The following is a 61,036-nucleotide window of genomic DNA, read 5'->3' as shown; positions in this document are numbered from 1 at the left end:
GAAGGAGGGCATTTTACAAGTTTGCACATGTAGTATTTTGCAATAATTACAATATTGACCAGAAATGTTATATTATTCCTTTTAAAATATAAACCAAACTGGATATTTTGAAAAGAGAAAACAAATCTACATTTATGGATTTGGAAGATAAGAAGTTGTGAAGTACTGTGTATATATTTCCTTAACTTCTATGCACAAAACAATTCAATTCAATTTTATTTATATAGCGCCAATTCATGAAACATGCCATCTCGAGGCACTTTACAAAGTCAAATCAATCATATTATACAGATTGGTCAAAACATTCCTATATAAGTGAACCAGTTGATTGCTTCAAAGTCCTGACAAGCAGCATTCACTCCTGTAGAAGTGTAGAGCTACAGGGAGAGTCGTCTGCATTGTCCATGGCTTTGCAGCAATCCCTCATACTGAGCAGGCATAAAGCGACAGTGGAAAGAAAAACTACCCATTAGCGGGAAGGAAAAATCTCCGGCAGAACCGGGCTCAGTATGAACGGTCATCTGCCTCGACCGACTGGGGGTTACAAAAGACAGAGCAGAGGCACAACAAGACAGACAAAAAAGCACAGAAGCACACATTGATCCAGTAATCTGTTCTACATTAGATGGTAATAGCCGGTGATCTGTCTTCTCTGGATGATGTCACAGTTAACAGAACGTCAAACCAGGTGTAACTATGAAGAAAAGAGAGAACAAAAAGTTAAAAGCTGAAATGACAATAATTATTTCAATGTAATGCAATGCAAATCTGGAGAACAGTAGACTGAAGAACAGTAGAAATCAGTAGAGTGAGAAAAATAGGCCCTGATGTCCTCCAGTAGCCTAAGCCTATAGCAGCATAACTATAGAGGTAGCTCAGGGTAACATGTGCCACTCTAACTATAAGCTTTGTCAAAAAGGAAAGTTTTAACATTAGTCTTAAAAATAGACAGGGTGTCTGCCTCACGGACCAAAACTGGGAGTTGGTTCCACAGGAGAGGAGCCTGATAGCTAAAGGATCTGCCTCCCATTCTACTTTTAGAGACTCTAGGAACCACCAGCAGACCTGCAGTCTGAGAGCGAAGTGCTCTGTTAGGAACATATGGGGTAATCAGAGCTCTGATAAATGATGGAGCTTGATTATTAAGGGCTTTATACGTTAGAAGACGAATTTTAAATTCTATTCTTGATTTAACAGGAAGCCAGTGAAAGGAAGCTAAAATTGGATAAATATGATCCCTCTTGTTGATTTTCATCAGAACTCTTGCTGCAGCATTTTGGATCAGCTAAAGACGTTGAACTGCATTTTGTGGACTTCCTGATAGTAAAGAATTACAATAGTCCAGCCTTGAAGTAACAAATGCATTGACTAGTTTTTCAGCGTCACACCAGGACAATATGTTTCTAATTTTGGCGATATTCCTGAGGTGAAAAAAGGAGACTCTGGAAACCTGTTTAATATGGGATTTAAATGACATTTCTTGGTCGAAAATAACACCAAGATTTTTTACTTTATTACCAGAGGCCAAGTTAATGCCATCCAGATTAAGTGATTGATTAAGAAGTTTATTTTTTGAGGACTCTGGTCCAAAGATAATAACTTCTTTCTTGTCAGAATTTAAGTGCAGGAAATTTAAAGTCATCCAGCTTTTGATGTCATCAAGACATGACTGCAGTCGAAGTAATTGATTGGATTCATCAGGATTTATGGATAAATATAGCTGAGTGTCATCAGCATAACAGTGGAAATTAATCCCATGCTGTCTGATAATTTTGCCAATCGGAAGCATATATATAGTAAAAAGAATTGGTCCAAGGACTGAACCCTGTGGTACTCCACAAGTGACCCTAGAGTTTAAAGGAGATTTATTATTAACATGAACAAACTGGAATCTGTCCGACAGATAAGATTTAAACCAGCCTAATGCTTTTCCCTTAATCCCTACAGTATGCTCAAGTCTTTGTAGGAGAATATTGTGATCAACTGTATCAAATGCAGCACTGAGATCTAACAGGACAAGTATAGACACAAGTCCATTATCTGAGGCCATGAGAATATCATTGGTGACCTTCACCAGAGCTGTTTCAGTGCTATGATGAGCTCTGGCTGACTGAAACTCCTCAAGTAGGTCATCACTTTGTAAATGTTCACAGAGTTGATTAGCAACTATTTTCTCAAGAATTTTAGATAAGAAAAGAAGATTAGATATAGGTCTGTATTTTACTAACTCATCTTGATCAAGAGAAGGTTTCTTAAGTAAAGGTTTAATAACAGCTTCTTTAAAAGCCTGTGGTACATATCCATTTACTAAGGATAGATTAATCATGTCTAAAATAGGACCACTGATCAAAGGGAATACCTCCTTAAACAATTTGGTTGGGATTGGGTCTAACATACAGGTAGAAGGTTTAGATGAAGCTAATATTTTAGATAGCTCAGAAAGCTCTACTGCTTCTAAACAGTTCAGGCACCACGCAGGTTCTAAAGATTCCTCCAACGCTGCTTCACTTACTGAGGAAGAGGTAATCATGTTTGGGAGGATGCCAATTATTTTATTTTTAATGGAATCAACTTTATTTATGAAGAATCCCATAAAATCATTACCGCTAAGAGCTAAGGGAATGGATGGATCAACTGAGCTTTGACTCTGTGTAAATTTGGCAACTGTACTGAAGAGAAATCTAGGATTATTTTTGTTCTGCTCAATTAATGATGAAAAATATGCTGCTCTAACTCTGCGAAGGGTCTTGTTATACAACAATAGACTGTCCCTCCAGATTAGGTAGGATTCCTCTTGGTGTGTAGAGCGCCATTTTCTCTCCAATTTCCTAACATTGAGCTTCAAGGAACGCAGCTCTGAATTAAACCAGGGAGCCAGCTTCCTGTGAATAATCACCTTATTTTTCAAGGGAGATATATTGTCTAATGCAGAACGCAATAACGAAATCATACCGTTAACAAAGACATCTATTTGTGAATGGGAAGAAACAACATTGCTGCTATCTGCAGGGCATTTCTGCAATACTGACAATATTAAAATGGGGACAGACTCTTTAAAGTTTGATGCAGCATTGTTCGATAAAGATGTACTATAATGGAACCCTCTTTTGGGGGTGGAGAACTCAGTTAGATTAAACTCAAATGTTATTAAAAAATGATCAGATAGGACAGGGTTGTGAGGAAATACTGTTAATTCTTCACAATCAATGCCATATGTCAGCACAAGGTCTAAAGTATGGAGCCAAGAGTGCGTCGGTTTATGCACATTTTGAGCAAAACCAATTGCAAGTGTTTAGTTGTTTCTGGTTATGTTTTTCAACATCAAATTTAAATCTTTCTCCCATGAACTCTTGTTCATGGGAGAAAGATTTTCTTGTTTGATATTTATTATCTTAAAATGCATTTCTTTATATTTGGGATGAATTGGATGTTAAATATTTTGTTCTAGATATTGTAGATGTCAAAACATTTTAAGATAAGCGTGTTCTTCATTTTACCTGAGTACATAATGTTTGTTAAATATTGATTTGAAAATGTATTATTACAGTTTATTTCAATAATGTCCACATCATCAATTTTAAAAAACTTGGTGTTGTTATGTAAGACAAATTATTTTTTACTGACTGAATGAGGACGTCAGGAATGTTTTTGTATTACTTTCTTGTGTTTTGCCTGAGAACAATCAATTCTATACTAGTTAAATTCCTCCAATGTAAGGATGTCACTGTTTTCGTCCAATAACTGCAAAATCGACCCAATATGTTTTATTCCACCAGTCTTCCATAAATATGGATTTTCTTCCACTCAAGATTTTGTTATTTCATAATGGAACATTACGTGGGCTAAAGTTATGTTTAAACATAATTTTCCACTGCAACAAAACCTGTTGATGAAAGGAAGATAGTTGAAGAGGTAGTTTAGATAAATCAAAATCACATTTTGGTTGCTACTTCAATGCCTTCAACTTTGTGAAATACAAATGTCGGCATTACAAACCAATAAGATACTATTTTTTAAAAGGGATTGGAGCCATCCAATCTTCAATGTTCCATTCACAATTTCAAAATCAATTGCCTTGATAGCACATTCATCATAATTTCATGACAAATCTCTTTTTCTAATGTAATGATGTTTATTTTAAGATTAAGTTAACATTTAATCTGTTAATCTCCTTAATTAGTCTCAGAGGGATAGGTAGAGAATTTGCAGGATATGTCAGCCTGGATAAAGAATTTTTTTTTAACAACGTTCTGCCAAACTAATTTATATCTCTTTGAAGCCAATTGTTCAATATATTTCTACATTTATCAATATTGTACAGTAATTGTACATTTTGTGATCCAAATTCCAAATACGTTATTTTGTTTTTGACTAGAATATGTAAATTAAACATTTGGAGCAGTTATGGATGCTTAAGATTTCACATTTATTAAACTGTAACTGCAGGCCTGAGGCTTGAGAAAATGTTTATATTTCTATCTCTATTACTTCATCTTCTCTCCAATTTAATTTACTTTAAAGTGACATCAGATCTCGGACCACTATTGTTTCTTATGCTTCTATTTTTCTATTTAAATTAATTGAATCCTTTCTAATACTATATTTCAAGTATTCCCATTTATTTATGGAAGTTTTAATAGTACTCCCATTTTTTATGTCTAGGATTGGTTCCTTAATGGATTGACAGAACTCTATTGCAGCGATCAGTCAAAGGACAGTTTGCTATCATTGTTTCATTAACATAGGATTGCACCAGATACCAGCCAATAATCAATACATGATTTACTTTGACCAGTAGGTTTGTGCCAGGTGAATTGTTTGACTCCACTATGCAGCCTTCTCCAAACACCTGTCAAATCCATATTAACAAAATCTTCAAGACTGGGGTTTCTTTTTTCTCTTAACAGCAGTGAAGGCCATCGATCTAACCTCTGATCTGGAGCTAAATTAAGATTCCCTCCAATGATAATATGATCAGTCTGGAAATTAGCCCAGAACTCTGTGATTACTAATGTTATCCGCTGTAACAGAGTTCTATTATTTGGATCGTTATTATATTCATAAATGTTTGGCAAAACTATTGGAACATTATCAACTTCCAAAACACAGGCTACCAAATGTCCATGCTTCAGGGTGGACCAGATGTTAGGATTTATGCGGAACTGTCCTGCATTTTTTACTGTTGACCTGCTGTCTCACAAACTGAAACAATGTTTCGCATGTGATTGGGTCAGATCAAATGCGAGACGTTAACATAGTGTTGGTTATGTGTCCTGCATTGTCCCTCACAAGAATCCTGTTGACCCACATTTGGTTGTTTGAGATCTGATCCCCCTACCCTACTTGTCTGCTTTTTCACTTAAAACTTTGCCAGGACATCTGGAACAGCAGATGGCAACTGCTGCCAAACGGTTCGTCTAATGACTGAAGAGAATGTTATCTACCCATTGTGTTGACCAGGGGTCTCATGTATGAAGCGTGTGTATGCCCCAAAAAACAACAACTTCGCATGTGCAAGCATTAACCTTACATGAAAATATGCGGTAATCAACGTTAAGTTTTGACCTCCCGTCAAAATGTGCGCCGGCAACGCAAACTTCTCTATTCAACAGTTAAAAACCAGAAAGTACTAAAACTCATCCAAATCCACTGAACTATAACTCCGTTTTATTTTACCCAAGGAGCATCGAACCTGATGTTTTTTCATGAGTTTAAGCTTTTTTGGTTTAAATCCGTACAAAGAACTAGAATCATATTTACCCTACTATAATGTAGCACACCTCGAAATGATGGAGTTATTCTTATTTCTGTTAAATCCTTATTTTCCTGCCTGCCTGTCCTCAGTTTAGTTAGTGAGTTTATTTTATCATATCTGTTTATTCACCATGTTTTCCTGTTAGGTTCTGCTCTCCTCCTCTCTCCCTCTGCTTAATTACCTCTACATTTTTCACCTGCACTAATGGCGACACCTGTCTTCCTATCAGTCTCCATCCATCCATCCATCCATCCATCCATCCATCCATCCATCCATCCATTTTCTGACCCGCTTAATCCCTGATGGGGTCGCAGGGGTTGCTGGTGCCTATCTCCAGCATTCCCTATCAGTCTCCTCCCCTATTTATTCAGTCAGTTCAGTCACACTCATTGTCAGGTACGCCAGCTGCTGGACAAACTCCCTAACTTCTGCGCCACTGTTTCTCCAGTAATGTCCAATTTTATATTTTGTTTAGAAATGAAACTGATGCTGAACTAAAATCAGTACTTCTATAGTCAAATCCAGACCGAATTAAACCTTTATGCATTGACCTTAATGCTCTCCGCTCAGATCCCTACTCACTCCCAACCAGACACCTCATAACATTTAAACTTTTTTGCATTTATCAAACATTTCTGAATATGGATTTTCCAAGTAAGCTTTTCATCCAGCTACATGCCACAAAAAACTTAAATTGTTTTACTTTTTCAAAGTCATGTCTATACATTTGTAGTTTTAGTTTTCATTATTTTTATTTCTTTTTCAGTGTGTGTGTGTGTGTGTGTGTGTGTGTGTGTGTGTGTGTGTGTGTGTGTGTGTGTGTGTGTGTGTGTGTGTGTGAAGTTAAAGCTATAGGTTTTAGAATTGACACAATGATTGCTTCTTTTCAAGATTTAGGTAAATTACCTTGTTCGAAGATTTTGTCATAGAATTTCAATTAAATCTTTTCAGATGATTTACTTAGCTGAGTGATCATAATGGAAGACACTTGATCTTTACCTGGAGATGTTTTTTTCCTTAGAACTTTCTTTAATTCTGCAATAGAAAAAATGTGTATTCAATAATTGATTGCTACTTATATTTTCTTCGAAGAGATGACTGCTTTCATTGATTGTGGATTGTCTTCTTTCCGTTTCACTTATGAGCTGTGAACTTTAAATTGAACAAATTTAGGGCCATCACCCTTTGACATATCTCGTTTTATATATAATCAGAATCTAAAAATAAGTGCAAACTCTCTCTGTCGCTCTCTCTCTCTCAAATATATAAATGAAATAAAGTAATTTTTGAAAAATCAAAACCAGAAGAATCTAGGTGTTGTTTCTTCCTCTGTCCAGTTGATGGCGGTATTACACCTCTATGGTTGGCCTGGCAATGCCGTCAAACAACAGTAGAAGAAGAAGAAGAAACGACCCGGAGGAGAAGCGCGGCGGCCATTTTGCTCGGAAGGGGGACCTAAGCTTGAACACGTGAGAAAGAGGAGCCTGAAGGTGCCGAGAAAGTATTGTTCATGCCCAAACCGACAGGGGAGTAGGAAGCCGCCACCATGCCCTCAGTGACTCTGCCGCCGAAGGAGAATGCTCTCTTCAAAAGGATCTTGGTAGGCGGTTAGCTTGTTGCAGGCTAAGCAGTGGCCCGTTGTAGCACCCAGAGCAGGTAGCTAACACCCAGCACAAGCTTAGCAGGGACCGAGTGTCTGTTATTAACCCCTGGCTGCGGACAGCGGCCAGGAAACGGCACCGCTGGAGGCTTGTTCTGGGATGCTGCTCGGGTGTTTTCACCTGTCAACACAGCCCAGACAAAGCCGGGGGACGCATGACATCCGTGTCCAGGTGGAAGAGGCGAGCTGCGGCGGGTTGTCCCCCCCCCCCCCCCAAAGTTGGACATTTAACTCCGCGTGTTGTAGTTCTGTCGCTAGCCGTTGTCTCAGAAAGTGTGTGTGGTGGGTTAAAATGGCCTAACAGGTGTAGAGTCGAGTTAAAGCTCAGCCGCTGGCTGTAGCCGAGCTGGGCCGCTCATCCAGATGTGTGGGAGCTGTCAGCTGCAGCTGGAGGAAAGATGCTGGAGCAGTTTGCCTCTGACTCGACTGTCATGGGGGCCTGGTGTGACGCTTATCCCTGCTCTCCTTCCAGAAATGTTACGAACACAAACAGTACAGAAACGGCCTGAAGTTCTGCAAACAGATCCTGAGCAACCCCAGATTTACGGAGCATGGAGGTAAGCAAGACCGCCTTCACCTTCACTGCTTTTCCTTTAACTCTGAGATTCTCCCAAAGCTGCTAACTTTTACAGAGCCGTGTTCTGACAGGTGCTAGAGGAGAAAACCAACTACAGTCAGGTCCATAAATATTGGGACATCAACACAATTCTAATCTTTTTGGCTCTATACACCACCACAATTGATTTGAAATGAAACAAACAAGATGTGCTTTATCTGCAGACTTTCAGCTTTAATTTGAGGGCATTTACATCCAAATCAGATGAACGGTGTAGGAATTACAACAGTGTGACTGCCACTTTTTAAGGGACCAAAAGTAATGGGACAGATTAATAATCATAAATCAAACTTTCACTTTTTAATACTTGGTTGCAAATCCTTTGCAGTCAATTACAGCCTGAAGTCTGGAAGGAATAGACATCACCAGACGCTGGGTTTCATCCCTGGTGATGCTCTGCCAGGCCTCTACTGCAACGGTCTTCAGTTCCTGCTTGTTCTTGGGGCATGTTCCCTTCAGTTTTGTCTTCAGCAAGTGAAATGCATGCTCAATCGGATTCAGGTCAGGTGATTAACTTGGCCATTGCATAACATTCCACTTCTTTCCCTTACAAAACTCTTTGGTTGCTTTCGCAGTATGCTTTGGGTCATTGTCCATCTGCACTGTGAAGCGCCGTCCAATGAGTTCTGAAGCATTTGGCTGAATATGAGCGGATAATATTGGCCAAAACACTTCAGAATTCATCCTGCTGCTTTTGTCAGCAGTCACATAATCAATAAATACAAGAGAACCAGTTCCATTGGCAGCCATACATGCCCACGCCATGACACTACCGCCACCATGCTTCATTGATGAGGTGGTATGCTTTGGATCATGAGCAGTTCCTTTCCTTCTCCACACTCTTCTCTTTCCATCACTCTGGTACAAGTTGATCTTGGTCTCATCCGTCCAAGGATGTTGTTCCAGAACTGTGAAGGCTTTTTTAGATGTTGTTTGGCAAACTCTAATCTGGCCTTTCGGTTTTTGAGGCTCACCAATGGTTTACATCTTGTGGTAAACCCTCTGTATTCACTCTGGTGAAGTCTTCTCTTGATTGTTGACTTTGACACACATACACCTACCTCCTGGAGAGTGTTCTTGATCTGGCCAACCGTTGTGAAGGGTGTTTTCTTCACCAGGGAAAGAATTCTTCGGTCATCCACCACAGTGGTTTTCCCTGGTCTTCCGGGTCTTTTGGTGTTGCTGAGCTCACCGGTGCGTTCTTTCTTCTTAATGTTCCAAACACTTGATTTGGCCACACCTAATGTTTTAGCTATCTCTCTGATGGGTTAGTTTTGATTTTTCAGCCTAATGATGGCTTGCTTCACTGATAGCGACAGCTAGTGATGGGTCGATGAGGCGTCATGAAACGTTTCGACACATTGCAACTCTGTGCCGATACTGTGTCACTGAATACTGACACCTGCTGGACCTTAAAAATCACTACAGGCAACCTGGTTGACAGAGTTAACTGACACTGATTTGATGACCAAGTATACACAATACAATTTAAATCGTATGTTGCATTGTATTATTTTATATTTTCATTTGAATTAAACATATATTTGATTTTTTTTTAGATACAGTCAATAAATAATGTGAAGGAGGATGCTTGTGGACTGGCTTTTTAATTTTTTTTTTTACAAATGGTTGATCGGGCGCTGTGTTTAGTTACCTGACTGATATCATCTGTTCTGAAATCGGACATGCTGAGTATGACAAAGGGAGGAAAAACTACTCAGAGTAGCAACTTTCTACTCAGTGTAGATCAGCCGTTTTTTTCTGAAACGACGCTCAGAACAAAGACGCACAGCTCAACCCGCCCAACCAAAAAAGCGTTGCAGAACCCATTCATCAGTGGTGCGCTCCGATCAGCACCTGGCGCTCACAGAGCGAGACTGTGGTACAACACCATCACACCAGAGTTGCAAAATAGTTAAAAATTAACCATTATTAACCGTTATTTTGTTTACAGTTCAGCTTGGATTTTCTTTACTGCGCAGCATAGCTCTGCTGTGCGCGAATGCACACGCGTGCAGCTTAGAGGGAACAGAAACAGTTTGGCGCGTCAGTCAGTTCGAAACAGGTGCTGTATTGGTCACGTGACCGAAACAGTTCCTGTATCGGTCACGTGACTTTTCCGTAGCAATACACACATCGACACGGGTTTCGCTCTATGAGACCGACACATGCGCCGACGCATCGGTGTTGCCGGACCCATCACTAGCGACAGCTCTTTAGATCTCGTATTGAGAGTTGACAGCAACAGATTCCAAATGCAAATAGCAGACCTGAAATGAACTCGGGACCTTTTATCTGCTCCTTGTAAATGGGATAATGAGGGAATAACACACACCTGGCTATGGAACAGCTGAGCAGCAGATTGTCCCATTACTTTTGGTCCCTTAAAAAGTGGCAGTCACATATACACACTGTTGTAATTCCTACACCGTTCATCTGATTTGGATGTAAATGCCCTCAAATTAAAGCTGAAAGTCTGCAGATAAAGCACATCTTGTTTGTTTCATTTCAAATCCATTGTGGTGGTGTATAGAGCCAAAAAGATTAGAAGAATTGTGTTGATGTCCCAATATTTATGGACCTGACTGTAGAGACGCACCCATCCCCCTTTTCTCTGGTCCGATACCTGGGCTGAGCGCATCGGCCGATACCGATACTACCGTTGGCTGAAAGAACCGTGCTGCCTGCCGTGAGAGTGAAGGCATCAGGCCAGACACGAAGGTCCGCCTGCTCTTTAGCAAGGCACTGTTGGAGGCCTTTAATGAAGGTTGTGGTGTTGACCTTAGCAACTTTACCACCAATCTCTGCAGTTTTCGCGTTGCCTGTTGCAGTCGGATCTGTCGGCGTGTCCAGGCTGACATGTTTCCAGTCGGCAGACCTGGCCCGGTCCGGCGCTTGCTCTGTTTGCTCATCACTAGCTGCTCTGCGTGATGACCCCACCGGCGTCGCAAACTTAGATCACTGTAACTGTATTTCTGTGTATATTAACAAAAAAAAAGAGAAACGACTGGATCAGAATGCTGGATCGGCGTCATTAATCCCGTCCGGGTATCGGATCGCTGCATCTCTAAAACTCCCCTCAGCTTTCCTGTTGCCTACGGATGGTATCGCTCTCTCTGGCGGCTCGTATAAACCACAGACCTGTTTTGGACCGTCCGGCTTCTTCCACCCCTCAGTTCGGTTCTCCTGAGACGGGTCACGCAGCAGCTGCAGCGTTCTCATCGAGGTCCGTTGGCATCAGGAGGACATGGTAGCAACGTCTGGTATTTTTACAGGTCCAAGAAACATTTGGACCTAAAACGGTTTCCATGAATGTGTTCTCAGCCTCGGCTGGATCCAGATTCCTACTGATCACCGTTTACCTTGGACCTGGGAGTCCGATTCTGTCTTCACACTCAAGTCAAGCTTCCCTGTCATCCTGTAGTGTGTTTAAATGCTCTACTGTGGAGTTGTGAAGTGAGCCTTCCCTGGTCAGTAGTCAGACCTTGGAGGAGTTGAAGTCGGCTCTAAGGACAAAGAAGATGGTTTATTCCAAAAGTTCTGGCTTGACTTACTTCGAACGTGATTTAGTTTAAAGCACTGAAACGGTTAACGTTGGACCTTCTGTACACAGACAGAACCTGACCTGGTACCTGGTAGTGAAGGGAATGAAGCCTCCAAAGATGACATGGATGGCATCGGTGTGTTTTCTTAGACCCCAGGCCAGTTGTTCTTCTTGATCTGTGGCTGTGATTCTGTGCAGCGCCCCCTAGTGTTTGTCACAGAACATCCAGCTACACAGCTGCCTTGATGAAAGCGGTTTGCTGGAGCTGGGTCAGAGCAGGAGTGACGTCAGGAGTAGCTTGGAGCTACAGGAAGTGTAGTTTCACCGTTGGTCCTGAGAAAGGCTGAGGGCAGAACAGCAAAGCTACAATGCGGAGCAGAAAGGAGATGGTGCACCACCATCTCCGGTCATTAGCAGGTTCTGGGCGCACCAGTGGACCAGCCGGTCCACCTCCTGTCTGTAAGCAGACCTGTCACCCTCCTGGATCAGACCAATGACCATCCGTTAGTGTACAGAGACAAGAGGAGAGCTCAGCTTTACGTTCACCACCAGTTCACCAGTTCTACTGCTGAAACCCGAACATCCACCATCAGGGTTCAGGGTTGGATCATCCACTGGAATCTGGATGGTGTTTAGCACCCCTTTTAGTAAAATCCTGTATTGACTGGCAGTATGGGACTGATGTGCAGGTCTCCAGGGTGTGGGCGGCGCACACAATAGGCATTAGGGAATAATTGACGTCTGACGTAACTTGTGAACAACCTGTTGTGCGTTCCAGCGTTGGCAGCGGCTCCGTCCAAGGAAGTCGGCGCTGAAAGTCTGTCACTGGACACAGAACGATGTAGACCAGCGTTTCCCAAAGCCATCAGCCTGCGACCCCTAAATGTCAGCGCAGGACACCCCCTATTGGCAGGGTCTTTCCTTTTTAGGAGTAACGACAATAAAGTTCTAAAATTGTGAGAGGATTGATTATTATGAGAACTCTTAGAAAAGACCGCTGTCTCCCCCCTGTGTTTGTTCTCATATTGTTCACCTAATTTAATAACTTTATTCTCATAATTCAAAAAGTATTACAGCCATTGAATTACTAGCCACAGAGGACAAACTTTCTGCAAAACAAACCAAAAATGTAGATTAATTTCACATATTTGAGAGAAAATGGATGTTTTCTGATGTCAAATAATCGTAAATTTTCCATGATAAAGGCATACATTTGCTACATTAAGAAAGTATATCTCTGACATTGTAAAGTCAGAAGTTTTCATCATCATTTGGATCATCTCACGGCCCCCACTTTGGGAAGCCCTGATGTGGACAATGTTCTGTTATGTTTTAGTTATATGTCCATCATTCAGCTGCTGGCAGTTTTTCTCTCAGAGCTGAAGTTATTGTCTTTACCATGCGGCTCCCCCTTCTCTAGAAGGATCCGCCTCGTTCCCGACGTTCAGAAGCAGAAGGTTTTCCTGGTGTGAAGCCATAGGCCGTCAATGATTGGCCCAGAGCTGGGTGCTGTCCTTCATTCACTTTGTCTTTGCAGTTGTCAGTGGGACCTCTGGGCCTGTGCTTCTGGTTTCACCATCATGTATCTGAGCTGCTTCCTGCTCTCTGCTCTGGGCAGGCAGATCAGAAGCTGACAACAGTTTTTAGCGCCTGAATGAAAGGTGCTGTTGGTGTGCGGCCCAGTGGCATTTTCTCCACCAGCTCACCTCCTGCAGCCATGCTTCTTTTTCGGTTCGCACTCTTCTGGCATTTCTGTGGAGGGGGAGGACCACCAGAGGAGCTGCTGCGCTGCCGTTCTGATGGCGTGCTGAAACAATGGCTCAGGCCTGTCCTGCACCACAGACGTCCATCCCCAACTGTCAGGGACCAAACGAGCATCACGTTTCCTCTGGTGCACTCTTTTCTCACATGCACCTCTTCCTGTAGTCATGTAATGCTGCGATGGCCTGTTACGTGGGGACGGGGATGATGGCGGAGCGTTTTACGCACTTCTAGGGAACTGTGGAAGTTGCTGGTGACGATGGAGCTCAGTGGGTCAGGAGTCCGTGCCACCACCCGGGGCCCATTGAGCAGTACTTGTCTGGTCCTGCAGACGGCTACTTGACAGTCGTGTCATTCATCAGGACTAAGGCTCGGTCAATATGGATCCCATATTCATTGAAATGTTTCAGTACTGATTTATTTTGGAAAAGTACACCATTTTTTAAGCTTACCTGTCGTTATGTTAGATTATATAGACTGAAGTGCAGTGAATGTAAACCTAAATGATTCTGCTTTCCTCTGAGAACCTGGGCTCATTCTCATAATTTTAGAACAATATCAGAGTAAAGCACCAGTGCAGTGATGCTTGTCATGAATATGGAGAGCAAAGGTTAGCAGGGTTAGGCTAGATGTCACAGTGATGATGTGATGATTTCTGTTCTCAGATGGTCGATATAATACACAGCAACAGCACAGGATAGCCTCAAAGCTTGTTCCGTATAGCGGTACCAAAATGTTGGTATCGTAACATGAATATCCTCTAAGGTCAACTAGAACAAAGCCACAGTTTTGGCAACAAATCAACTTGAAGCTTGACTTGGACCTGAGAAACCAAAGACCTGGAAGCTAATACGCCTCCTGTGCTGATTGTGAGGGCCCTCTGCTCCTCGGCCTATAATCTCATCACCCTCCAGCATTTTCAGCTTATTTAGTATGAATGTTTAAATGTGTCGCTGCACTCTGCTGGAGGAGTTTCTTTTTGCGTCACCTTTTCAGCGCCGCCTCAAGAACGCCGCTCATAGTATCAGTGATTTTCAGGCGTTGCTCCACGGAGGACTGACACGACGAGCCAGAGCCTCAGCATCTCTGATTAGGGAGCGGGGCTCACTGGGAGGGAAGAGGCTTTCTGACCAGTGACTGCTGAGGGCTAAGCACCACAGAGGGCTTTCGTGTGCGGCGGCCAGGCTTTACGGGGCAAGTTTGTTCTGATCTCCTCGGCTCGGTCTGCCGGCCGTGCACCGAGCAGAGGAGACTTAGAGCAGAGGAGGCGTTTGAGGCACGTGTTGCTGCAGAATGCGACAGGACCAGCCTGGGCTGAATCCCCTGCAGTCCAGTCCAGCACTGGATTATCACTGCAGTAAAATCAGTGACTTTATTTACATTTATGTTGAAACTCTCTCAGCTTCAGGCCTGTAGGCAGCTCATGGGGCCTCAGACCTGCTCCGTGTGCCAGAGCGAAGCTTCTCCTGCTTACGCTAATGAGTTTTGGGAGCAACATGGATGTTTCCTTTAGAACGCCTTACTAAACAGTTCACATTAAGCCCGGCTTCCTTCAGTCTCTTCCTCTTCCTTGTTGTGCTGCAGAGACATTGGCGATGAAGGGGTTGACCCTCAACTGCCTGGGCAAGAAGGACGAGGCCTACGAGCTGGTGAGACGAGGCCTGCGCAACGACCTGAAGAGCCACGTCTGTATCCTTCTGCTCTGCGTGGCCGCCTGGCCCATCCCAGTGAAGTTGTCCCTGCTGTGTGCAACGTTTACGCTTGTCTTCCTGAACCCACACCCTTGTGTTTAGGCTGGCATGTGTACGGCCTGCTGCAGCGCTCCGATAAGAAATACGACGAGGCCATCAAGTGTTACCGCAACGCGCTGAAATGGGACAAGGACAACCTGCAGATCCTCAGAGACCTCTCCCTGCTACAGATCCAGATGAGGGACCTGGAGGGCTACAGGGTGAGAGAGCCGCCCGCTCAGGGCCTTCAGCCTGCAGCTCCTGGGGGGGCTTCTCTAGGTCTATGGTCGGACTGGTTAGCAGATCTTTAAGCATAGCCTCTGAGAGAGTCGTCCCAGGTAAGCAGCTGCCTCCATGCAACCTCTATGAATGGAGCGGTCTGCTGCGGGACGACCTGGCGCAGTAAACGGGTTGGCTGAAAGGGAGTGAGGTGTCCCTGCTGAGACGACCCAACACTCTCATGTTCCCTGCCTGTCTCCAGGAGACGCGCTACCAGCTGCTGCAGCTGCGTCCGGGTCAGCGGGCCTCGTGGATCGGATACGCCGTGGCTTATCACCTCCTAGAAGACTTCGAGATGGCCGCCAAGATTGTTGAGGAGTTTCGGAAAACCCAGCAGGTACGCTCATGATGAGTAGGGTTGTAAACAGGAACAACAGAGCATTAAATGTGTCGCATCCAGACAGGAGGAAATGTCCTCAACATACTGTCCACAGCCCTCCTGATCAGCTGCACTCTGATGGAGCTTCAGTCCTCTAGCACACAGGGAACCCTGTGGGGCTATGGATGCAGGTGGGATGCAAAAAATGAAATCTGGGGTGGATCACGGACCTGTTTTGTGAAAGCTTGACTGTCCCTTGCATTCATGGTTTCTCTCTTGTTGTTTCCTGGTTAACAGGCAGCCATGTTTTCAGCTGTTCCCAGTGCTAGCATCTGCAGAAAGGCTCCCAGTGTGCTGCTAAAAGGATGCTAGACGAGAGCAGGAGGTTCCATACGGGCTGGAAATAATTCCCTGCTGTGTTCTGTGTGTTCCTGTGTTCAGACGTCTCCAGACAAGGTGGACTACGAGTACAGCGAACTGCTGCTGTATCAGAACCAGATTCTGAGGGAGGCCGGCCTGCACAAAGAGGCCCTGGACCACCTGAATAACTACGAGAAGCAGATGTGTGACAAGCTGGCTGTGGAGGAGACCAGAGGTGAGCTATCTGTCCAGCCCAGAGCAGTGCTGCTCACAGCTGTGGCTCACATCTATCCACCTCTGGACCGCCAACGGAGGCCGCCCTTCAAGGCCCTTAACTGACAGCCCTGCGGTGTAAATGTGTTATCTTCTAGGAGAGCTCCTGCTGAAGCTGGAGAGGCCAGAGGAAGCTTCACAGGTCTACAGACGACTTCTGGAGAGGAACCCAGAGAACTGGGCCTACTACCAGGGCCTGGAAAAGGCCTTAAAACCAGGTGCCTACGCCACAGGGGACACACAGAATGAAGGCAGCATCTGTTAGATGCGCTCTAGAATCCCATGTTCTGTGTCAGTGAGGTAACCTTAGTACATAACCCTGAGCCATCACGAGCCTTTGGTCTTTGTAATGCATGGACCCGGTAGAGCAGATTTTAGTCGACAGCTAACATCTGTAATCTAGGAGGAGAGGAAGCAGCTGCTGTGCAGGAAGGCCCAGTAGAGGGATGGAGTTGATGTTTTAAAGTGGCTGTGATATGAGACATTAGCGTGGTCAGCATTACTAAAGCAGGAGGCTCTGCTGACTGGAGACACACTTCCACATCTAACATGTTCCATAATGATCTGGACCTTCTCTGGAAAACCGTTTCTGTTCCAGTAGGACCTGATGTCCTCATGCGTGTTTTTGTTCAGCGTAAACAAACCCGTTCCAGAGCCAAACGGCTGCCAGTAAGTGGTTGTGTGTGTGTCTGCAGGCAATGTAGAAGAGCATCAGAAGATCTACGAGGAGTCGTGGGCCAAGTTTCCTAGAGGTCTGGTTCCTCGACGGCTGCCTCTCGATTTCCTCACAGGTAAACCCAGAAGACTACAGTGTAGCCGCTCTGTAGTCTGCTGCAGTACAGGACAGCCGTCTGCTGCTTGCTTTGTGTTAATCAGTGCTGGGGAGAAATGAAGCTGATCAGCAGCGGCCAGGTGCACTGGAAGCTGTTTCAAGTGAGGTGGGCTGATGGCTGGGTTGGAAAACACGTGACGTCATTATGTTGAGGGCTGTGGCTGACGGCTGACGTTAGGGTCACCCGCGTGTGAACGGGCGTAATGCAGCCGCTGTCTGGTGAACATTATTGCACACTGCACGAAGAACTAAAATGATGCGGCGTGCTGCTGCTGCAGCACATCAACTACGCTTCTCCGGCCCCGTCTAGCGATCGCCACCTCCCCTCCGCCGCTATTTAAGTAGTAGAACAATGACTAGTGCAGAATTAAGTTGTATTTACCGGAGATGAAGTGTAGACTGCAGATTCTGCTCCCACAGTGCGCTCTTTTCATTGAAAATATCCATTTCTTTCTTTCTCTTACGGCCATTTCTGTCCTTTGGTAAACGACAGAAACGTACATCCGACGATTTGGAATGCCTCTCTGTGCAACCGGGAGCACAACAAGTCGTAGGCATTGTTTAGATTCCAAAAATAAACTAACTAAACAGGGCAGTCAAACTTTTTTACAGTAGCAGGCCACACACTATCAGGTAGGAGGGTGCATTTATGCTGGTGCCCGAGCCCCGGAGGGGAGAATTTTGAAAAATAGTCTCCCTGATGTATTTTGGAAGCTTTCAAGACAGGTGATTATTTAAAGAATAGAGTCAGAGTGCATGTTTTTAAATTGAATAAAAGGCAAAAAAATAAGTGAATGATCAATTCTTCAAAAACATTTGTTTTTTCATTATTATTCTTAAAACATTATTTTTTCACATGATGTTATCATGTTTTAACAAGGTAAGGTAATCTCCATTTGCATAAAATTAGTTTCATTTGAATTACTAACACCACATAAAACAGATCAGATTAGGTGAGGTCTATTCATCTTATTATTATTATTATTCACAGTTCTGTTCTAAAAACGATCGTAACATTTCTTCACGAACCAAGTCGAATTTTTATGATAAAAATACAGGGTTGGAATTTGAAATTAAATTTATATGTTGAATTTATTTCAGTCATATTGCTCTTTCGAAATCTCTTATCTCATTTTAATTTCACTTGCACTCATCACACACACGATATCATATCATCGGCGAGGATTCTAGAGACGAACACAAAATGCATCCCCTGAAAAACTTTGATAATTTGCTGCTGTAATATTATATTTTATTATATGTAATATTATAGATTTTTCAGAATAAAAAGCTAACAGATGTGCATAATCAAAAAATATCAGAAATACAATTATAGAGCATTCAGTATTGTAAGAAAGCCCAAGCTGTTTCTGGATAAATACATTACTGTACGAGTTAAGTTCTATTCCGTTTTATGCCTCTTTCCTTGTAAGTTTGAAATGTCCCATGCTCCTGAATGCATCATAGCTTTCTGACGCTCGTGAATGCATCATACTGGTCTATGAACGCGGTGCTGTGTGCTGTGCACAATTGATCTTCCGCTTAAGACAAAGCTTTGCAGTTTCAAAACTCACGTCGGCTCTCACGGTTTTATTGCACTTTTAGGCATAACACCGGTCTGTGTTTTGATCGGAAAAGTAGCATCTCGGTTAGAACAAGGAACCCAATCACTCGATGATGTTGCTCTCAGTGGAGACAGATGCTAAGCTGGTTTTTGGGATGTATAATCGGGGAAAAGTAGGCGGCGGCAGGAGCTGCTATAGACGGCGATTTGCCGCCGTTGACCGGATACTTTTGACTGCCCTGGTAAAGGTACGCTCTAAATCACCCGTTTTGTCATGTAGTAGACGAGATCAGTACTGTTTTTTGCCTACCCGCGGGACCCGGATGTAGCGCTGACGTCACGTCACGCGCGACCTGGTCTATTATGTTACTCCACAGCCCCCGTAAAGCCCTTTGATATTGTATCTGTTTGTAATTATTATTGTTCTATATTGTTCTTGTGTTCTTTTTTGCAAAAACAAAAAAAATAAAATAAAAAATAAAAACTCCACAGACCCCCACCATGGGGGGCTGATGCTATGACGAGGGAGGCTGCAGCCCCCACAGCACCCTCCTTCCCGCGTCTATGGCAGCGGCTCTGCTTTACAGCTCCCAGGACTTACTTAATGTGAGCCCAGGGGTCAGAGCTGACCGTGGCAGTCAAGGGTCATTTGTCTCCTGTGGACAGAGGAAGGCTGCGTTAAGCAGACAGGCTTGTGGCCGCTTATTGCCGTTGAACTCTCACGTTCCTGTCCTGTTACTGTTTGTTGTGCTGGTCAGGGGAGAAATTTCGGGACTGTCTGGACAGCTACCTGAGGATGAACTTCACCAAAGGCTGCCCTCCTGTCTTCACCACGCTGAAGTCCTTGTACACCGATAGAGAAAAGGTCAGCGGCTGGTTCTGGAAGACGAGCACTTCTGCACTGAACTCCTGCCTGTGCATTTATGGACCTGCTGGCTGTTTCTCTGTATGCAGGTTACGATCATAGAAGAAGTGGTACTCGGCTATGAAAGCTGTTTAAAAGGCAGCCGGATGTTTAGTGAAAACGGTAAGTGTTGCACGTCCCACTGTCATTGTGCCTGGTTAGGAGCCGTTTCTAACGGAGTACTGTGTTACCTGTCGGCAGATGAGGGGAAGGAGGAGCCACCCACCACCCTGCTGTGGGTGCAGTACTTCCTGGCACAGCACTTTGATTTCATCGGTCAGCCCGCCCTGGCTCTAGAGTACATCAATAATGCCATCGACAGCACACCCACCCTCATCGAGCTCTTCCTGGTGAAGGCCAAGATCTACAAGGTAGAGTAAAAGCTGTGCAGCGGGCCGCAGCACGCTGAGCACCGCCTTCCTCTGACCTCGTCTTCTGTGCAGCATGCAGGCAACATCAAGGAGGCCGCTCGGTGGATGGATGAGGCCCAGGCGCTGGACACCGCTGACCGATTCATCAACTCCAAGTGTGCCAAGTACATGCTGAAGGCCGGCCTCATAAAGGAGGCGGAGGAGATGTGCTCCAAGTTTACACGGGTAACGCATCATGCAGTAAAGTCAGGCCTCCAGCAGGGGAGAGGAGATTATGTCCTCCTGCTTTAGCTTCTCGTGGGGCCCAGTATGGATGGGATGCTAACAGCTAGGGCCAGTCACTAGAAATTGGTTTTTAAGAGCTTTGGCAACCAGTTTTATCGGTTTGTTGTGTCGAACCATTACTGCGTCAGTGTGTCTGGTAGCTCGCCTGATGCTGCTGCTAGCTGGTGAATGACAGGAGCCTGTTTACGTGCACCCTGATTCCCTGATTAAAATGTGTTAGCAATAAAAAGGAAAGAGAGCATTCTGGGTGCACCGTTTCTATGGATCAGATACCAAGCTCCATTCAAAGCAGAAACTTTGCAAAGTTGTTAAATCTCCCTAAAACAACCACAGACGTTTGGTACTTCTGGCCATGCAAGATAAAAACAGACACGTAGGTGTGTTGGTTCTGAGCGTGTAGAATGGACCTGTGTCAGGTTCTGAGAGGCCTTTCCATAATTGAGCTGCAGGCTCAGCAACTGATGCTGTTGCTGATGAGAGCAGGAGGAGCTGGTCGTCCCTCAGCGCTGCTGGCCCATCCTCCTCATTCATGTGCCGTGAGTTGATGAGATAATTGGACCCAGTGGACCATGAACGCTGATCAGATCATGGCTCGGCATAAACCAGCCCTCTCCATCACAATACAGTTTGATTCTCATTCATGGCAATATTGTTGATTAAGTTTTAATTTGCTGACAAAGTCTGAGTGAAGAGACTGCGCTGTATGGGAGAGAGGAGCAGGGCTCTGAAGGGACTGCTCAACAACCAGGAGTCTTTAATGTTATTATGTAACTATAAGGCAGTGACATGCAGTCAGGGGAGACAAGTGAGGCCAGGCCTCCCTTGTCATCATGGAAAGAAAGAAAATATATGATGATGATAACATAATATAAATTGTGATTCACTCTGTCATTTGTAATAAGTAATTTTTTTATGTAATTTCCTCATTTTCGATCATATTTTCTTTAAAATCGCAGAAGTTTCGCTGTTTTCCATGTAAATCCTTGGTGGCGCTTGATAGCGAAGCCGGTGAGGCCGCAGTGAGTTTGGCCTCCCCTGGAATTGCGCAATCCCATGTTAACTGCGCTGGCTTCCATTCTGTGAATGCACCTTCCTGTCTCTAGATCATACATTCAATTGTTCAAACAGTTATGAACTGATTTTCCACAATTTAATATGTGGATTACGAATTGTGTTTTGGTCATCAAACTGTGTGCAGATAACATGTTTTCGTGGTGCTGGGCGATCATAAAAGGCAAAGCACTGGTTGAAGGTGAGGCCGGCAGTTCCTTGGCCTCTAGGCAGGGGGCGCTCAAGGAGCACTGCTCGTGATCCCATAACTGTAGAGTGACAGCAGCCTTTTCAAAGCGGGCACCTGCCAGTCTGAGGTTTGCTGGTGTTCCATCATTTTAACTTTTGGTAGAACATCACAAACGGACCACAGATGGCATGAATGAAAGTGGTGGTCAGATGTTTTCTTTGGATTTATGCAAACCAGCAGGTCAGAAAGATCAGACGATCGTTCTGAGACCAACTCCCTGGATAAGTGTCTATCGCTGCTTGTCCCTCTGGCTGTTACATCAATGGGCGGCATTTCCACCTGTGGTCAGGTCGTTTAAACACTTGCCATTGTCATCAGTGTTTATTCCCCCACTTCCAGTAACTTAGCTGGGGGGGGGGCTAACAGGGAAGCTCCACCTCAAAAGACCGAACCGTGGTGTAACTACCAGCATTATTCTGCTCACTCCCCATGATTCAATATGGTAAATCATGCTTGCGGCTGCTTCCCCCGTCCTGAACTGCTGTCATGGCCCGCTGTGGCACCCTGCCCTCAGCTAGGCCTTCCGTCTATCAAGAACTGTGTCCATGAATGTCCTTTCTCTCCCAGGAAGGGACGTCCGCAGTGGAGAACCTGAACGAGATGCAGTGCATGTGGTTCCAGACAGAGTGTGCTTTGGCCTACAAGTCCATGAACAAGCTGGGGGAGGCCCTAAAGAAGTGCCATGAGATCGAGAGGGTATGTTTGTTGCTCACATTGTTCTCACACGTGTCCATGTTTCAGAAGACATCTCGCTTGTTGGAGGATTATTGGTCGGACTGACGTTCCGTTAGACATGAGTTAATTCCTGAAGCAGGAGGCCTGTCAGAAAGGGTGACCAGATCTCAACAGATCAGGAATGGGACAAAAGTAGGGTGATGAGAGAGGAAGCAGGACACATTACCAACTATATGGGGCCGTCATACATTTTAGTTTAACACAGGTCACACGTTCATCAATCCATCTCTGCTGTGCCTGGTACAACAGAGAGATTATTAAAAAAAGTTGAATTAAACTGTTTATAAAGCGGTTTTAAGTTAAGCAGTGTCTGTGACGATGAATGCAGATCTGCCTTCTTAACATTTCAGCAGCGCCCTGTCAAAGTATGCTTTAGACTTTTAAGACTTTGACCCAATCAACTGCAGGAAAATGTTTGTTAGTGGGACAGCGAGACAGGAGTGAAGAATGCAGCACAAACGGGGACGTCTGGTCTCCCTGCTGCTGGCGGTCTGAGCAGTTAATCGTGATGTCTTTTACAAAAAGTTCTGGACAGCATCACGTAGTCAGCAGCTTAAACCTGCTGCTTGGTTCTGTTTTGGTGTTTAACGTTCACATGAAAGTAGTCACTGTGTCTGAGTGTAGCATCCTCTCCTGTCCTTCAGCATTTCGTAGAGATCACCGATGACCAGTTTGACTTCCACACCTACTGCATGAGGAAGATGACGTTACGGTCCTACGTGGACCTGCTGAAGCTGGAGGACGTCCTGCGCCAGCATCCCTTCTACTACAAAGCTGCTCGGACGGCCATCCACATCTACCTGGCTTTACACGACAAGCCGCTGACTGATGACAACAAGGAGAGCCAGGCAGACACCGGTCAGACGCTCTGCTTGCTTTCTCTTGTGAATGTAGGGGAGGACATCGTTGCTTTGCCCAAGCACAATCAGGCTCTGCTGGACATGAGCTTCTCCCTTTGCAATAAGATATTTGTCCTTATAATAGCAACAATTGGTCTCCATCTTATTTTATCTGCAGTATATGTAATTATCCTGTATTAGGGGTTGAAATACTCCTTCCATTGGCAGATAATCTTATCTACCTGCTCAAATCAAGGGCAAATACACTCATTTCAAGAACATTTTACTTTTTGTTCCCTTTTTGCAGAGTAAGATTTTGTGGGGTTAACATCTTTTTGGAGGGTTTACATTGAACCTGATGTGGAAACTACACACATTTTTTTTTTTTTTTTTTTTAAAGGAAAAGCACTGAAAATACAACATTTTGCTTTCTGCAGAGAATCTAACGGACAAGGAGCTGAAGAAGCTGCGGAACAAGCAACGAAGAGCCCAGAAGAAGGCCCAGTTAGAGGAGGAGAAGAAGAACGCAGAGAAGGAGAAACAGCTGAAGAACCAGAAGAAGAAGAAGGAGGATGATGATGAGGAAGTTGGAGGGCCCAAGGAGGAGCTAATACCAGATAAGTTGGCTAAGGTGAGCTCCCAGCTTCCCTTCCTTCTGCCTGCATGAACGGAGGCTTTTGTCGTTTACTTGTGAGGCTGCAGCGGATCTGAAGATTCCATGGCTTGAACTTGTGTTCCCAGCCGGAGAGTCCTTTGGAGGAGGCAGTCAAGTTCCTGATCCCGCTGAAGAACCTGGTCCGCAGCGACATCGAGACTCACCTTTTGGCCTTTGAGATCTACTTCAGGAAAGGTTGGACTGACCTGCTTACGTTTCCAGATTATTAGGTCGGTCAGCAACAGGCGGGCAGCCACATCTGTTGCCGGCGGTTACCAATCACACTGATGATAAACGTAGACGGGCTAGAAATCAGCAGTGGTGTCTCCAGGGCCAAGGGGGGAATGTTTTTCTTTGCCTTCGTCTAGGAGCAGTAAGCTCTGCATGTTAAGGTAACCCAGTTTGTTTTAGCTCATCCTGTGCACAAGCGTTCTAAGATGTTTCTGATTCATCTAGCCTTTAAGTCCAAAACAAGTTTTAGAAACCAATTGTTCTGTAAGACATATATTTACTGACCTACTCCTGCTTACTAGGGCTGGGCTCATCTCTGGTGCTGCCTGTCCGTAAACGTTTGACCTGCTGACACAGACCAGGGGTCTCATTTAGAAAACTTTGCGTAGAAACCAACACCAGCACATAACTCGCGTTTATTGATCCCAGCTGGACCTGGTTGGTACCAGGTTCCTCCCCATGTTCTGCTCTCTGCTCCCCCCACATCCCACTACAGCATCTGTCGCCAGGACTACCCATTTTGGGGGGAAACCCTGCAATGTGGATTCAAATTGATCAGCTGATCCTCCTTCATGGTGAAATGAAAACCAGGGAGAAAAAGCAAAGAAAGTGAATAAATTTCAGAGAGGAGTTAGATGTATAAATCAAAGGTAAAGGCTCAGATGTTTACATTAAAGGCGCTCGTTAAACTGTTTTAAACGCTGGATGACGGCCTGACACTGCTCATGTGAGGCTATGCATTCAGATGGACAATCAGAGGCCAGGAGGAATGAGAACTCGTCCCCAACTTTCCAACCCAAAGCCTGACTAGCACCGGGTTTGAATGCTGATGATGTTCATCTGTGATTCAAGTCTGTTATGAAGTCAAACGTCTGGCTGCTCTTCACCACTTGACCATCTGTCTCCAAAAAGAGTGTTCATATGGGTCAGAGTTGCCGTGTTTTTTTTCTTTTTCTTTTTTTTTTTTTTTTAAATATAGGTCCAACCTTTGCGTGGAAGTTTCAGGCCTGTTTTGTGTGTACCAAGCTTTTTGAAACGAGGCTCCTGAGCTAATTTCAGGCGATCTTGGCGCTGTAATATTAGAGCTTATTGGACGCATTTTTCTAGCCTGCCTGCTGTGATCATGAATTGATGGTGTATATTAGGAGCAGAGGCAGCGTCTCCCAGGGCGAGTTCCAGGGCTAACAGGGAAGCTACAAAGACTAAAACAGTCACTTGGCTGCTCTGTTTATTTTTACCTCTCTGTTCCCACAGAGAAGTACCTGCTGATGCTGCAGTCGATAAAGAGGGCTGTGGCCATAGACCCCTCCAACCCATGGCTGCATCAGTGCTTAGTACGCTTCTTCAAAAAGGGTGAGCATTTCTACCACTGGAAGGGCTGCGGCTGAACGCAGCGGCCAGTCTCTCCATTAAAGGCTCTGTTTGCTGCCGGCAGTGAGGGACAGCGCCGACCTGGCCGAGGCAGTGAGCACCGTGTTGAAGCAGGAGATCTCCAGGCTCTTTGGAGACAGCAACCCTCAGAGCTTCAACAAGAACTATCTGAGCCGACACTCCAGCTGCATCCCCCACCGAGTGGCTGGTACGTAAACCCCTGGCGCGTTTCAGAGCCTGGAGCAGGGAGCGGCTGTGAGCTGTGTGTCTCTGTGCCTGCAGCTGCTAAGATGATGGTGTACCTGGAGCCTTCCTCCGATAAGATGGCCTGTGAGATCGCCACGGCTCTGGATGAGTCTCTGTCTGGAAGAAGCATCCAGGTCTGAGGACCGACTTCCAGCACGTCCCACGCAGGTTTCTCCGCTGCAATCAATGCCTCAGTAACTCAGACAGCCGTGTTTGTCCTGCAGATCTGCTCCGACGTGTTGGAAGCTTTGAGGAGCGGCCAGCTGGGCGAAGGTCAGCAGAAGGCAGCCGAGGCGTACCGGGCCTCCTGCCACAAGATCTACCCTTACTGCTTGGCCTTCATGCCTCCTGGTTACCAAGACAACAGCCCTGCAATCAGTGCCAACGGTGACCTGTCGGCAGGAGAGCATGATGACCTCACGCATGAACTGTGAGGAGAAGGGAGGAAGAGGGGGAGGAGGCGTGGAGTCGGCTGCAGCTCCAGCTCCAGCAGTGTCCTCCTCAGGCCCCTGAGCCGTGGCTGCTGAGGAGCGCCACACTGCACTGATCTGCTGGACCCGGCGGCGAGGGGAACAGAAGCAGCTAACGTTTTTTAAACAGTACAAAAGGCTCTGTCCACATGCTATGGTAACAGAAAGAACTGATAAATGGATTTTGGGAGGCGAAGGATTGTGGGAAGAGTGGTGATTGGCTGGCCAGAGCGGCTTGTGTGAACACAGTCTAGGTTTAATATGACTCCTGTGTTTTCATGCCATGTCCCTCTCTGAGGTGCATCCGCTTCTCCCGTTTTTAAAAGTAATTTATATATTACAAACTGACAGAGGAATTAATAAAACTGTTTGCAAAACCAAGCAGCACCGTTGTGACAGGTGTATGTGGGGGGGGGGGGGGGTCTCAGTGTGCCACCAGCAGGACGAGGAGCTGAGGGTGCCTGCTGTGTTCGTCTGCAGCCGTGTCTCACTGGCCAACAGGACGTCAGCGTGCTGAAGGAGGATGCTTAGATCTGAAAACTGTGAGGTAGCAAACCCACCCATGGGTCAGGAGGCCTGACCGTTGCTCTGATGCTCTGCTGCTTTCTGCAGTCTTCCAGCTGCGTCGATCTTAGCAACAGGCTCCTTACATGGAGGCAGCAGTGATGCCAGCGGGGTTTCTCTGGAGGTGACAGTACATCCACATCTACCAGCAGTCTGCTATAGTGATTTCTGCCAGACTCCACCATAGCTTCACCCAAAGACCACAATCTATTTATTTCAATGATTCTTTTATAGCTGTGTTGAATAATTCTTCATCCAGTGTCCACGTAATAACCTGAAAAGAATGGGAACTGTGAAGCTCTTAGCTGTAGAAGGCCTTTTCATGTCCCTGTTGATGAGCTGCTGTTGCCCTCAGCGTTCTGACAGCCTGCTCAAGCTGCTGAGGAGCTGGAGTAGGTAGAGAGATGAGTGAAACTCCACAGAATCATCATCAGAGGAGCAGCCTGGATCATGAAGCACGTTGTTAGGCCTTATAAAGGCTGAATGGCAGATCCTTCTGTACCAGACGAGTTCTCAATAGTTGAACCATGTTGGGTACAGACGTGTACAGGGTTCTCTCTGAACACTGAATTTTCTATGTGATCCTATGTTCCTGGTCGTTTTCTAGACATTGACTCAGATCTGAAGAAATCTCTTAGTTGTGGTTCACCACCAAGCTTTAGCAGACTCTCACTGGTGCATGATGTTTGAGAGATTATTGAATATTGTAGTGATGAAATTGATTAAGATTACCAGCCATTTTCTACAGGAGTTCCTTTTGCATCAGCATCAGCGACGCTGTATTTGGCTGATGTCATCCAGCAGCTCTATTGGTCCAGGGACTAGGGTCACAAAGACACCCGTTTCAAAAGCATGTCCTGTTCAGCAGCAGGACTCTGGATTCTAACCAGCACCCCTGGTTTCACTGTTTTGACTCTTTTATTGTCTGATGTCCTTTAGCTGAACAGGCTATCAGTTGATTCCCCTTGTTAGATGCTCAGCCCTTTCCATTCAACTGTTTAATCAAAGTCTGCTGTTGTTCTGAACAATGTACAATGAATTCAAAGTTCAAGCTGTGAAACATGTTAGTTAAACAACATTTTGCTATATCTTCATTGTAAACAATGGAAAGATAAAATGTTTGCGGTTAGTGGCATTAAGCAATGAGCTAAAAACAGCCTATACTTGTGTAACTTCAAACTTAAAAGTGCCCTGTAGCCTACTGTGGTATAAAAAAAGTTTCCTATATAATATTTTGACATTACATTTTCCTAAACCTATATTCAGCATTACTTGTTATTCTATTCATGGAAGCCCAATAAGTGTGCTGACAAAGTAAAATCCAGATTTTCCAAAAATGAAATCTTAAAAAAATTTGTATTGATTAAATCGATTCATCGCGCAGCCCTACTCAGAGGAATGCTCTATAACCAGCAGCTCCCTCATCCTTGTGTGAGGGAACCAGGATGAGCTCCCTGACTGAGCATCACGCTGCTGTTATTGTTTCCATGCAGGATTCAGCTGCACAGCACCAGCAGCGTGCGCATCATGGCTGTTGGGTTTCTATTTCTCTGCAACACCTTCCAGTAAATTATTAGTGAACTTTAACCCCAAACAGTGATGGATGGCTATATTTTGGAACACATCTGTACATCAGGTGTGGCCATAAGGCGCTGTCAATGTTTTCATACGCTGTACCTGAAATATTCCAGCTAACCCAGCATCGGTGACTCTACATTGTCTATTTTGTAGTCTGACCATGACCCAACCAACCCTGAAAAGTGGAATGCTACTTTTGTCTCTGCTAATGGAGCCGGGCTGAAAGTCCAGCTGGACAGATAGAGGAACGCCATCAGCTCAGAACGTCCACCATGGTGGCTTTATTCCCTTATGTGCATGAAGGATTGCTGAGAGCAGAATCTCTCCTGGTCCTCCCTCACAGCTTGGATCGCCCTCTGCTCGGTTCCACAGCCGCCTCCGCCTCCTCCTCCTCCTCTCCCAAGCAGTGGGAGCTGAGGAAAGTGTGGTCCAGGTTCAGGTAAGAGGTGATGAACTCTGGGAAGTGTCTCTTCAAGACCACCTCCAGAAACATGTCTGCAGCTGTGTGTAACCTCTGTGTACTCCTGCAGCAGATAAAAACACCACAACACTTCAGGAAAACAGCAGTCGGCGTTGCTATTTCCAGCGTGTTGTCCGTCTCCTCTCGTTTAGCAGGAGCAGACATGTCTGATCACATGACCAACCGAGGCTGAAACTGCTCACCTTCCAGAGCGGCAGAAGAGTCCAAGTTCAGTCCTGAGCTCCTTGGTGAGCTCCGTGACGAGCCGCCTGCTTACTACCCTGCCGTCATCCTCCAGCCGGGCCTGGTGACGGATCCACTGCCACACCTGACACAGTCGTGTTGGGTCAGAAGCAGAACTACTTCCTCCAGACCAGGCTGCTCTCTATTCAGTCATATTGTCCAGCTTGTTGGCTGTACTTCTTATTCAGGCAAAGGTTAAAGTCAAGCGTTGCTATTCAGGCTCTTAAGGAACTTTGTGGCAGAGGTAGAACCACCAGGCTGTAACGCACTAACAGGGATCTTGTGTGGATTATATCTCTCTAAAGAAATATAAATCTGATGTATGATCTGTTAAATGATCTCCAGAACTTACATACATAGTTTCGTTACACAGGGAAACATTTTAAGCCTTTCTTTCTTAAAATTGTGATTATGACACGGAGGCCATCCACCTGTGGTTTCTCTGATGATATCAGGTCATCTACACTGCTGGGTCTGGTGTTTCCCAGCTTGCTCTTGACGGTACTCCATACATTTCTCTCTGGGGTTCAGGTCAGTTCAGTTCGCTAGTCAATCAAGCACAGGACCACCATGGTCATTGGACCTGCTTGGTACCTTTGGCAGAACCAGCAGATGACATGGCACCCCAGATCTTGACTGACTGTGGAAACTTCCCACTGGACCTCAGGCTACATGGATTCTTCTTGGCCCAGCCAGGTAAGACGTTTCTGACGTCATCTGGTTTAGCACTGGCTTGGAACAACGATGTGACTTTTGTAGTCTGTGTATAGGATGTAGCTCTCGGTGGGCTGACTACAGCCTCAGTCCACTCCTTTCGATTGGGATTTTTCTTGACAATCCTCTCTGGACTACTGTTATCCGTATTGCAGGTGCACCTCGTCATACCACACCTTGTCCTTCTATTGAGCCTCCTAGGAATAAGCTAGGATGAAGGTCTCTGTAAACAAACAGCTTCTTCAGCAATTAGCTTTTGTGGCTTCCCCTCCTTGTGGGGGGTGTTGGTGACAGACACCAGTCTTCCTCATGGTTCTGTAGACCAGAATATAGCCATTACACAAAACATGCTTTAATTGCTGCTATGTTGTAATGTATGAGACAGCATTTTGGCTTTTCATTTTGTCTGTAAGCCTTAAATAATCAAAATTACAAGAAATAAAGGCTTGAAATATTTGATTTTGTGGAAGGAATGAGTTTCCCTTTCTGAAATTGAGAGCCAGAAATGGAACTTTTCACAAGGTTTAGGTTTTTATGTACCTGTATACACAAGTTATCAGAATCAGACATACTTTAATAATCCCAGAGGGAAATTACTTTTGTTACATGCTCCAGATAAAGATAAGTTACATGACTTTACAAAGGTTCTCCTTTTTCCCCCAAACCCCCAAACTTGAAACTTTAATCAGGATTTCTTTCACACATAGCTAAGTTTGTCATCATTAGTTCTGGCTTGATTATACTTTGGTTTCAGTTTCTATATGTGTTATAGAACTTAAATCAGGAAGCAAACTGAGCTGGCTCTAGCATTCTGTAAATGAGGGGATTTGCTGAAGCTGGAAGGCCAACATAAGCAAGGTTTGTGGGGGTTTAACAGATGAGATCCCTTGCTGGGACTCAGCCATGGAAGAGAACAACATGGGACGAGTAACAGAGAAGAGAAGGAGACATGGAGAAACTCTAAATCTCTGAATGAAGCTTCTAGGAAGGAAAAGTTTCACAGCTGGTTAAACAAAAGCTTACTCCTTTTTCTCAGCGTTTTCCTTTTATCTCATCTCACTAAACTGCATAAAATATGTCCGGATAGACTTTAAGAGCCAAAAGCTAATATCTTTGTTGGCCATTAACATTTTCAAGACAGCCATCTTGTGATTCCATAAACATTTATTGCAGTAAACTCCATTAAAAAAAAAAAAATCCTTCCCCGAGGGCTAATCAACACGTTAAGAATCACTTGTCCAAAAGGTTGATTATTAATTCAGCAAACTTAGTCCTAAAACATTATTCTATTAACAGTTTACTTTCCCTTTTGCTCCTGTGTGGAGATGTTTGCAGTGGGCACCCATCTGGCCCTGAGGGTCTTTATACAGGGACCACTGGCCCTTTAAACAAGATAACTGCAGTTCACAGCAGCTGTCTGAAGGAGTCTTCAAAGAACATCCGCCTTTTGGACCACCATGCATGCTCTCATGATCTAGAGCCCAGGGAAAATGTTCAAGCATGGATGACAGTCCCCTGACCACCCCCCTAGAGTTCAGAAGTAAATGAGAACAGTCGGGTCTCCTCACTCCAGAGGGTTTTTGTTAAATCTTTGAATTCTGTTTGGGGTTTTTTGGAGGCTAAGGCCTCAAACTTTTGATCAGCTGACAAAAACTGAGTTTAAAAGCAGTATTCAATAAAATGTCATGCTTTTTAAAATCTTTATAAGGAAATGTTTTTCTGAGGTAGTAGAATTGACTGATGTGAGTGAGGTTTATTCAGCAAAGCTCATTTGGGGAGTCTGCCTAAGTTTGGAAAACTTAACTTAGAAAAAACCTTCTAGTTTTATCGTATTCTGTGTCCTTCAGTCTACTAGACGTGTTTGGCTAAAACCAGGTTCTGTAACACAAAGAGGGAGGGGTGGCCTAGTGGTCAGAACAGCGCACCTGCATTCGGAAAAGGCTGCAGGTTCCCAGTTTGATTCCCGCAGACAGCCACTATGGGTCCCTGAGCAAGACCATCAGCCCCAGATTGCCTGCTGCTCCCTGAGGGATGGGTTGAAAGCAGAAGATAGATTCTGTTGGATCGTTATTGCAATTTCTCTTCTCACGGTCTAATTTCTAGGTTCTGTTGTTCTATAGATGTGCATTCAACAAATAAAAAGCTTCTATTTCAAATAATCTCTGATCTCCTGAATCCAGAGAGGATGGTAGCTTCAACCTACCTGGGATCTAGAAATCTCTGCAGTGGCAGAATCTTCCACCTGGCCTCTGTAGAAAAAATGGCCTTTACCTGGAAAACAGCATGGCTTTAATGGTCACGCTAGTCCTCTGACAGTCCTGCTTTAGCCTACGTTAAAAAAATGAATCTATGTATTAAACAGTTATTTGCTGGGCAGGGCTCTTGGCAGTGGACATCAATGTGAGCAAACATCTGCCGACAGCAGGTTGGAGTTTTGGTAAATGTTCACACTGTAAACATATGAACATGCTTTTGACCTGCATGTGTTTATGTGTTATGAATGCTAGAGATAGTGTTCTGAGTGGGAGCTGAACAATGCTTCATCCATGTGTAGTTCCTCTTAGCTCAGGGATCACCGATGGCTTTTTTCTCCTTTGGAGTTTTCCTAATTAGATTTTCTCCAAGCTTCACAGTTCTTATGGCCATCATTAAACCCGCAAACAGCACTAGTTCTTAGCCTGACTGATGTCCTCCAGGTCAGATGAAGCTTCTTAAACTGCCACTTCAGGCTTTATTGCTTCAGGCTCAGAATGCACAGATGTCAGTCCTTTTGACAACAGGGGGGTTTCTAGCTGTGCCCACATGATGTGCAAACCTTTCTACTTCAGAATTTCTAGAAGCTGAGTGAGGACATTGTATTTTTTCATCTCTGTTATTTTTCATGGCTTTTAAATTGTGGAAAGCTGGAGCGTTAGGCTGTGCTTCTTTGCTCTATTTTATCCTGTGAGATTGTGTTTTTATTGCTCTTTTACTATGTGTTGCTTACTTTGGTCCCTTGGTTGTGTGTACTTGTGAATATGAACAGAGATGGATTGATTGATAAATAAATGAACACATTTCTGTCCCTGTGCCATTCTCTCTCGTCTTGCCGTTGATGCTGTCAGATTCTAACAGCAGCATTCAGGTGTTTGAGTGACTCTGACGGGTGCCATGAGATGGAAACTATTCTGCAAGGAGAAGTCGGTCTAAATTCCTCTGCTCATTATTTCAAATGCTATGTTGCAGTTGTTGCTGCAAATTAAGGGTGACACCTTGATTTCACTGCGCTGTTTGTGGCCGGCATCCACTGCCCCCACCACTGACCCACACTGCAAGGCCTGACTATACAGTAGGACATTAAAATGTGTTGAATGAACTCTTTTAGTGTATTGATAGCTATTGCCTCAGCTGAACGACAGAAAGCCTTGGATAAAAAAATAAAGCAAATCCATGCATGAATGACCAGATGAACTGGTAGGTCTGTGCCATCACCATTCATCCCATCACTAGTCTCATCCACCACAGCGCCCCCTGGACTCACCTGACAGCCATGCATTAATAAAGAGGACGCCCACTGCAATGTTATACTTCAGCCCATGAAGGGTGACTCCTCCCTAAGAAAAAAAACAAAACAAAGCAATGTAAATTACACGCCTTTGTCCCCTCCTGCTATTTTGCGTCATGCAGATTCAGATCCAAATCATCCACTAACAGAAGGCATGGACAGTAGATCCTCAGGAGTCACACTGACATCACCTCGGAGCTGGTGGAGCTGGTTATCACCCTCAGAGTGTCGCTCAAAAAGCTGGAAAAAAAAAAGAAAAGTCACCACTGACAGAGGATCTGAAAGGCACACCCCTCCGTGTTCAGATGGCAGCTTACGGCATGCTTTTCTTTTTTCAATTAGCAGAAGCTGTTTGTATTTCCGCTTAATGCAAAATATCTGATTGACCCAGTCTGATGTTTTACCGTGCCACCTGCAGCCCTGAGGGCGACTTCGCACATTTTATTATGGGGTAGAAAAACAACATCCCGACCACCGGTCCGGCCTAAAACAGACCAGCTGTTTGGGAATCCTCCATATGGCCACACCTCTGACTGGGAACCCGTTTTCCAAAATTATCGTTTACCATCTCCTAAAATGCCAGATCTGCGTGGACACACAGCCTAAACGACAAATGCCGACACACCTCATCTCTTCTCCGTTTGGACAGGGCCTCAGGAGAACAGCAAGCACCTGCAGCAGATGGTGAGATAAGGGGACACACTATTGGATCACAGCTGCCCTCTCTGACGGACAATTACACCTGCAGACTTCAGAAGAACGCCAGAAAAGTATCAACAAGCTCCACTTACTCCTAACACATACTTTGTGTCCACTCCCATCAAGAAAAAGGTTCAGGACTTTGAAAACCAAATCCACCAGATTCAAAAACAGTTTCTATCCCCAAATGGTGAATCAATCATATCACGGCTACCCCAGCTACAGCTCTAATGCTACCCAGCTGGTTTTGTTCACATGGCGATCAGCTGCATCACCCAGCTAGCATACTACACACATTAATATTTACATTACTGGTACTTAAAGGTACATGTAGGACTCAGTGGCGGCTGGTGCTAAAAAAACTGAGGGGGGGCGCACACAAACAAACAAATGAAAAACAAACAAAACAAATCTTAAAAAATAGCACTATTTGAACATGAATTTTGCCCTCCTTTCCTTCTGCCCAGCAAATTTCTCAATTATATTCTTGTTAAAGTCAGTCATCTCTGTGACTAGTCTTTTCTCCATTGACAACATGGCCAATGCATTCAGCCTGTCCTGAGTCATTGAGTTTCTCAGAAAAATCTTGATTCTTTTCAAAGTTGAAAAGCACCTTTCAGCTATTGCTGTGGTGATGAGGATCTTCAAGAGCATGACAGTTTCTGAAAAGACTTCTTCTAGATTGTTTTCCTGATTTTAATAACATTTGCTGCCATTTTTTAAGGCTGTGTTATGAAATGTGTTACAGCATGTTTGTGGGACAAGATTATACAAAATTCAGTAACCAAATGTTTTATTCCCCATTACCCATAAACTTCAGTACAACTTAAATAATAAAATATCTTGCTGACAAACATTACATCAACATACCTACACAGCATAGACACAACTAAAGGTATTTCTAACTACAACGCACATCTTCCTAATATATTAAATAACATTACTTTAAACCAGTGTAGCAGTGATTTTCCACAACTCACCTCTGCAGCAATCCTTTCATGGTCTTCTACACTGAGTATCCAACGCTTCTTCACTGGCTGACTACTACCTACACTGCTTTTTCCAACCATGGAGTGGAGAGATCACTTGCCTGCTGCTGAATTTGTAAATTAAGACGATCCGGTCCAAGCTCCTTTATCCTGTTTTTTTTCTTCAAGTGAACGCTTTGTAAAAGCATTTTTTTGTAAAGACAAAACAGAATTTTCTCTCATTTTGAAACTACTCCACTTTGCAAACGGAAACGTGAATCGACCTAACGAACTGCAGCTGCGCTAATGAGTCGAATCGGGGATTGTCCAATCACACAATGTTTTAAAAAAAATTAGCCAGTACTGACACTCTACCAGTAATGACACAACAGAATAGGTGTGTCCGGGACGCAGAGCGGTGCGCCCTCTTGAAAACCCTAGATAACCAATTAAAAGTCAGCCTCAGATCACGTGCTTGCCCAAGTTGCTGCGCCCACAGACATATATTATGTCTATGGCTGCGCCTACATTCATTCTCATTAGACCGGCGCCCTGCACATAGGAAAGGAAGTGTGCACAATGTGAGCAATTAAATAGAATTATGTATTTACTATTTTAATAAATTCTAACATGTCTAATGGACACACAGTATGAATAAATACATTTTTAAGTACTTTGCAGTTCAGAAATCATTTATTATCTAAACGATTTAAAGGGGGCGGCGCCCGAGCGCCCCCTACTGGCCAGCCGCCACTGGTAGGACTTAGGGAGGTTGCTGAAAAATGAGCCACAGCTAATGTTTTTGTTGTTTAACGTGAGTCGCTATCTCTGAATGTGACATCATCCCGTCAACAGTCCATTCATTCGCCATCCTGTTAGTCAGTCTTACCCATTCAATCAGCCACTGTGATGGCTAGTTTATAACTTCAAGAATAAACCTTTGTTCTTAAACATACATGATCATCACTGCATAATTTCATTGGTTATTGGTTCCAGTTTAATTTTTAGTTTGTTAGTTCTCCTAATTCTACTTATTTTTACCCGGTAGTTTAGTTAAGTTTTACAAGCTTAGTTAAAGAGTTTTTTGACTAAAGTCATTTAACCGGAAGTTGAAGCATACAAATTCTTGTATTTATGGAAGAAGTTGTCCGCTCAATTCTGTATTTTGGTGCAATACTTTGGTGCACCAACTTGGCTATTTTGATTAAAATGACTAACTTTGCTAATAATTGCCTTTGGCCCCTACTAATAGCCAAACCAAAGCTATTGTTGTACAACCCATTCAAAGACACCTCATGGACAAAATGCAATAAATATCCGGACTGCTGCTAACCTGTGTTTCTGTATTCCATAGTGTATTATTTTTTGTCTGTGTGTGATATTCACACAGCCTAAGAAGAGCTTCCAAACTGTTTTTTACTGTGTGAAACAAAGACAAATTCTTCTATTTTATATAACGTTTCAGATTGATTTATCATGGTCTCTTTTCACGGAACAAAAACCACGAAGAGCTGCTTTATACTGCAAGTAAACAGTAGAATTGGGTACTTACTTTCTGCATGGGTTTGATCAAATTCATGTCATACACCATGAAACCATCAACACCTGCGTTGATTTCCAGCAACTTCAGTCTGAAAGGCAGAAAAGAAAACCAGATGAACAGAAGATATTTTGGAATAGAGAAGGGAGATAAGCAAGTTTATTAGAACCAAACAATTTGTACTCCAGACAAGACAAGAGTGCTTTGCTTAAAAGAAAGGAGAGTTACTTTTAAAGAAAATAGTATTGCTTTAATAAACTCTAGGCATGGCATGAAAAGAAAGAGGTGGTAAAACGCACAGCCAACTAAACAACACAACAATATTTTGCTTCAAGAACACACCTTGTGTACCATCAGTACAGCTGGGAATGCACACCAACACATTCAGCGGAAGCCTAAAATCCAGAACCTAAATATGGTTTTTATTGGTGCCAGCCCTTTTTTTCTGTCTAAATAGATATTATTTCATGTTGAAAAGCTGTATTATAAAGAAAATAAATAGCTGGAAACTACTGTTAGTACGTGCTAATGATTGTGTGTAATGATGTGATGCTGAATAAAAATGGTCCGAGACTAGAGCTTTAAGGAAACTTCCCATTATACTTTACAAGATGACACAAAGTCATTTTGGCCAGTCAAGATGGAATGAAATCAGTTTTATGATCAACCAGGTTAATTGATGCACTGAGATCCAGTAAATGCTAATTTTATTTTTTGTTTCTGTCAGGATGCGTACAATTTAAAACCTTTAGAAGGTCCAGTGTCAGTGCTGTGGAGTGGACTCAGAAAGGTGTAATATTATGTTCTATAACAATATACAGATTTCTCCTTAAGATTTCCGTAATTTTCTGTAATTCTGTAATTTTGGGTTACATAATAAAACACCAGGCATTTAATTATTGAAAGGGTTTCTATTTTGTTCCTTTGGATGAATATCAGCTCAATTACCTCCTCACACATCCTTTCTGAAATAAGTACTAATAATCCCCTAACTGGAGATTCATGTATGACTGCCAACCTTTGATGGTAGAACCCTGCCTGATAGATGAACATTTTGTGCTGGAAGCCCCTGATAATGGAGCCTCATAAATGAGGTATGTAAGCACATCAGGATGTCCGTACCTTTCCACAGCAGCCAGGACTTTGCTGTAGGAGTCAGCGTGTTGACTCTGAGGCAGCAGCAAAGCAGCCATGCCCCCTGTGGCTAGTGCTCCGCGTCGGTGACACGTCTGAACCAGCAGGTCCAGGTAGCTGCGCAGAAAACGCTTCTCCATATTGACGTACTTGCTCCGGTCCGGCAACAGGAAATCCCGACGGTAACCTGGAAGATGTGACATCTTGACCGCAGTGACCCTTTTGGATCCAGCTCTGCTGAAGCAACAGGCACCAGGCATCTGTCTCACCAAACTTATTGACAAAGGAAGCCGAGTAATCCCAGATGCCGCAGTTGAGCCCCGCTGAGTGTTCCCGCAGCTCATACAGAATCTCTTCCATTTCAAAAGTTGCCAGCACGTTCTCTATCAGCACTGTCGCCTTGATGCAGCCAAGCGGAAGGCCCAGCTGCACACAGAGAGGAATTCATCCAAACCACCCCACAACTGGACCATAGTAAAACACAATGTGGCACTCTCATACCAAAACACAGATTATTTTACATTTATCTTGTTCTAAAGAGTCAGTGACCATGTGGGCCATAATCTGCCACTGAAAGGACAGGTTAACAGGTGGATAGTTTCGCTTTCAGAAGAAAAATGTCTGCAGGCTTTTAATATTTTAATCATATTGATATTAGATGTTATATTACTTTAAAAGGCAGATGCAGACAATGCCATTTCTGAATCTTTGGGCCTTTAATGTTAAAGTTGTGAGACGCTGACCAGCCTAGTTATTACATATTCAAATGTGAGAGACACACTGTTGATGAGACTAGATCCATCCATTCATTCAGATGTCTGACTGGTGCTTTTTAGATCCTATTTTATTTTCTGATATTATATGTAACTGGGATTTGGTTTTGTCCTTTGATAAAAAAAAAGTGAAATCATTATCCCAGTAGCTTATTTAAAGCGATAGAAGATTATTGCAGCCTGACCTTCTGCTGTGTCCAGACAAATATGTTGTTCCAGAGCCTGGACTCCATCAAGCTCTCCACCTGCACAAGAAGGCAAAACTGAAACATGTAAACATCCCACCAGTAAATGGGCCAAGTTCGATAGAGCGAGTGAAAAAATATGAAAAATGTATAACCTAGTATTAGCAACAGCCGCCTGGCAGCTAGCTGCTGCAGGAAGCAAGAAGAGTCAATTGGGAAACTCCCATGAGCCTTTGCTGTTAAGGTCCTGAAAGGATTTATGAACCAAATTTTTAACTGTTTTGGGGTATTGCAAACTTTAAGGCAAATAGGATGAGTGAGGATTAGCTTGGCTTACTATATGTTCTCTAAAAAATAACAGTCTTGTCACCTTGCATATGTGCTAATTTGGGTGAAAGGACCCTTGAAGCCTTGTGGTCATGTTTAGAAGAAATCAATAATACTCAAAACAATTTATGCTCCTTCAAATATTCCCAGTTGGGTTCCAATGAAATACTCGATGTGAAATCATATTTTACTACAGAAGCTTGTTGGGGACTATTCTTGGCTCACACTTTTTATCTACTTGGTCAACAGCATTTCGTGAGTGAACAACTGTTGCCACTGCATATGCAGTAAACAGAGCTGACTTCCTGTTGCTCACCTACAAGGCCTTAAATGGATTGCTGCCCTCTTACCTCTCGGACCTTTGGCATTTGTGTGTCCCTCGTCGAGCTCTTAGATCTCAAGGAGATCTGAGAGATCTCCTTGAGAAAAACTGTCGGCTAGCGTACCTTCTCATTTTGTGCCCCTTTTCTCTGGAACAACCTGCCTCAGGACATTAGGCCGGCAGGTTCTGTTGGTGTTTTTAAAGTTAATTTAAAGACCCACTTGTTTACTCTGTCCTACTCATAGTAAAAATTACCTTCTGTTGCTTCATCTGTTTTTTTTTTTATCAGTAGTTTTCATTTGTCTTGTATCTCCTTGCAACTGTTCAGCGCTTTGTATGAAAGCTCTTTATAAATAAAGGTCTTATTTTTATTACATTGTTACGAGTTATTACATAGCAGTAAGCTATGTAATGACTTGTTATCTTTTTATGTTTTGTTCTTCGTGTTCCGGGGGAAGTTAGTATGACACAGTATCACATATCTTAGTTCAGACATAAAACTACTACATGTGTAGTATTCCCACATGTCTTAGCGTTCATTTGAGACCAAGATTACACATTTAGCCCCTGCATTTGTGTAGATTATTTGAAGCAGGTCATTTCAGAAAGAACATAGGCTGAAAACAGTGTGAGTTTATGGTGAAAGCAGGTTATTTTTTCCCCCCTGTAGCTTTCTGTGAAGCTGCAGTGTGTGTGCCAGTTTGCTTGTGGGAAATACTGACTTGAATGTAAATAAGAGGCAGTTAAACAGAAGCCTGTTTGTGCTCTGTGTGTGTTTGCCTTTACCTTTGACAGGTAGAAGAACGGTCCACTTTGGTTTTCAAGCAGGGTCCTTCCACAGTGATACATGAGGAGCCCAAAGTCAAACAGCGGACCAGGAGCCTCCTTTCCCTCCACCTGATGGTTTTAGTTGCAGCAAATATTATGAAGACTTCCAACCCTTCCAAACTTTACTGTCCCATATTAAGAACCCAGCCAGTCATGGAGAATGATTAGCTCCTGATAAGGAGTCAGATTTGGTCCAATTGAGTGACATCTTTAGATGAGGGACAGGGGATCAGAATTCTGTAGAGTCATAACCAATCCTCAGCCCTTTTCACGACACAAATGTGCAACCAAAGTGGCCCCAGACAGATTAGGTAAAGAGATAATGAAAGCAGAAGAGAGTCTGTGTTACCAGCATGTTGTGCTCCACCATGTTCCAGGCACGGGGACGCAGCATCAGCACCGGTGCCTGGGAGATGTGTGGGACTCCTGCTCTCACATAGGGAATCAGAAGAATCAGGACATCAGGACTCATGAGAACTTTGTCCTCTACAGTACTAAATGCTCCTGTGCGATGCAAGGCGTCGGGACTAAAGCAACATGGGGATGACGTCAGACACTCACCGGGGAGCTGGTTGTTTACTGCCAGGATCACATTGTGAATACCTTTTATCTGGTTGGGAAACGTTGGGCAGTTCCCATCATCAAAGTCAACCTGGGGAAAATGAAAAGAAGGTTTGGTCCAACTTCTACAGTGCAGCCAAATGTCAGAACCAAAGAAATGTTAACAGTTTAGGTTTTAAACAATGGGAGGTCTGTGCAGCCATGAAGTTCCAGTTGTGTTGAGGTCGGAAGGCTCAAACGGGTCAAAACCTCCAATTTAGATGATCCATCAAAGAATTATCTGTTGTCCTTAATAGGGTTGAACATAAATATACTCTTATACATCTACAACACAACTTTTGCTTTCTTTAGATGATTAAAATAATACATATTCACTGAACTTATTCTTCCATATGGACTGTAAAGTTAAAATCAATGCTGTAATGCATGTGATCCATTCTGCTCTCCCCCACCAGATTTTTTATGTTGGGATGTTCTTTCTGACACTGACTTAACCAACCCAGAGACTCTGCTCAGTGAACTACTGCTGGCTCAGACTATCGTTGTTTTTCTTGGACTTTCAGACATTGGCCACAATGACCTCTCAATACCCTTTGCTGTGGGTTCTACACATCTAGAGATCATTCTATCTATTCTCCTTTGCAAAAATAGCTCAAGACCTTTCAACACAATAATGTGTTTGATTTCAGCTCTCCATTGTAGTTCTGGCTGTATGTTAAGGGTTGCTGACCTGCTGCAAGGTGAACAGTCTCAGACTCAAATATCTGTAGCTCCAACCATCTTCCCTATCCCTGCAGAAGACCAGCATCGACAAAGGATGATGCTGCCGCCTCCATGTTTCACTGTGGGGACGATGTGTTCTGATTTTCCACACCGCAAGACGGAACAGGTTCATCTGACCAGAGCCCCAACATCTCCCGGATCACTGTTCAATCTGGTCGTTTACTGTGTCCCCTTACAAAAGAGAAGTGTCTATTTTTTCAGACTAGGTCAACGGCTCTGTTTGTTTGTGACAAGCTGAATATTGACCAAGCCAGCTGACTCATCGGAGGAAGTAGAGCTGTGTCTCTGGGACAAAAGGAGCTTACATCTTCTTATACTCTTTGTTACACAGTAGGGTTAAAACAGTCCTGCATAATGCTGGCTCTGCTTAGTGCAAACAGGTGAAAAGGTCTGTTCTGTTCCTTTCACTCAAGTCAGAAGAGGAGGCAATGTTTCTGTATTAAGAGTGGGAGGGCCTGTTGACCTTGGGGGACCCTTTTAGAGTCACATCTAAAAGCTGCAGGACACCAGACCTCGAGACTGGGTTTTTAGATTTCAGGGACTTCAGAGATATAGGGGGTTGGACACAAAGGCACCCCACACTTTTCAGATTTCAATTGTAAAAAGGAAAAGACAAACCATGCATCCTTTTCTTTCCACCTTTAGCTGTGCACTAGTGCTTGTTAGTCTGGCCCATCTTAAAATAGACACTGAAGTCTGTAGTTGTAATGTGACAGAATGTGGAGGAGCTCCAGCCGTTGGGTTACTTCTGAGTCTTTGTTTAAATTATGTCAATTATAATGAAAAGGCAAAAAACCTCAACTATCACGTTTAGTGCAGCTGTCAATAAGTACCATGATAAAAATGTGAAGGTGCTTCACCTGTATGCCTTGTGCTGGAGACTGTAGAGCTCGAACGAAGCGTTGAGTATCACAGGGGGCCATATCTCCAATGTCCACATGCCTCTTTTGAAGCCTTGTAGGGACAGGGAGCACCCTCCAGTCTGGGTCTGCCCTTATGTGTGCGGTGCTTTCCAAGAAATTTGGGAGATCGCCTGAGAGATCCAAATGAGCCTTTCTGGATACTCTCAGTTGGAGGATCTAAAGAAGGAGAGTAGACCTTTGTCACTCAGTCCTTGAGAACAAAAAGGGCCTGTTTAGCTGTGTTACCTGCTCCATCTCCTCATCAAACGTGGAGATCAGCTCATGCAGGAAGGAAAGGGACCCTGTGGTGAAAAGGGAGGCATACGCAGCTTCTAGCCCTTTGGGTGGGGGGGACAGCTCCATGCTGAGTAACTGTGTGGCTTGACCTCGGTCTGCAAGAGTGTACGGATGTGGAGTGTTTAGTCCACACCAGTGACAGACTGGACGGTTTGGCATTTGGGCAGATGCCAGAAGGGCCGCAGGCCCTCGTCGGCCGTTTGGGCTGGCCAATCACGAGACGGCATGATCGTCGGGTGTGCGCGGCCCCTTTCACCCTGTTCATTGTAGGCCTACATTATCTCTCGGCCCACTAATAAGCCAAATGCCTCTTGGTTCAGTTTTTATGCATATTAAAGTTAGAGTTCAACACCAATGGGGCTACAAACTTGCGTGTCATTTCCGTGCATGTGAAGTTATATCTGTGTGTTGTGGGCACGTGCACGCGTGTGCGTGCGCGTCCCCATGTGGGCTGCTGGTTGGTGAAAATGCCAGGGCCGTTTTTTAATCCCAGTCCGTCACTGGTCCACACTAATAGGGGATGTGTGATCATGCAGAAATAATCATAAATAATAAATGGGACATATTTAAGGTAGTATGTACAGTGCAAATATCGTCCAAAATGTAGTCAGTAGTTGTTTAAAATGATTGTAAGCTTAATCAAACAGATAAATCACTAACCTAAGCATTCTGAACATATGTTTTTATGCCAACACTGACAAGACGCCATGGTTCACTCAAATGTGATTTTCTCTTTGATCTTTTAATGCAAGGGGTGGGGATTAAGAAAGCTAACAAAAAGAACAAGTATTTACTCATTTTGTAAAGGGAAACAAGTATTATTCCCCCACCACCGTGGTTGGTAGAAAGAAAGAGCTCTTTTGTTAGGGAGTCGTGACGAGAAGTGAAGTAAGTAAGTTAAAAGTAAATGAGAGAAGTTATGAGGCTCCATCGTCCCACCTGCAACTGAAACGTTCCAGGTACAACATTTTTACAAAACTCTTAATGCCTGGCCTGAGTTACCCTCTGGCTGTCTCGATGTGAACTGTGGAAAGAGGCTCGTCGATGATATCACGAGGCCGTCTTGAGAAATTAGCTTGTAGATCAGTAAAAATGTCAAATCAGACAAGAAATCGGGTGAGCTAATAGCTACTCAAAGCAGGTCCAATGATAGAGCAACCCATCTAAACATGAGCTGATAAGATGTGATGAACTATAAAGAGAGAAGCAGATAGCACAACCCAGAGAGACCTGACCCTGGAAAGCAGCAGGAGGCTTGGAGTCCAGACGCTCCGCTAGTCTTTTGTCTCAACAGTAAAGCTGTCCTGAACTGCTGCTGAGCCTGAAGCCTCTGAAACCGCATGAAAACCACAGAAAAGGTTTGGCTTCAACACTACTCACACAGTACGGTAGTCTTTAAACACAACATGGCCTTATTTGATTTGATTTCAGCTTGGAAATAAAATTTACAGACATACTTACAAAGGCTGTGGAGACAGGCTTGTTCACTGCCCAGGTTTGGACTTTGAGTGTTTGTTCACCGTGAGCCCTGTTTGAACAGGAAGACGTTGCTTTTTAGTCAGAGTTTAAAGTCTGAGCGTAAATGATTTCACATCTATGCATTTTGTTAGTAAAACTATTGTAAGAATTTTGAATCAGCTGTGACTTGATTTACTTCTTAATGACTAAATGGATGGGGCATATCATATAAAATCCCCCTTTTAGCTACATTTGTGTACTTGGAGTTTCTAAGAGCAAAAAATGGGAATGTGGTTTTTCCAGGAGCTGTGTAGATATCCTTATGCTCTGTTTGGGTCATACTTTTCAATCCATTCAATTTTCTTTATTCTCTATTATGTTTTTTTTTAACAATTACATCACAATATTTGCTGCTAAACAAGGTCATGGTGTCACGATTTGTCTATGGATGAACCCAGAACCACCACACACGGAACTTAAAATGCAAAGTCTTTATTGAAAGGTTGAAGGGATATGGATGGTAGACCGGAGAGACAGGGCTGCACAGGTAAGGGTGTAGGTGATGGCAGGAGCCGACGGCCCAGAGAGAAAGTCCACAATCACTAGGTGGCTAGGAAAGCTCAGTACTGCTCAGCTAGCAGGCCTTGTAGCAACACCAGGCCAAAGAGCAGAACTTCTCCAGGGCGGCTAGTCAGGTTAGCAGTTCTCTGGAGACACCAGGGCACAGAGCAGAGCTTTCCTAGAGTGGCTAGTCAGGTTAGCAGTTCTCTGGAGACACCAGAACAAAGAGCAAAGCTTCTCCAGGAACGAGCAGCAGAGTACAAAGTCTTTCAGAGAGACTGGCAGGACTGACCTTAAACGAGAAAGCAAAACAAATCTTCCAAGGCAAAAAAAACCGAGGACTGGCATGGAGAGTGTGTAGGACGATGACGGACCGGCACTATAGTGAGACAGAGGGAGGCTTAAATAGGGAGGCCAGCAGGTGAAATGCGTCTGACTGATTAATTGCCAACAGGTGTGACTGACTGCAAAGGGAGTGAAGTGAAGGCAGAGTGGAAGGGGAGGGAGAAACTAAAAAACAATAAGTCAAATCATAACTAAAACTTAAACAAGGTGGAAAAACCGAAAACCAATGGTAAACAAAAGCCGAATCAAAACTAAACCATGACACATGAACTTCCGGCTTACTGATTTAGAAAATTCAGCATTTTCATTTCTTGCTTTGATTTTGTAGTCCAAGCCGAATGGCGTTGAATCTGCAAGTGGATAATTGAAAACGTTGGATTGTTGGGTGTATTAACCCACACAATCCCTTACACTGTCCCCCAGCAGACTACAACAATGGCCGATCAGGGTGGAGTAGAACGCTCTGTGACCCTGAGGGAGGCAGAGAGGGAAGTGCCTCCTTCAGGTTTAAAGAGACGGCACAAAAACAAGTCGCTATCAGTCGCACCTCAGATCAGGCCTGTTCTGACGTCCTGTGGTGCTAAACAAGGCATTCAGACCAAAGCATTGCAGTTCTTACTTTATAAAGACCACAACTGAAAAGTAAGGATTTACTCTGACATCAAACTCTATAACATACATTCTTTTGCACCATGCCCCGCAAACCAGAATCCTGCATGATGATCTCACAACTGCCCCACAGACCAATGAATTTGTTTTCACTGAGGAAGCTGACTGGTGAATACAAACAGAGGAGAGGATTGTGTATATTTTGGTACTTCCATCTACTCCTCTCTCTCTGATGGCCACTCTAGTGCTGACTGACATGATGGAGAGGGTGTAGGCTGTACTGCAGGGACTAGCGTGGAGGTGTTAATAAAAGTTCATCTGCCTGGTGATTGTTCTGATTTTAGCAGGTGATGGAGCAGTTCTGCAGGGCACATCGTTGGGACATGATATTGATTTTAATGGCGCACATGAAACTGACTATAAGGTCTAATAACAGCTTTGGTATTAGAACGCTACTAGTCAGCCTCTCTACCTGTGCCATCGGGACAGGTAGAGAACCTCCACCACTCATGAAAAAGATCAAGCCTACGGAAACTGAGACTTCTTACTCTGAAACCAATCCAGACCATGCTTCTAACGGCACACTTCAGACATGTCTGACTTCAAGAATATTCAAAACATGTTAGGCATTGCTAACATCACCACAGTCTGGATTCCAATGCTGAGGCGACAAAGGAATGCAAAGAAAAGAAAGAAAAGTTGGAGAAGGAGGTGAAAAATCTAAAAGAGCAAAATGTTACATTCTGTTCCTTTGTTGAAGGTTGTTCCACACTGGAAGGACAAAACTGACGAGATCCTAGACACCGTGCATCGACTGGGGAAGACCACTGACCACCCTCGACAAATCATCATGGAGTTTGCAGCTAGAATCTGCAGAGATGAACTGTGGAGAGAAACAAAACACCACCCCATCTGCAAGTATCTTAACCTTCACTATGAATCTGGGACTGCTTCTATTGAATCCATTTGGGGAAAGGATGGACATTCAGCAGAACCCTTCAAGCTGACTGGACAAAGTGATACATAGTTCCCGCCTACCAAAGGTTTGTTTTAGCCAGTCAGTGGTGTTAAATGAAATTGTAAGCAGCAGAAGTCACGAAAAACCACAACAAGGGCTCAATCCGAATACCCTTATAGAGTAAGGACTCTTGAGCCAAAACAGAAGTGCGTCTGAATAGTGCAGTCAGTAAGGAAGGATGTAGGAAAAGTAACCTGTATGCGCCCTCCTGCAGCTAATTTTGCCTAGGAACCCCAAGACATGCCTTGCTGGTGCTGAGAACCTTTAAGGTATCCCACAATCCTTTGCGTGACATGATGTTTAAGCACAACCCCCTCACGGAAATCAATGAAAATGTCTGGTTAGAAGAGATCACGCTCTTTGTAGTTCATTTTAGGAAGGCTGTAGGCCCAATGACTCACATTATCCATGTGTTTCCGTCACGTAATGATGCCAGAGTTGTCTGTCCAAATTCGGGACAGCAGTCCGAAACTCCTTTCCTCCCCGCGACAGAGTTCTTACTGTTAACCCCATGAAATATCAAGGAACAGGAGCTAGAAACTATTACAAGTTTTTGGATGGAGCCAAGATAAGCTGTCAAGGCACTTTGTGGATTCTTACAAACAGATGTGATAGCAGCAGCTACGCATTCGTCCTCTTGCACTGCCATGTTGGTTCAGCATTTATCTTTTGCTGCATTTTTCTATTGCGTGTGTTTTTGTAATGATTGATGCTGGTGAACCTGATATTCAGCTGGACACAGAAATACGTTTAAAATGTTTATTGTGAAGAGGATGAGTAGTGAAGAGGAACCACCAGAACGGGCAGAGCAAGTAGGTGGAACTCACGGAGAAACAGGCAGAACTCCAGAACTGCAGCACACAGACACAGGTAACCTTTAACAGAAGAGACCAGCTGGCTAACCACACATGAGTTGGTAGAGCAAGGGCACATCAAACTGGGCGACCCGACATGAGAAGAGAAGTGAAGTGAGACGTTCTGGCAGGGATGAGTTGGCTAAGGCAGGTATATGTAGGCTGGTGAACAAGTGACCAGAGTTGAATCAGGTGGAGTTGATGTGGGCTAACCGACTGGGGCAGAGCTGACAGGAAAGTGGCTGGTAGCTGAGAGGTGACAAGCTGAAGAAAAGTCCAAAACAAAACAGACAAAAACCTAAATCATGACAGTTTTGGGTGTTAGCCTCTATTTTGTATGCGGAGTACTTTTTGTGATTACAGAGCATTTATGTCCTTTTAGTGCATTTGCAACTCTCAGACTTCATGTCCGGACTTCATCTTTCTAATCTAAAATTTTTGGGAAAGTAGTTACAAATCAAGTATGTAAACATTTACAAAGTAATGACCTATTTGAAGAGTTTCTGTCAGGCTTCAGAGCTCATCATAGCACTGAAACAGCTCTGGTGAAGGTCACTAATGGTATTCTCATGGCCTCAGATAATGGACTTGTGTCTGTACTTGTCCTGTTAGATCTCAGTGCTGCATTTGATACAGTTGATCACAAAATTCTTCTAGAAAGACTTGAACATACTGTAGGGATTAAGGGGAAAGCATTAGGCTGGTTTAAATCTTATCTGTCTGCCAGTTTCCAGTTTGTTCATGTTCATAATAAATCTTCTTCAAACTCTAGGGTAACTTGTGGAGTACCACGGGGTTCAGTGCTTGGGCCAATTCTTTTTACCATATATATATATATATATATATATATATATATATATATATATATATATATATATATATATATATATATATATATATATACTGTATTATATACATACAGTAACTGTATGTATAGGCTATATACACAGACACCGATCTACAGACAACAGCACTGATCTACAGACAAGTGAGAGCAGAGGTGCTCATAACAGCATTTAAAAATTATATATTACAAACCGCAATCTGGGGGGAAATAAATCAACAAAAAACCTAACGCATCTAAGAATCAAATACATTACAAAATCATAGCAAAAACTGTATAATATCCCCCCCCCCCCCACCACAAATCATGTCTATCCAGTAATTTAGGACCATTTTGTTTGTTTTTGGTGTTTAATGTACTTTTCTCTACTATATATATATATATATATATATATATATATATATATATATATCAGTTAATCTGGATGGCATTAAATTGGCCTCTGGTAATAAAGTGAAAACTCTTGGTGTTCTTTTTGACCAAGACATGTCATTTAAATCCCATATTAAACAGGTTTCCAAGGTCTCCTTTTTTTCACTTCCAGAATATCGCCAAAATTAGAAATATTCTGTCCAGGAGTGATGCTGAAAAACTAGTCCATACATTTGTTACTTCAAGACTGGACTAATGTAATTCTTTACTATTAGGAAGTCCACAAAATGCAGTTCAGAGTCTTCTGCTGATACAAAATGCTGCAGCAAGAGTTTTGATTAAAATCAACAAGAGGGATCAGTAGAAAAGACACTTGGGAGAAACTGATTGGCTCGCGGACTTCCTGTTTGCGGTAAGGCGTATTGTGTCACTTCCTGTTGTTGCTGTGTGAACGACGGAGCTTTGCTCCAGGCTCTCTCGCTTTTTATCTTTAAACCTCTTTGCTGTAACATCTGTTTCCAAACATAAGCACTTTTAAAACATTGTCTGTGGCTGCTCATCACGTTTGGGAACTCCTCGTGTTTCACACGGTTTGTTCTTTGGCGTGATAATAGGGCGTTAGCCTAGCTTTAGCCTAGCGTTAGCCTAGCGCTAGCCAAGCCTTAGCCTCATAATGGCTTCTCCGTCCCTGACTAAGTCTCCTATCTGCTGCTCTCTGTGTCAGATGTTCAGTTATTCCTCTGCCTCCTTTAGTGATGATGGTACATGTAATAAATGTAGTGTTTTTGTAGCTTTGGAGGCGAGGGTGTCAGAATTGGAGACCCGGCTCCGTGCTGTTGAAAAACCAGCTGATAGCCGCTCCTTTGCTAGCGCGGAGCCGCATAGAGTATCTTCACGTAGCGAACCTAAAGCAGTAGCACCCGAGCAGCCTGGTAACCAGGCTGGCTGGGTGACAGTTCGTAGGAAGCATAGCTCTAGATTACAGACCCCAGATCACCACCAACCCATCTGCGTTTCTAATAAATTTTCCCCTCTGAGCGACAATCTCGCCGAGGAGCCGACCTTAATTATTGGCAGCTCCATAATAAGAAATGTGGCACTAAAGAAACCAGGGACCATAGTTAAATGCCTACCAGGGGCCAGAACAGGCGACATAGAATCCTACCTAAAACTACTGGCTAAGGATAAGCGTAAATACCGCAAAATTGTTATTCACGCTGGCGGTAATGACACCCGGTCACGCCGATCAGAGGTCACCAAAGTTGGTGTTGCTTCGGTTTGTGAGTTTGCTAAAACTATGTCGGACTCTGTAATTTTCTCTGGTCCCCTGCCTGATCTGACCAGTGATGACATGTTTAGCCGCATGTCATCATTCAACCGCTGGTTGTCTAGGTGGTGTCCTGAAAACAACGTGGGCTACATTGATAACTGGAGAACTTTCTGGGGAAAACCTGGTCTGATCCGGAGAGACGGCATCCATCCAACTTTGGAAGGTGCAGCTCTTCTTTCTAGGAATCTGGCCGGATTTATTAGTTCTCCTAAATGCTGACAACCCAGGGTCCAGACCAGGAAGCAGAGCCGTAGTTTAACACACCTCTCTGCAGCTTCTGTACTGTTACCCACCCATTATCCTATTGAGACGGTGTCTTTCCCACGGCCAAAACTTAACAGATCAAAAACTGATCTAAAAGGAACAAATCATAAAAACCTAATAAAAATCAATATGGTTCACCTTGAACCTAAAAATAAAATAATAAAATGTGGTCTATTAAATATAAGGTCTCTCCCTCCAAAGACTTTGTTAGTTAATGAATTGATTTCTGATAATCAGATTGATTTGTTTTGTCTCACAGAAACCTGGCTACAAGAGGACTACGTTAGTATAAATGAGTCAACCCCCTCCAGTTATTCAAATTTCCATATTCCCAGATCTGTGGGAAGAGGAGGAGGAGTGGCAACTATCTTTCAGTCTGATTTATTAATTAGTCCCAGGCCAACTAATAATTACAGTTCTTTTGAACATTTAACCCTCAGTTTCCCTCATCCAAACTGCAAAGCAATAAAACCTCTTCTGTTTGTTGTTTTGTATCGTCCACCAGGTCCTTACACTCAGTTTTTGGATGAGTTGTCAGATTTCTTATCTGATTTGGTGTTAAATACTGATAAGGTTATTATAGTGGATGATTTTAACATCCATGTTGACACTGAATGTGATAACCTTAGTGTAGCCTTTAAAACTATCCTAGATTCAATTGGTTTTGCTCAAAATGTGCATGAACCGACGCACTCTCGGCTCCATACTTTAGACCTTGTGCTGACATATGGCATTGATTGTGAAGAATTAACAGTATTTCCTCACAACCCTGTCCTGTCTGATCATTTTTTAATAACATTTGAGTTTAATCTAACTGAATTCTCCACCCCCAAAAGAGGGTTCCATTATAGTAGATTTTTATCGGATAATGCTGTATCAAAACTTAAAGAGTCTGTCCCCTTCTTAATATCCTCAGTATTGCAGAAATGCCCTGTAGATGGCAGCATTGCTGTTTCTTCCCATTCACAAATCGATACCTTTGCTAACAATGTGACTTCCTCATTGCGTTCTGCATTAGACAATGTAGCTCCCTTGAAAAAGAAGGTGATTATTCACAGGAAGCTGGCTCCTTGGTTTAATTCAGACCTGCGTTCCTTGAAGCACAATGTTAGGAAATTGGAGAGAAAATGGCGCTCTACACACCAAGAGGAATCCTACTTAATCTGGAGGGACAGACTATTGTTGTATAACAAGACCCTCCGCAGAGTTAGAGCAGCATATTTTTCATCATTAATTGAAGAGAATAAAAATAATCCTAGATTTCTCTTTAGTACAGTTGCCAAACTTACCCAGAGCCACAGCTCTGTTGATCCATCCATTCCCTTAGCTCTCAGTAGTAATGATTTTATGGGATTCTTCATAAATAAAATTGATGCCATTAAAAATAAAATAATTGGCATCCTCCCAAACATGATTACCTCGTCCTCAGTAAGTGAGGCAGCATTGGAGGAATCTTTAGAATCTGCACAGTGTTTGAACTGTTTAGAAGCAGTAGAGCTTTCTGAGCTATCTAAAATTTTAGCTTCATCTAAACCTTCTACCTGTATGTTAGACCCAATCCCAACCAAGTTGTTTAAGGACATATTCCCTTTGATCAGTGGCACTATTTTAGACATGATTAATCTATCCTTAGTAAATGGATATGTACCACAGGTTTTGAAAGTAGCTGTTATTAAACCTTTACTTAAGAAACCTTCTCTTGATCAAGATGAGTTAGTAAATTACAGACCTATATCTAATCTTCTTTTCTTATCTAAAATTCTTGAGAAAGTAGTTGCTAATCAACTTTGTGAACATTTACAAAGTAATGACCTACTTGAGGAGTTTCAGTCAGGCTTCAGAGCTCATCATAGCACTGAAACAGCTCTGGTGAAGGTCACTAATGATATTCTCATGGCCTCAGATAATGGACTTGTGTCTATACTTGTCCTGTTAGATCTCAGTGCTGCGTTTGATACAGTTGATCACAATATTCTCCTACAAAGACTTGAACATACTGTAGGGATTAAGGGGAAAGCATTAGGCTGGTTTAAATCTTATCTGTCAGACAGATTCCAATTTGTTCATGTTAATAATAAATCTTCCTCAAACTCTAGGGTCACCTGTGGAGTACCACAGGGTTCAGTCCTTGGACCAATTCTCTTTACTATATATATGCTTCCGATAGGCAAAATTATCAGACAGCATGGGATTAATTTCCACTGTTATGCTGATGATACTCAGCTATATTTATCCATAAATCCTGATGAATCCAATCAATTACTTCGACTGCAGTCATGTCTTGATGACATCAAAAGCTGGATGACTTTAAATTTCCTGCATCTAAATTCTGACAAGACCGAAGTTTTAATCTTTGGCCCAGAGTCCTCAAAAGATAAACTTCTTAACCAATCACTTAATCTGGGTGGCATTAACCTGGCCTCTGGTAAAAAAGTAAAAAATCTTGGTGTTATTTTTGACCAAGACATGTCATTTAAATCCCATATTAAACAGGTTTCCAGAGTTTCCTTTTTTCACCTCCAGAATATCGCCAAAATTAGAAACATTCTGTCCAGGAGTGATGCTGAAAAACTGGTCCATGCATTTGTTACTTCAAGGCTGGACTATTGTAATTCTTTACTATCAGGAATTCCACAAAATGCAGTTCAAAGCCTTCAGCTGATCCAAAATGCTGCAGCAAGAGTTCTGATGAAAATCAACAAGAGGGATCATATTTCTCCAATTTTAGCTTCCCTTCATTGGCTTCCTGTTAAATCAAGAATAGAATTTAAAATTCTTCTTCTAACGTATAAAGCCCTTCATAATCAAACTCCATCATATATCAGAGCTCTGATTACCCCGTATGTTCCTAATAGAGCACTTCGCTCTCAGACCGCAGGTCTGCTGGTGGTTCCTAGAGTCTCTAAAAGTAGAATGGGAGGCAGATCCTTTAGCTATCAGGCTCCTCTCCTGTGGAACCAACTCCCAGTTTTGGTCCGTGAGGCAGACACCCTGTCTACTTTTAAGACTAGGCTTAAAACTTTTCTTTTTGACAAAAATTATAACTAGTGACTCATGTTACTCTCAGCTACCTTTATAGTTTTACTGCTATAGGCTTAGGTTACTGGAGTATATCAGGATCTAATTTTCTCACTATATTGAGTTCTACTGTTCTTCAATTATGCATTATGTGTTGTCATTTCTGCTTTAACTTTCTGTTCTCTCTCTTTTCTCTTCATAGTAGGTACACCTGGTCTGGCGTTCTGTTAACTGTGACATCATCCAGAGAAGACGGCTCACCCGCTACTACCATCTAATGTAGAACAGATTACTAGATCAATGTGTGCTTCTGTGCTTTTTTGTTTCTCTTGTTGTGTCTCTGTTCTGTCTTCTGTAACCCCAGTCGGTCGAGGCAGATGACCGTTCATACTGAGCCCGGTTCTGCCGGAGGTTTTTTTTCCCGTTAATGGGTGGTTTTTCTTCCCACTGTCGCTTCATGCTTGCTCAGTATGAGGGATTGCAGCAAAGCCATGTACAATGCAGATGACTCTTCCTGTGGCTCTACGGTTCCCCAGGAGTGAATGCTGCTTGTCGGGACTTTGATGCAATCAACTGGTTTCCTTATAAAGGACATTTTTGACCAATCTGTATAATCTGACCCAATCTGTATAATATGATTGAACTTGACTTTGTAAAGTGCCTTGAGATGACATGTTTCATGATTTGGCGCTATATAAATAAAATTGAATTGAATTGAATTGAATCATATTTCTCCTATTTTAGCTTCCCTTCATTGGCTTCCTGTTAAATCAAGAATAGAAATAAAAATTCTCATTTTCACATATAAAGCCCTTAATAATCAAGTTCAATCATATCAGATGGATGACCCAAAATAACAAGACAAAAAAATCAAGTTTTTATCCAACCTACAACTTATGATTGAAGACAAAATTTCTACTCAACTAATAAAATAATTGTTGCAGGTGACTTTAATATAGTACCTGATGAAAAATAGGACAGAAGTCCATCTCAACATAATACTCATCATCCTAACAAATTAATTACAGATTTTTCTAGCTCTGTGCACCTCATTGATATTTGCCGTAAACTCAATCCAGATAACATTCATTATACCTGGAGCAATTTAAAAACTCTGTGCAGCCCGACTCAACTAAACAAAGAAAACTCCCTTGAATTAAACCATCTCCAATCCAAATTAGAAGAACTTTATTTGGAAAGAACAAAAGGTAACGTAAGGTAAGGTACGTTTATTCATATAGAACATTTCAGTAACAAGACATTCAAAGTGCTGTACAGTACATGAGCGAAAAACATTACAGACATACATAGGAAAAGCAAAAGAATAAGCTAAATAAATCCTTGACTAGAATTCTTTCATTCATTACAAACATACAGAAACAGCTAGAAACATCACTAAAAACTGATTAAGAAAGCTACAGTATGAGGTCTCTGATCTGACCTTTCTGACACTACAGCTAAAACAGAAGACAGGGAAAAAAGCACAGTGGAGGTGATGTGTGTGTGCCTGTGTGTTTTAGTGTAATTGTATGTGCGTGCGTGAGTGTGTGCGCGTGTGTGTAAACTGTGATAGCACTTGCAGCCATTATTCTTTGATAGTGATGGAACGTTATCAGGCAGTTCAGTTCAGTTCAGTTCAGTGCGCTCTGTTCAAGGTCACAGATGCCAGATGTCACAGGGCGTCTTGTTTACATAACATCCAGGAGAAATTAAGACGGCAGGGGAGCATTTGTTTTGGGCAGGCAGACTTGTTTTTTCAGTCTGCCTTGAAAGCCTTGCTTGTTCTTCTCAATGGTGATTCCAAACAGTCAAAATTTTGGTCATTCTACCAGAATCCAGCTTTCAGCTTTCCCTAAGATCGTTCCCATTCTGCCAGCAATTTCAGAAACAGCAGCTGGCCTGCAGTTCTACTTACACAGCATTTTAGTCTGAGTGCTGGTACCTGACATATCCCTCACATAGTTTAGGCAGCCTTGACAAAGGGCAGAAATAGCTGCTGAAGGTAACCGGCAGCTCCAAAAACTAGAAATCCTGTCATGAGTCCAATTTTGAACAGATTTTTCACATCTTCAACTAACAAAATGGACAGACACACGATCCTCCTTCCACTGTGTCCAGCTGCACATGTCCCGTCAGGCACAGGGACTCTCCTTCGCGCAGTTTTCTCGTTGGGAAAATTTGATCAGATGCATTGAGAGTCCAGCTGACCAGATACATAGTTTATAGTTTGGAAGATATGTAGAAAGAGGCTCCAAAAAGATTGATAGAAGCAAGCAGGGAAGTGGGGCAGGGAGACAAAGGAGAGGAAGAGAGGAGAGAAAAGAAATGAAAAACGTCCACATTCATCGAGAAGCAGGAAGAAAAAAAAGGTGCCTTTAGCAGTTCAAGGGCAAAGTGGATTGAGGCTGAGGAAAAAATTTAAATTATTTTTTTTATCTAGAAAAACTCAGACAAACAGGTGATATCTCCAACAATGAAGCGAGGAATAATTTCTTTACTACCTAAACCAGGCAAAGATATCTTATTACTTAATAATTGGAGACCAATCATGCCTTTCTGTTGTGATTATAAAATATTACTCATGTTTATGCTAACAGACTTAAAACAGGAATAAATAGACGAGACACAGTCATCATTTATAAATGGGGCAGCATATTCGTCATCATACTCACCTCATTTTAGATATTTTGGATTATAATTCGGTTGTGCTGTATGACAGTCTCATCCTTTTTCTTGATTTTTTAAAGGCGTTTGACCCTCTGGAACACCCTTTTCTATTCAAGGCATTATAAAGTTTTGGGTTTGGACACATATTTTGTAAAATAATGAGAATGCTTTAGAGAGATATAACAGGTAGTATCGCATTTAATAAAGGTTTGTCAAATAGCTTCACTTTAAAGTTAGTCCATGGTTGTTTATTATTGCAGCTGAATTAGTACCTTTCTTAAATATTCTATAGATTTTGAAGGCATAAGCATTTTAAATAGGGAATTTAAAATTAGCCACTTTGCTGATGATACAGCACTATATCTTAAAATAAAAACATGGTATTGATTGCGATTAATAATATCAATTCTTTCTCAAGTGCATCTGGTTTGACACTAAATCTAAAAAGATGTAAAGAAGCTGTACAGTACAAACCCACAATCAAAGCAGTATTGAAGACATCCCAGTAAGGAATGAGGTCATATATCTTGGTCTGACAATATCTAAAAATATCAGTGACAGAGAGAGTACTAATATACTTCCAAGAAGACTGAATGCTGTTCAAAAAGTTTTTGTTCACTGGTTAACACGTGTTATCAATATTAGACCGTATATTGCTGTCCAAAGCAGAGGGTTTATCAAGACTAATTTATCCTTGCCATCCAAAAAGGTGATAAAATTGTCCAACTCCTTGACATTTAATTTTACTCAGAGAAATAAAACTCACTACATACGCAAATCACAACCAGTAAAAGATTATCAAAATAGAGGGTTAAACGCTTCAGACTTTGTGTAATATTCTGAGTTCTGTTCTGGTTCATGTTTGTTATTTGATTAGTTAGTTCAGTTTCTGGTTATGGGTTCTTTGCGGTTTGGTTTTGATAGTAGTGTATGTACTGTTTACTGGTTACCTGTTTTCACCTTGTCACGCTATCAGTCTAAGTTTTGTTGTCAGCTCACTTACTCTGATCTGTTCCACCTGCCTGTATTGTAATTAGCTTCATTCTGTTTCACCTGCTCACTCCACTATATAGTCCTGCCTCAGCTTTCAGTTCCCTGCCAGATCAGTATAGATCCTTCGGTGAGTTCTGTCAAGCATCTCGTTTGTATGTCTGTAGACCTAACCCAATTGCCGCCTTTGTGTTTTCTGAGCCAGCCTGTGTCCCTGTCTGATTGTCCTGTTGCGGTTTTGATTGCTTACCTGTTTACCGACCTGAACCTGCCTGAAGATTATCCGAGTTTGCCTAACCCCTGTCTGTATTTCTGCCTGTTTTTGGACTGCCTATTTGTGTACCGGTTTTTGGACTGCCATTTTGACCACAGAGCCTGCCTGTCCCTGTATTCTCTAGATCTGTTCATTAAATCCTTCGTTTCACATACCCCGCTTGTTTTGGTTGAATTCTGGGTCCACCTTCCTCCGATTCGTTACACTTTGAGTCTATTATTGCAGCTTTTAGAGTCAAATGGCCAAAGGAGGGTATTTCCCAGCCTCAATCTATATGGTACTATAATACAAATAAAATGTTTAATAAGGTTGGAGGGTTAGAATTTTTGTTCAAATGTGGTTTTGAAATTTCCAACATACCTTTTATAATTATCACATTTTTATAAGCAGTCATTACATTTTTCTCCTCACAACTCAGTCCTATGGGACAACAGGGTTATAACAGTTAGCAAGGAATCTATGTTAAATGGACTGAACTTATTTAGCACTATATAAACCTGATTGGTATGAAAACGACATATGTTTTATTTATAATTTGTTGGATGCAGATGGAGCATTGTATTCTTATGATTTCTTCGTAAAGACACGGTATACCGTACACGGTAAAGATTTCATGTAACTATTATATCAAGGTCTGCAATTCCCATGTCTTTGCTTAAACTTATACAAAATAATATGCAGTTTTCATCTATAAACACATGCTTACTCTCATTGACGATTGATGATATTCCACTACAATAGAAAATGCAATAACAAATTGGTCACGCTAGCCTTTAAACAGAAAGTTTTTTGCAATTTCAATGCTAATAATGTTAGACAAGACCTAGAAAACACCGTCAAAAGCAGTATTTTTCTTTCTATGTGAAATATCCAATTCCACAAAAAATAAAGGAAACCCACCTCAAAATTATATCTGGTATATACCCTGTGGGAGATTTCTTACACAGAAGATTTAAGTTTGACACTGATCCATGTATCTTTTGTTCCATGGAAACAAACAGTTTACCTATTCTATAGTTGTCAGCATGTTAGTACTCACTCAGAATTCCTAATATACCATCTTTCACATCTAAAGAGGTCATTTATTTCATGGACAATCTGTACTCTGATATTCCTGATGTCATTTATCTTGTGATCATTTTGAGTAAATACTTTCTTCATACTTGCAAATGGAAAAATATTACTCCTTTGTTTACTGTCTTTTTAATCTATTTCGTCAAGTCACTAAAACACATCTCTAAGGCAAACAAGAAAACTGCTATGATCTACCAAAAATTGCCAAATCCTTGCTGTTTTAAATATGCTGTCTTAAATATGCCATTTTTTATTGTTTTGCTATTGCAGTTTTTTAATCTCTTGCAGGATAACAGAGATGAAGAGGTTTGAAGCACACATTGCAAGGTTTGTTTGTGATAAAATATTTAGAAGATAAAGTCCATACAGATGTCCATTTGACATTATGAACAAACCGTCTCCAATAGTGGGTTACATAAGGCAAAGTTTTTCTGGAAAAGGGATCGTACAGTTCTGTTAGCAGTCTCAAACAAAGAAGGGAGAATACCTACAGTCCTGTCTTCTACAGAGAGACCACAGCCTTTAAAGAGCATAAGAATTTCTTTAGAAACAGCAGCCATAATGATGGGGGAATATGATTCTACATAGAGTCTGGGTTCAAAATAAATTTCCTTATCCAGTTAACCAAGTTAATTTTAAAAGTGTATTTAAGGGATGAGTAGTCTAAGAAATTTAGACCTCCAGAGCTTATTGGGTTTACAAGAACTGAATTCTTGATACAGTGGATTTTATTTTTCCAAATAAATTTTTAGAGCATTTTATCAATCGGTTTACAGGTAGAGACATCAACCTTTAATGCAAAAGCAGCATTACTTAACCTAGAAATACCTTTTGCTTTAGATCATGTTAAGATTTGGGCTCATTCCTATTCTATTTACCACGGCCGTCTCACCCGGTTTGAAGATTTGGCAGCAAAGGAGAAACAAATGATCAGAGACAAACATTTAAAACATGAATATTTATTACAATTGGAATTGCTTTCAATTGGAGACAAAAACACTTAGAAGCTTCATAACACCTCATTTTGTATATTTACCTGACATCTTACCTCATGGTGCTGCAGGTGATTTGTCTGCTCTCATACCCCCAATCGCATGTTTTAATAGACTGAGCAGCCCCCTACGGAATGTCAAGGGAGGGGAATCCTGGAAAGTGTTCAGGCGCCCATCTCCCCAAATGAAAAGAAAATCTGTTCTTGCCTGTTAGCTACAAAAACAATCACAATTTATAGCTCAGGTCTGGTTTTAGGAATTTAACCAAGATAACATTAAGAACCATAAAACATCCTGACTTCGTGCCTGGCCTCTGCTTGAACAGATCTACTGTTTTCAAGTGGTTCAGCCAAAAAAAACCTCCTTCTGTAAACTCCAAGACACAGTTTAGGGATTAAAGGGTAACTTATTGTTTTCATAAAAATGCCTGATTAATACAACAACTAATCATATTTTTCCATAACAATAATATTATTCATCCATCCATCAATTTTCTGATACGCTTATCCCTGTTGGGGTTGCGAGGGGTGCTGGTGTCTATCTCCAGCTGTCAATGGGCGAGAGGCGAGGTACACCCTGGACAAGTCGCCAGTCTATTGCAGGGCTTAGATAATAATATTCTTCCTCTTAAAGGTACGGAGCCCCTCTGGTGAAGATCTCTCTGAAGCCAGTGATTTTTTTTAGGGGTGGGGGGTGTTATTAATAATTGGGTCGGAATTTAGATGGCATCTTTCTTCACGGTAAGGTGGCAGCCCCTCCCTGGGCTGCCACCTTACCGTGGTGGAGGGGTTTGAGTGTCCCAATGATCCTAGGAGCTATGCTGTCAGGGGCTTTAAGCCCCTAGTAGGGTCACCCAAGGCAGACAGGTCCTAGGTGAGGGACCAGACAAAGTGCAGCCCAAAATGCCCCTTATGATGAATACAATTATTGGACCTCGTGTTCCCTCGCCCGGACGCGGGTCACCGGGGCCCCACTCTGGAGCCAGGCCTGGAGGTGGGGCACGTTGGCGAGCGTCTGGTGGCCGGGCTTTTGCCCATGGAGCCCGGCCGGGCTCAGCCCGAAGAGGCGACATGGGTCCCCCTTCCGATGGGCTCACCAACTGTCGGAGGGGCCAAAGGGGTCGGGTGCAATGTGTAACGGGTAGCAGTGGAGGGCGGGGACCTTGGCGTTCCGATCCTCGGCTGCAGAAGCTGGCTCTTGGGACGTGGAATGTCACTTCTCTGGTGGGGAAGGAGCCTGAGCTTGTGCGCGAGGTTGAGAGGTTCCGACTAGAGATAGTCGGACTCACCTCGACGCACCGCTCTGGCTCCGGAACCAGTCTCCTTGAGAGGGGCTGGACATTCTTCCACTCTGGAGTTGCCCATGGTGAGAGGCGCCGAGCTGGGGTTGGCATACTTGTTGCTCCCCATCTCGGTGCCTGCACGTTGGGGTTTTCCCCGGTGAACGAGAGGGTGGCCTCCCTCCGCATTCGTGTGGGGGGACGGGTTCTGACTGTTGTTTGCGCTTATGCGCCAGACAGCAGTTCAGATTACCCACCCTTTTTGGAGTCCTTGGAAGGGGTACTGGAAAGTGCCCCTCCTGGGGACTCCCTCGTTTTGCTGGGGGACTTCAACGCTCACGTGGGCAATGACAGTGGGACCTGGAGGGGCGTGGTTGGGAGGAATGGCCCACCTGATCTGAACTCGAGTGGTGTTTTGTTGTTGGACTTCTGTGCTCGTCATGGATTGTCCATCACAAACACCATGTTCAAGCATAAGGGTGTCCATATGTGCTCTTGGCACCAGGACACCCTAGGTCGCAGTTCAATGATCGACTTTGTTGTCGTTTCATCTGACCTGCGGCCG

General features: G+C 43.1%; 2 protein-coding genes across 6 annotated transcripts; one reads left to right on the top strand and one right to left on the bottom strand.

Annotated features, from left to right (window-relative positions):
• Positions 1-7,155: 7,155 nt before the first annotated feature.
• Positions 7,156-26,484, top strand: naa15a (N-alpha-acetyltransferase 15, NatA auxiliary subunit a). 2 transcript variants are annotated; one of them, XM_012855750.3, is made up of 20 exons: positions 7,302-7,355; positions 7,888-7,972; positions 14,921-15,025; positions 15,130-15,287; positions 15,548-15,682; positions 16,106-16,259; positions 16,396-16,515; positions 16,993-17,088; positions 19,452-19,558; positions 19,648-19,720; positions 19,799-19,968; positions 20,041-20,193; positions 22,121-22,249; positions 22,933-23,146; positions 23,565-23,758; positions 23,869-23,977; positions 25,268-25,366; positions 25,449-25,592; positions 25,667-25,764; positions 25,855-26,484. In XM_012855750.3, exons 1-20 carry the CDS (start codon positions 7,302-7,304, stop codon positions 26,062-26,064), a joined length of 2,607 nt encoding a protein of 868 aa, XP_012711204.2. In that variant the 3' UTR covers positions 26,065-26,484. The 2 variants fall into 2 exon arrangements, with proteins under 2 accessions (XP_035986025.1, XP_012711204.2); XM_036130132.1 differs by lacking the exon at positions 7,888-7,972 and having other exon boundaries at positions 7,156-7,355; positions 25,855-26,064.
• Positions 26,485-28,500: 2,016 nt separating this feature from the next.
• mlsl (malate synthase-like) lies at positions 28,501-44,050 on the bottom strand. 4 transcript variants are annotated; one of them, XM_012855753.3, is made up of 16 exons: positions 43,984-44,001; positions 43,758-43,852; positions 42,472-42,617; positions 42,184-42,402; positions 40,541-40,631; positions 40,329-40,405; positions 39,938-40,048; positions 38,503-38,562; positions 37,814-37,970; positions 37,533-37,731; positions 36,423-36,501; positions 33,351-33,443; positions 33,180-33,252; positions 31,863-31,930; positions 28,906-29,030; positions 28,501-28,766 (listed from the first exon to the last, which is right to left on the bottom strand). In XM_012855753.3, the coding sequence occupies exons 3-16, from the start codon at positions 42,586-42,588 to the stop codon at positions 28,580-28,582; spliced, it is 1,656 nt and encodes a 551-aa protein (XP_012711207.2). In that variant the 5' UTR covers positions 42,589-42,617; positions 43,758-43,852; positions 43,984-44,001; the 3' UTR covers positions 28,501-28,579. The 4 variants fall into 4 exon arrangements, 3 of the variants coding, with proteins under 3 accessions (XP_012711207.2, XP_012711206.2, XP_035986026.1); XM_012855752.3 differs by lacking the exon at positions 43,758-43,852 and having other exon boundaries at positions 43,984-44,050; XR_004928852.1 differs by lacking the exons at positions 28,501-28,766; positions 43,758-43,852 and adding an exon at positions 31,585-31,683 and having other exon boundaries at positions 28,946-29,030; positions 43,984-44,050.
• Between the last annotated feature and the right edge of the window lie 16,986 nt (positions 44,051-61,036).

The sequence above is a fragment of the Fundulus heteroclitus genome, unplaced genomic scaffold (assembly GCF_011125445.2).
Source record: "Fundulus heteroclitus isolate FHET01 unplaced genomic scaffold, MU-UCD_Fhet_4.1 scaffold_28, whole genome shotgun sequence".
In the NCBI taxonomy this organism is placed as follows: Eukaryota; Metazoa; Chordata; class Actinopteri; order Cyprinodontiformes; family Fundulidae; genus Fundulus; species Fundulus heteroclitus.
This window is presented reverse-complemented; position numbering and strand designations above follow the sequence as displayed.

Coding starts and splice junctions, on each gene's coding strand:
- naa15a (XM_012855750.3), top strand. CDS start 7,302: ATGCCCTCAGTGACTCTGCCGCCGAAGGAGAATGCTCTCTTCAAAAGG. Junction 19,969..20,040: donor TGAAGGCCAAGATCTACAAG/GTAGAGTAAAAG, acceptor TCTTCTGTGCAG/CATGCAGGCAACATCAAGGA. Junction 25,765..25,854: donor TGTCTGGAAGAAGCATCCAG/GTCTGAGGACCG, acceptor TTTGTCCTGCAG/ATCTGCTCCGACGTGTTGGA.
- mlsl (XM_012855752.3), bottom strand. CDS start 42,588: ATGGAGCTGTCCCCCCCACCCAAAGGGCTAGAAGCTGCGTATGCCTCC. Junction 36,502..37,532: donor GTCCTGGCTGCTGTGGAAAG/GTACGGACATCC, acceptor TCTGCCTTTCAG/ACTGAAGTTGCTGGAAATCA. Junction 33,253..33,350: donor ATCTACTGTCCATGCCTTCT/GTTAGTGGATGA, acceptor TTTTTTTCTTAG/GGAGGAGTCACCCTTCATGG.